We start from the raw sequence: 66,056 nt of genomic DNA on the forward strand, positions 1-66,056 counted from the left end.
TTGCTGTACACACACTTGTGACTTCCTCTTTAGATATTAGACATACAGCATCCTGCAGCACAATTAAACACTCACTGCAGACCAGCAGGTCAACACTCCACATTGATCAGATAGCAGTAAGAAACAAACATGTCTGACGACATTCATGAAGATGCAGATTCTTCCAGTAAAGGACCTGGCTACAAAACAGAAAATATAAATATGAATGCAGTTCCGAAAAGTTCTCAGCAAAGAATGAAGCACAATGAGATTCAGGATCATTCTGGGGGTCAAAATCATCGTAAGTATACAGTATTCTGTTAGTTTCTTTATATTTTATTGTTCTCCGCAAAATATTCTCATATCATATCATATGTTCTCCTCAGGTCCCTACAAACTGGCTGTGGTGTTTCTTGGGCTGCTGTGTGTTCTCCTTTTGGCTGTCATCATAGGAGTGTGCATTAAAATGCAGGAGACAAGACATTTACAGCTTAGCTACAACAACCTGACTGAAGAGAAAAACCAGTTAGAGATCCGTAATGAAAACTTGATTGGAGAGAAGGAACAGTTACAGTTTAGCTACAACAGCCTGACTGAAGAGAAAGGCCAGTTAGTGATCCATAATAACAACTTGATTAGAGAGAATGCACAATTACAGGCAAGAAACACCGCACTGAGTAAAGATCTGGAAACCAACATCAGTGTTATGGCTGGTGAGCGGGATGAACTTCAGTCAGATCTTTCCAATCTCGGTAAGTGCAATTTCCATGCAATTTTGGAAAGAGCGTCAACTTTCTCAGCTCAGCCCATTGTATTTCACATCATCAGTGAATGGAGACTAGCTAGTGTTTCTCAAGGCTAATGTACTGTTTCTGCTTAGTGGAAGGGTCACGTCCTGCCTCATGATACAACAACAGGACATAGTTTCCTTCAAATGTAGCTTCTGGTCGAAACATGTTTCATATTCAAGCCTTGCCTGTAAAAGTTTGCAAGATAGCAGAAGAGAAACATCCCCATAACATAATGTTGCCCCCACCATGCTTCACAGACTAGTAGGTATGATATTTTGGTAACACTTTACTTGACGGGTTCGTTCATAACACATTCATAACAGCTGTCATGAACTGCACATGAAGCATTCATGACTGTTTCATGAAACATGACTCAACATTCATACCAACCCTTTCATGAATGTTGAAGACAAAACGTCAAAAACTTGTCAAAATAAAAGTCCTACAATCGCAAAGCAGCATTGCATCTTTTTTGTTTTAGCCAACCTGGTCATGTCACATCTTAGTCAACGGGGAGGTCCAGTATCCAGGAGAATTTAATCTTTTGTTGGTCTGTTTGTTTATTTCATAATAGTAACCTCTGAAGAATGCATAATTGTCTACACCAATGACTGTATATAGATATATAAAATAGGAATGTCCAACCATTCAGAGGTCCACAGATGGTCAGTAGTTCACTTCCCAGAATAATTCACAACTCGTATAGTAAAGCGACATTTGAAGTAGGCTTCATAAAATATTCATGAGATGTTTAGAAACGCTGGAGAGGATTCACAATACCCTGTATATGGCTTACTAGATTGTTGGACTTTTATTTTGACAAGTTTTCATCATTTTGTCTTAATTCCACATTCATGAAAGTGTTGGTATGAATGTTGAGTCATGTTTCGTGAATCAGCCATGAATGCTTCATGTGCAGTTCATGACAGCTGTTATGAATGTGTTATGAATGAACCCGTCAAGTAAAGTGTTAACGATATTTTTGGGTGGTATACAGTATGTACTGTGTCCCAAACCTGTATGCCCCTGGTCCACTGCATTTGAAAAAGCATCTTTTTATTTGCTCTGCACTTTGTCTTCTCTCTAATCCAACAGAAAATTTGTCTTTGGCTTCATTAATTTATTCTTATTCATTCACAGAATCACATGACATGAAGAGAATTAAAAGTCATGCAGGTACCTTTTAAACTATGACAATAATCACATTTTGTGTTGTTGACTCATGAAACATACTTTTTTCTTTTCTGTAACATAATATATTCTATTAGTGTTAACTCAGGAGTGTGAAGCTTTGTTCTACAATGTTAAAATAATCAGAAGAAGAAAGACCCTTAAAAGAGTGGGTATTTACAAATGTTTAATCGTGTATGAGCAGTGTCTACCTGTTATCAGAAGACAGAGGCGTATGTCTGTCTGTGAATGAGAGATAACTTGTTACAGCACTAGAAATCACTCAAGGTATTAGGCAATCTGGTACCAAACTAAATGTGCTTATCAAACTAAGAAACTCACAGCAAGAGAATGTTTTTTTAATATCACACATTAGGACTAACAGGAAGGCTACACTGGGCACGTGAAGCGTAACTGAAGCGTTCTGTTCGTCACGTTGCGTCTGCTGCAACAATAAGTTTCCACTATGATCAATGGAACTGGCTACACAGACGTGATGGCGCATGCATTAAAATAAGCAACCAGTCTCCTCAAATAATTTTTATACGTTGTGAATGTTACGCGCCCAGTGTCGTCACCCGGTAATGGCAATTTGGAACATGCAGTTTCCAAATTACACTTGTCACAGACAGTTTCTATAAATCATTTCTCACAAATATTTCTCGTAGCATGTATCATTTTGGTTCAGACAAAATATATTTTCAGCGGCCATGTCTTTTTTTCTGTCTTAGTGGATGTGACTCTGGATCCAGACACAGCACAAGCCTCCCTCATCCTGTCTGCTGATGGGAAACAAGTGAGACATGGCGACACACAGCAGAATGTCCCTGACAACCCCAAAAGGTTCAGTCCTGTTGGATGTGTCTTGGGAAAACAGGGGTTTTCCACTGGCAAATTCTACTATGAGGTTCAGGTCAAGGGGAAGACTGGGTGGAGCTTAGGGGTGGCCAGAGAGTCCATTACCAGGAGGGGGAAAATAACTCTGTACCCTGAGAATGGATACTGGACAATATGGCTGCGTAATGGGACTTATGAAGCACTAGATGATCCCTCTGTTCCCCTCTCCCTGAAAGAGAAGCCCCAGAGGGTGGGGGTGTTTGTGGATTATGAGGCAGGTCTGGTCTCCTTTTATGATGCAGACTGTTGGTATCATCTCTACTCTTATGCTAATGTTACCTTCACTGAGAAGCTTTACCCATACTTCTCTCCTTGGCTTAATGATGGAGGTAAGAACTCCGCTCCTCTTATCATCTCCTCAGTTCATATCTGCCCTATCAAGTAATGTATCATGATGGGTGTTTTATAAAGTCAGACTCCAGCAGTTTATTACATACCTTAAACTCTCTATTCAGAAGGTTATTTTTTCATAGAAAATCTTGCTGCTTATTTTGCTTTGCTAATTATTTCTCTTGTAAAATAAACAAGTTATTTCATATGCTAAGCCCTGTTCTTATTTAGAGATCTTATTCAAATTAATCTCAGTGCTTTCATAAACCAATTTGTATTTGCATATGTCCCTGATTATTATCGTATAAATTGTTTTGTGACACAACTCATTTACAGTGCACTGGGTAGGCTACTGAAGGTTGCACAAAATACCCAAGCAGTGCACTCAGGTAATCAAGTAACACCATCTGAGCTTTTAGGTTGAAATCTTGTTAACCACAATGCTAGACAATAATAGAGTGTACTGTATCTGTGTTTTATTTTAGACCATGATTGATAAGCAATAGACATTTTAGAGTAATATATACTGCAGTGGTTTATGCTTGCTTGTATACCGGTACTCAAATCATAGAGTGTATAAATAAGGATTCAGTTGCATTGTTTTAGATATATTTTATACCACATCTTGGTGAATAAATATACAATTTACAATCTGCACTTGGTGGAAAGTTGTTCCCAAATTCTGTTCAACATACATGATCCCCCATTTTTTTTATTTTTTTTTAAGTTTCCCACTTCAAAAGATACAACAATGTATGAATGCATTTCAGTGAGTTTGAAATTAACCAGGATTTCACACTAAAGCTGTGACATTACAAGGCCACTTATTATGACCGCTGTAGTATAGTTATCCATGCCGCTGCTGGCCATTTGGGTGTCCTAAGCAATTGCTTTGCCATTTATGTTATATATTATGAACAAATATCATATCATCATTGCATGTAATATGTTGTTCCTGCATTTTGACATTGTAAACAGTCAGAAGAATGAAAAGCAGTTTGAAGTAAAGCTACTTACTATTAGTGACTGGGCTATCAGTGAAATGGAGGAGTAGGGGGAGGGATGACTTTTGCGAACGCCGGGGCGTGTGGCATAATAAAAAGAAGGCCGGCTTAAATACTCTTGGAGTGGGAGGCGCGGTGAGTTAATTGGTGTCAATCATCCCTAAGGGCTCCTCCCGAACTTTGTTTAGAAAACATAATTAAATTGCACATTTTTTATCTGTTCAAAATGTCCTGTTTGAGCTACATTTAGTTTACTTTTAGGTGGTGGTAATTTGCTAATTCATTTGTTTATTATTATTATGATTATGATTATTATGATTTGCTCACATTAGTATTATGTTTTGTAATATTCTTTGTTTGTAAAATTCAATTGTTTTGATTTATGTTTAGTTTTTGTGCTTAGTCTTACAGTAATCATTTATTTTTGGTTTAGACACCTGGGGGCAGTAATGAGCACAGGTAAAGGTGTGTGTGCGCGTATATAGGTAGGAAGTAGGAAGGAGGCCTGTATTGCACCTGGGTGGTGGGCACATGTTTTTTTACCAGCGCGAGAGATGCTGAGAAATGTTTGCTCTGCTGGAACTAATAAACCAGCCACAAAATGGAATCTAAGCCTGGACATTTGATTCTTGCCTGCGTACATTACTTGCCCAGGGTGCCAGAAGTTGCCGTTTAAGTATTTAATTTAAGTTTAATTTCCCTTTCCCATGTCCCTTGATTTATCATTTTAATACTCATATCAAAGTAAAATGGATAGTCTTGCTTTGTGGAAATGTTTTTTTGTTTTTTTATTGCAAACCACAGTATGTTACAGCCATTCATGTCTGTAGTAATACTGTCAATAAGTAGGCTATTGGGACAGATGACACAATGCTGGCAGCACCACTGAGCAAGAAACAAACATCTCTCCTCCTAGAAGTTCAAATACTGCAATAACATAAAAAAGCTCTGAATTGTTGTAGCCTAATTCAAGCCTATGTAATTCAAACATAGTTCCTCTCTCTCTCTCTCTCTCTCTCTCTCTCACACACACACACACACACACACACACACACCGAATGTGCACGAATGCACACACACTCACTCACACACACACACACAAACACACCCCGAATGCACGCGCGCGCGCGCGCGCACACACACACACACACACACACACACACACACACACACACACACACACACACACACACACACACACACACACACACACACGCAGGCACAAGACAGATAACGCAGGACCTCAGTAATGTCATTCTGTGATACTGGATAATATTCAGAGAAATGGATCTCCTGTTAATATGAAATCGTGATCGGCCACATATCAGGAGTCTTACTGTGTGTGTGTGTTGTGTATTCAGTGCATTTTGGCTTCTGGTTTACAGCCGGGTCCTGTAGTTTTTCTAACGTGGCCACAGCAGTTTATGAAAAAACTTGTCACAGGTCAGGAAGAGCGTTAATCTCGCGTTAAAAAAAAACGCTGTTAAAATCGTTAATAACGCGATATTTTTGACAGCACTACTTACTGCTTATATGTGACCATTCAAAGCGAAATCTGTCGTTTTGCGAACAACGTTATTTTGAGAAAATCAACAATATAACAAACTTCCGGGTTAAAATGTTGAATTTCACGTTTTCGCATAATTCGACTGTATGCAGTCTACAGTTTCATATCGTGAACACATTTCACGGAAAAACATACGTTTTGACTGTTAAACCCGGCGAAGATTCAACACATTTGCTGTCATTCCCATTGTGCACGCGCCGCTTAAAAAAAAGATTTCTCCTCTTCTGGCATATCGTGACAGGAGAACCATGTCAACGTTGGATGCGGTTATCTTAGCGATAGTTTGTGTAACCCTCGATATACATATCGTTGGAAAGCTTAGTTTATGGCCGTTCACGTGAGCACAATAACTTAATTTAGTCAATTTTACAGAAACGACTGGTTCCACTTTACAGGGTCACATATTTATTGTTGGTGCCCCCCTGACGTTGACGTTTCAAATCAGCTACATCTTATTAGGCTCTTACTTTAGCAGATGAATTACAGCAAGAGTTGTTTATAAGGTTGAGGCCATTTTCGGTCTTCAGAGCTCAAAACAACCCTCAGTGCTGTTTGTGGTTTGCCACTTCTACAGCTGCCACACTGTCCTCAGACAGCAAAGCATGTTCAAACTTGGAAATGTGGGCCCCCAGTTAGGCACATACCATGTTTATAACATGTAAGGTTGGAAGTTGTACAAATTTGAATGCGACTTTAATGTCATATCCCAGTTGATCGTGTATCATGCAGGATGTGTGTGACCAGAGTCGACGATCCATTTAAAGTCACTCTTGCAACCACAAGAGCACCAACAAAATAGCTCTTAGTTTTGAAACAAAACTAGATGTACTGCAAAGCGATACAAAATATGACCGCCGTCCGCCGCTCAGTCCTGCACATTCTCTCCGCAAAAATCTATTTGTCAATTTGTTTCCATCTCCTACTCCATCCCCTGCTGCAACTTTTATGTAAATGAGTGTGTGCATGCGTGTGCCTGCTTTTGTGTATGTGTGCTTCTCCGACTGTGAGTTTTCGCTTGTGAGTGTGTGTGGTGGGAGTAATGGGATGTGTGTGTGTCTGTTTGCCTGCATTTGTGTATGTGTTTTATGTGTCTCTACTGTACAGTATGTCTTACATTTTCATAAGTGATGATTCAGGTACTTCTCCACTTTCTAAATCAAACCTATGCCCCTGGCCCACTGCAATTGAAAAAGCATATTTTTTGCTCTGCACTTTGTCTTCTCTCTAATCCAACTCTCAATCCTACATAAGATTTGTCTTTGACTTCATTAAATTATTCTTATTCATTCATTCACAGAATCACATGACATGAAGAGAATTAAAAGTCATGCAGGTACTGTACAGTAGCCTACCTTTTAAACTATGACTGACAATCATCACATTTTGTGTTGTTGACTCATGAAACATGCTTTGTTCTTTTCTGTTAAAGGTAAACTATGCAGGATTGGCGATTGCAACGCCGCTTTCGCTTTCGCTTTTCGTTTTCTCACGTTTTATGCTTGCATATTTCTCTGCAGAGCTTCCCCAGAGGTTCCCCCGAGCTTTAGCGTGTATATTTTACAAAAGTCCTCAATCGGTCAGTCTGCAGTTTCATGAGCATGATCGAGACTTCACATGAGACTTCATGGTCCATGGGTGCGTGCGTGCCCGAGGATTCCTGAAGTTGCAAGCGTGGTTCTACGGCTATAGGCCGAAAAAAACATTGTTTAACCGGTATTGACTCATTTAATCATATATACTGTAGGCTAACAGTATGAAACGAATTGATTAACTGAAAACCGTTGCATAGTATACCTTTAAGAAACGTTATATTGTTGATTCTTCAAAATAGCCTTCATTTACTGCTTTGTACACTGTTGCCATCATCATATCCAGTTCCATGGAACAGTCACCTGGAATGCTTGTTCATTAACATGAGTGAGTGAAAAGCAGTTAACACTCGACATGAAACTCCTTCACTGATAGAAAACCAATCCCACTGAGGTGGTTGAGAGAATGGCAAATGTGTCAATGCTGTCTGAAAATTTGAATGTTAGTGTGTAGTTGGAAAAAACTGTAAGAATAAACAAGTTATTTTTCATAAGCCCTGCAAATGAATCTCATTGCTTTCATAAACAACTTTTATTTGCATATTTCCCTGATTGTATGATTATTTAAGTTGTGAAACAACTCATTTCCAGTGAACTGGATACGAAGGGTTGTACAGAGTACTCAAGTGCTTGGCTAATTAAGAAGTAACATCAGTACTTAAGCTTTTACATTACTGTAACCTTGAAATCAGGTCAACCACGCAATGGTAGACATAGAGAATGTTTTCTTTGTTGTTTCTGAATTTTTTCCTTTTATTCATGTTTTACGGATAGGCTCTTGCTTCAGCAGATGAATTATTGTGAGCGTTGTGTATGAGGTTGAAGCCATTTCCGGTCTTCAGAGCTCAAAACGACCCTCAGTGCTGTACAGTACAGTATGTGGTTTGACACTTCTACAGCTGCCACACAGTCCTCAGACAGCAGAGCATGTTTAGACTTCTCAAGTTGGAAACGTGAGGTCCTAATTATGCACCGTCTTTTGTTTGTAAGGTTCTTTTGCTGTCAGGTTGGAAGCTGTCACTAACAGCAAAGAAGAAGGACTAAACACTAGTTTGGGATTCAGTACAACTAATCACTCAGCTCCCACACAGGGTGTCCAAAGTAATGGTTGGAAAATATCATTCTAATGGACACACACACCTATGTAATATATATATAACTTTTTCTGGGGGTAATTGTGTGTGTGTGTGTGTGTGTGTGTGTGTGTGTGTGTGTGTGTGTGTGTGTGTGTGTGTGTGAGTGTGTGTGTGTGTGTGTGTGTGTGTGTGTGTGTGTGTGTGTGTGTGTGTGTGTGTGTGTGTGAGTGTGTGTGTGTGTGTGTGTGTGTGTGTGTGTGTGTGTGTGTGTGTGTGTGTGCGTGTATGTGTGTCTACTTGCCTGCATTTGTGTGTGTGTTTTATGTGTCTGTGTGTGTATATGTTCACTTGTGAGTGTGTGTGTGTTTTTATGTGCTTTTGTGTGTGTTTGTGTGTGTGTGTGTGTGTGTGTGTGTGTGTGTGTGTGTGTGTGTGTGTGTATGTGTGTGAGGGTGTGTGCATGCGTGCGTGTGTATTCCTGCGTGTGTGTGTGTGTGTGATTGTATCATCCTAAACCAGCAACCCTTCGCTCAACACCACCATCTGCAGGCCGATGGGTGTGCAGTCACTACCGGTACACATAAATTAAATTATTTCATAGCCCTCCATGGATGAAATTCCACAAAACGTGGCATACGCATACTCCCAGAGGATGTCAGGTTAATAATACAAATTAAATTTGGTGTAGTTCATTGCATCTCATCTGAAGATAGGGACAATTAAAGCAGTATAATATTGCATTTTCATTTTTTTACCATGGAGGTGCAAATCACAAATGACTGGTTATAAGCTACGTTGATGCAGGCTCTTGAAACCAACCTACTGTACCATAAACATTTTGTCATCTTCGGTGGCACAGTTCAGTTATTTAGGAAAAACGGCAATTTTTGGGTTCCGGGGGGTCCAGTGCGGGGGTGGAGTGGCCCACGGGGACCAAAGATTTTTTTTCCGTAGAGGTCTACAGGGGCTATATGCCCATCAACTTTCATGTGCCCTCATATGTCACGGTGTCCCAAGAATCATTGACCAATAAATTCAGGAAGTAGATGACGAAAAAAAAAAAAAAAAGAAAACCTTTGACAATCACTATAATTATGACTGCTACACTAGTTTCACTGGAGGCGGTCATAAATATTGACGTAAAAACCCTATTGGTGGACACAGACCCGGGTGTGATTGTGGCACAAAGGTCATAATCCATAACCCGCATCAGAAGAGTTTTAAGAAGTTTTCTTGAAACCTTTTAAGACAAAGTAGGCCAGCAGGATCCTGTTTTTATAATGGTGCACCTCTTATCTGAAAGACAGAACAGAAAGACGGAAGTTTTCAGTCAAATTGGGGAACTGTGATTTTCATCTACTTTCATCAGATGTGGTGTCGGCCCGACTTCAATTTTAGAGCCTCTTTTATTCTCACGTGCTACAGTATATCTGGGTTCTATCCGAGAGAAGAATAACATTGAGTGTCAATGCTATGCAGATGATACACTGTCTGAGAATCTCTTCAACTGTTCAACCAAGTGTTTTTTGTCAAGTTTCCCCCTTTCTCATTCAGTTTCTTTCTGATCTTATAGTTTTACGTAATTAATTTCCCCTCTATTTTAATCTAAAGTGTAAATTCAGAGACTTGACTAGGCTTGAATTGACTAGACCTAAAAGATATGAGAGACACAAATAGCACATCCCTGTTTTTTTGGGCCTCACATCTAGATGTGATAGTGTAGTTGTAATTTCAATGTTATCCTATGTGTGTCCCAGGATGGTGGTCTCCTTTACACCAGAACTCTTAGCTGATGAGGTTAGTACGTTTTGCACTTAACTGAAGGTTATTCTCCAACCTCCCCTATGGCCCCAGCTGTGGCGCGACTGGTTGGGAGACCTGCATGGCAGCGACCTGGGTTCGATTCTCGCCCCGTGGTCCTTTCCGGATCCCACCCAAACTCTCTCTCCCACTCACTTCCTGTCTCTCTCTCTACTATCCTATCCAATTAAAGGCATTAAAGCCCCCCCAAAAATATACTTAAAGACAAAAAAAAACAAAACTCCCCTACGATGACAGGTCTTGGGAATGTGTGCGCCATGTTGGACTGTTATGGATGGAAGATGATGAATAAATAGGCATAGCCTAAATTAATAAAGAGTAAAGGAAATAGCCTACACTCAAAAAAATGACTTTTAGGCATTGTAATATTTACTTATTCAAATGTAGCAATTATTACAGTGTTATATCAAGTTTCAGTGGGGACTAGAAAAAAACATTAAACTATACACAACATATTCATGTAATCAAATGTTCTTGATTTGGAAGAGTATTTTTTACTAGATATTTACTCGTAGTTTCTAAATTAATTACCAACACCTGAACATTTTAAGTAACTTTTACTAAATAAACCTTCACGCATTTGAATTCGCGCATGCGCCGTTGGACAATGCCTGGTAGCAAAGACGGTTGAAAAAGAATCTTTGGTCTGAGCTGAGGTACTTGAAGAAGAAGCTTGTCGCCGAAGAAGTCACCACTTTGCTACACCTGACTGTCGAAACGAGTGAGTATTCCCTTTTTGTTTTATATTTGTGGTCGTATAGGAGTTCGTGTACATGTTGATAATTTGATTATTGTCTGCTTGACGTTGAGTAGCACACGTTAGCACTACCGTTCGTAGTTCGGGTAGTGCTAGCAGCTAGCTGCTAGCCAGGCTACAATTTGTTTTGATCAAAAGCTAACGTCGTTGTCAGTTAACGTCTGCAAACGTTTGGGGTGAGTTGGAGGTTATCTTGATAGTAAGCACGGTAACTTCTAAGGTAGAATATCTTCTCTCAAAACAAAAACGATTATTTTTTTTATTTGGAAGTGTTTGTGGTTGAGGAGGTCCAGTCGAATCAAAGAACTGCCCGAAACAATGTAGTGCTATGACTCCAACTGTTAAATTAGCGCTAGCCTAGCTATAATTTCACTGAAGTTCACATTTAGCGCTAGCAGTTACCTACCAAAACGTCAACTTGAAGTGTCTGGCTCTAATGTTACATTGTGCCTATATAAGAACAGTATGCATACGTTTTTACTCAAATACTGACGGAAAATGTTATGGTAATATTAATTTGGGTCTTACTATTGTATTTTTCTCAACAGTGATTTGTCAAGCATCATCATGCGGGTTGAGCCAGGGGAGAGTGCCCTACGTTTGACTCTGCACTTCAGGCAAGTAAACATCTATGTGTGTGTGTGATAGGATATTATTGCTGTTATTACATGCCATTGTTCACTATTGTTCATGCCATTGTAATGTAATGAAATGTAGTTGATATGAATGATAGAAGGAATTTGGTTTTGTTCCTCATTAGCATTATCTTTTCTTGTCAATTGTATGCAGGAGGACCACTGCAGTGATCCTACTGGTCACGTATCATGGTCGTCCATGGTGATTCCGAAGAGGATCCTGATGTCTCCATCATTCTTGAAGGCAGGGAGATGTTGCGTGGATGTGGAAACGCAGCAAGAGCTTGCATATTACTTTTGGGACTGATCTATGCCCTGAATCTTGCATATCCCAAACCACCGCGTTACACATTCAAGGTGTTTCAGAAACTTTTTGTGGAACTGGATGGGATGAAGCTGACACCAAAAGTACAAGCTTTAAAATCCAAATTGCGGACTTAAACACACACACCCAAGCACATATAGGCCTACACTTAAACATTCTCTCTTTCTCGCGCGCTCTCAAACACAAACAGGTTGTACATTGAAACAGCATTGTCTAGAAACAACTATAATCACTGTGTATCACTGTGTGACATTTTGCATTACTCAAATATATATTTGTATATTTGTATTACCCCCCCCCCCCCCCCCCCCCCCCCCGCCCCATTACTCAAAGATCATTTTGATGTAACAGGTTACCCACCTGGTGACCTGTCTGCCTCCATCTTTCTCTATCAAACAGTGTTCTCTGTTCTTGAACCATTGGTGTATAATGAAAAGCAAGAAGTCATTCCATGTATACTAATGCTTATCTCACTGGCTCCTGGTCTCTCTCTCTCTCTTTTTCTCTCTCTCTCTCTCTCTGTCTTTCTCTCTCTGAGACTCTCTCTCTTTCTCCCTCTACTAAGTCCAGTTGGTATGGATGCTCATCTATATTTTATAGCCTACATAGGGTTATAATGTTGTTTTAATGCTACATCCAATAAGTTACAGAAAAGCAGTCACCTGAGTGAGAGATATGTGAAATTGTATTTATTGTTTTTCATTATTTGATTAATTCCATCAAGTTGACTGCACCCCAGTGGTTTTGTTGTATCTTAACTTGAAATATCAGTGATATTTTATTTGTTATGTAGAGCATTTTTGTTTAAATTGGTAAAATAAGTTTGCATTTTACTTAAATAGTGTGATCGGTGTAATTTGCCATTTGGTAACATTTATCCGAAGAAAACAAGTAACATTTACATAACTTTAGTGTGTAAGACCTCTTAATACAAAACAATCTAGTAAAATCTACTTATTATAAACATGTAAGATTTACTCCATATTTCATGACCATGGTGTTTCTATATTGACATGGTCAAGTAAAACTTACTTAATTTTTTCAGAAATGTCAATGACAGTAGCAAGTACATTTTAATTGATTCTGTCAAGTAAGTTGTACTTGATATTACATCATTACATTTACTTAATCTTAATGAGTGCATTTTGTTACAAAGATTTTTTTAAGTAAATTCTACTAATCATTTTTTTCAGTGTAGGAGCATAATGAAACACTACAGACTGGTGCAGTATCTTTGCAAAAAATGTTTTAAATTAATTTGTATGAAAACACATAGCCATAGAGAAACTATTTAATTTAGGCCTATATTGAGACGTTATATTTAGTTTACATGCAATGGTGGTTTTGGTTGTCGATGGCGTTATTGCATCCTTTAGTTGCAATGCACAATTATTCCCTCGCATGACAGTCCTGTAACCGCATGATGTTCATTTCAAAACATCGCGACGTGAAATGCCACTAAAAGCGGTTTGTGAATAGGTCTTAGTGAGTTAGGAGTCCTCTCTATTTCTTTTAAGCTGTCCTAGACTTAGGAGCTACTTTTAGGCTTAAAATGCTTCCTGAATTACTTTTAGTGAAAAAATTAAGAGTACTAAAGTTAAAAGTGACACGCCCATTATTTACAGGAGTTTCTCCTAAATTCGCCAGTTAGGAGCTACTTTTAGCCCTAAAATTCTTTGTGAATACAGGCCCTGGACAGTCAGCTAAATGTTGCTCATTGTTGGCAAAATGATTATGAAAGTCTTTATATTTCAGCCCGCTCTATGGTTTAGTCTTGTGTAGGCCTAAATGGTCTATAACCTGTCTCATTTGATTTAAAAATGACTATTCTATAATCAGGTCCCTTTGGCTAGTTCTCAGTCTCAGTTTAAGGTTCTTTTATTTTTTGAAGAATATAAAAAACAAATATCTGAAATCTCTGTTGAGGCTCAACTTAACCCACACATACACTATCTTATCCCTCACATGTTGTGCCACAAGACCAACTTATTTTTAGAGAGCATATCTCTCTACCCATGTAAGTTATCTAAAAGTTGTTGGTTACAGAGTGAAGTGAAGAACACTAATATTTTAGGAGTGACACGCCCATTATTTGTAGGAGTTTCTCCTAAATTCGCCAGTTAGGAGCTACTATTATGGAGTTTCGTTTGTGCCAAAAAGTTCAAACAATACTTTTTCAAATTCAAACAAAAATCAATTAATCAAAATACCAAATACAAAATCTAAACAAAAAAAATAAAGTCGAAAAAAAAAATCTAAACTCGCAAACAAATTATTTGTGTAGTTGCAAAAAAAAACTGTTTGAATAACTTGTCTTTTGGTTTACAATAACAACAGTCATTTGCAGCGACATCATTCGTTTGTTTGCTCCTGGCTTTTTCAGTTTCGATTCTGGCTCTCGCGTTTGCGCTGCCTGTTTCTTTGCTTGCGATTCTGGCACAAACTTCACATGTGGGTGGGTGTCTGTGGGGTGCATTCCTATTGGCTGATGCGTTTTGACTGACAGCTTTACTATGGATTCAAGCGCAAGAGCTACCCACCTCCCCCCCAGGTAGTGGTGCAACGCTCTTTTTGGCCACTATGTACAGGTATATGCGATGTGGCGCTATTGAGCACAGTATGTCAACCGCCATATGAAGAAGAAGAAGATATTGACCACAGTAAGTAGTTCCGTGGAGCTAGCTACACCAAAGCCATCGATGGGCTACACGCGTTATGGACTCAAAACAATGGGTTTTCCTCACTACTCATTAACCCAAGGTAAGAAGTGTAATCTAATTTGTTATGGGTCTAATTTTCACGTTTATGTGGGATGTTATGGCGTAGTTGTTACAATACTGACGCTGGTTTTAAGGTATCAGATGGCTATCTTAGCATCGTAGGTTTGTCCACATACAAACGAGGCTTTTGATGAAATGTCGCACTACAGTAGCCTAAATTATGAATTCATACCATGTATTTATTTGTTCAGAAGTATATTGTTAATGTCCTCGCGTTATATAAGCGTATGTGTCCGATTATGTCATGAAATATCGCTATGTTGTCAACGGTAGTCTAGCATAGTATGAGCGCGATGGTGCGATCTATCTGTGGTCAGTTCATCAATGGCCCTGGCGATCTCTGGAGGTCCACTCTTTGTGAACGTTTGGAGACCACAGACATAGTGTAACCTTAGTTAGAGTATTGGTTCATTTGCCTGAGAAAGACCCAAGGGTCGAAACGTTACTTTTTGTAAACATGGGAGCTCAAGCAGTGTTGCCAACGTTACCTTCTTCTGTTACATCTCCCCAGGAAATGTTATTAAGCACTGTGACCAGCTCTGTCTTTTGATTAGTACATGTCTCATGTCTTTTGCTTGTGCTTGTGTGCTTGTGCAGAACAACTCATCGTGATGGAGCACCTGTACTCCCTGATACAGCAGGATCTGAGGGGATTCCTCAGACAGGACGCAGATGTGGATTGACAACATCCTGCAGTTTGACCTGTTCAACCGACCTCTTCTCTGTCCCATACACACCACACAGTCTTTGGTCAACCTCTGCTTCATTGCCATCACAACCATCGGTCCCTGTTTCATCTGCAGCACAACACAGCACAGCTGACGGCCTCTTCTCCATCTGCAGCACAGCACCACACACCAGACAGAGTCCGCTGCGTCTTTCACACACCTGGTGGATCCTATTGTGTGCCTCACATACCTGAGAGACTCTGCTCCACAGTACCTGCAGGCTCTGCCCTGCCCCACCCCTCGCACACCCGATGGACCTAGCTGTGTCCCTCACATACACAATGCACTGTATCCCATCCCTCACACAGCCGATGGACCTAGCTGTGTCCCTCACATACACAATGCGCTGTACCCCATCACTCACACACCCGATGGATCTAGCTGTGTCCCTCACATACACAATGCGCTGTACCCCATCCCTCACACACCCAACAGACCCTGTTGTGTCTCTAACACACACAGCAGGCTTTGCCCAGCCCCTCAGGGTGGCTCTGAAATCTGTGGCTTTCACACTCCCAACAGACGCTGCTCTCTCCCTCACACACCCGGCTGGCTCTGCCCGGTCCGTTGCACACCTGCAGACTTCCAGCCGCCACAAACCCAGCTCACCCTTCTCCTGCTGTGTCCTTTACAAACCAAAAAACGCAGCTATGCTCCGCACATGACTAGCTGACTCTGCCTGGTCCCTTGCACACCCAGTGGACGTGGACACTGTTGTGACTGTTGATATTGCTGTTATTGTTGATATACATAGGTTTCTCATTTACCAACTATACTGGCTGCGCGCGCATCCGAGAGGCAGAAAATGCCAAGCTACATTAGAAAGTTACCAAGTAGTTGGATGTTAAGAATGGTAAGCTTATATGCTATGATTAATTAAGCAATGAAAAAGTGATGTTACCTTCCAAAAAAATGTATTTATTCAGTCAGAGTTCCCAAAAGTACAGCTTGATGATGGTATTGACAAACATACTGGGAAGGCAGAGCGCCGAAACGCGTCTGTGTGAATAAATGGTGATTGCTTATGCATAGTGCGGCCTGTTCTCTTGTTTTCATTGACAAACATAGCACATCAGTTATGAAACCATGCTGTGTGATGGATGTATATCAGGTTTATGTAACAACAGGCCACATTTAATTTTATGTGTTTGACTTCATGGCGGGCCACATGAAACAGAGCAGAGGGCCGCATGTGGCCCCTGGGCCTTAGTTTGCCCACCCCTGTTGTAGTAGCATGTCAATAAATTAGTTTATCCAATCTTATGAAAGGTGTTTTGACAAGGCCCTGCCTTCTGAAATACATTTCCAATGGAGTAGTTCCAGATGAATGTGAGGAGCTAGGTGGAACGAAATTCAAGTGGTGAGTCAGGTTAACATACAGTAAGTAGTAAGTAGTAAGTAGTACAATTTTATTGTTCTTTATTCAAAACAACACTTATTCTAATAAAGTTAAACTGCAGGATGTTGTCAATCCACATCTGCGTCCTGTCTGAGGAATCCCCTCAGATCCTGCTGTATCAGGGAGTACAGGTGCTCCATCACGATGAGTTGTTCTGCACAAACACACAAGCACAACCAAAGACAAATTACATGTACTAATCAAAAGACAGAGCTGGTCACAGTGCTTAATAACATTTCCTGGGGAGATGTAACAGAAGAAGGTAACGTTGGCAACACTGCTTGAGCTCCCATGTTTACAAAAAGTAACGTTTCGACCCTTGGGTCTTTCTCAGGCAAATGAACCAATACTCTAACTAAGGTTACACTATGTCTGTGGTCTCCAAACGTTCACAAAGAGTGGACCTCCAGAGATCGCCAGGGCCATTGATGAACTGACCACAGATAGATCGCACCATCGCGCTCATACTATGCTAGACTACCGTTGACAACATAGCGATATTTCATGACATAATCGGACACATACGCTTATATAACGCGAGGACATTAACAATATACTTCTGAACAAATAAATACATGGTATGAATTCATAATTTAGGCTACTGTAGTGCGACATTTCATCAAAAGCCTCGTTTGTATGTGGACAAACCTACGATGCTAAGATAGCCATCTGATACCTTAAAACCAGCGTCAGTATTGTAACAACTACGCCATAACATCCCACATAAACGTGAAAATTAGACCCATAACAAATTAGATTACACTTCTTACCTTGGGTTAATGAGTAGTGAGGAAAACCCATTGTTTTGAGTCCATAACGCGTGTAGCCCATCGATGGCTTTGGTGTAGCTAGCTCCACGGAACTACTTACTGTGGTCAATATCTTCTTCTTCTTCATATGGCGGTTGACATACTGTGCTCAATAGCGCCACATCGCATATACCTGTACATAGTGGCCAAAAAGAGCGTTGCACCACTACCTGGGGGGGAGGTGGGTAGCTCTTGCGCTTGAATCCATAGTAAAGCTGTCAGTCAAAACGCATCAGCCAATAGGAATGCACCCCACAGACACCCACCCACATGTGAAGTTTGTGCCAGAATCGCAAGCAAAGAAACAGGCAGCGCAAACGCGAGAGCCAGAATCGAAACTGAAAAAGCCAGGAGCAAACAAACGAATGATGTCGCTGCAAATGACTGTTGTTATTGTAAACCAAAAGACAAGTTATTCAAACAGTTTTTTTTTGCAACTACACAAATAATTTGTTTGCGAGTTTAGATTTTTTTTTTCGACTTTATTTTTTTTGTTTAGATTTTGTATTTGGTATTTTGATTAATTGATTTTTGTTTGAATTTGAAAAAGTATTGTTTGAACTTTTTGGCACAAACGAAACTCCATACTAGTTTGACACCAAAGCCATGAACCAAAGTATCACATTCAGACACTCCTTTATGAATAACAACCGTGCAAAGAATACATTGTAATAGTTCACTTGTAAAGTGGTTGAGCGGCATAATCTGCGATTTTGTCCTGTGCGTTGACAGCAGTTTGATCTTTTGCCTGTGAGGCATGAATGCATGCTCATCAATGCCCACTGCTCTTTCATTCAGATCATTCATAACATATTGCTTGATTGAGCTCTTTAAAACGTCAACGAACTTTCTGATAAATTTGCACACTTATGAAGTAATTCCATTTTCTTTGCCACATTCTGCTTGTACATCAATTCACCAAACTCAATGTGTCACTGTGTGGTGCATGCTTTGGTTAGTTTGTCAAACAAATTAGAGCCCAGAGTCAGAGAGAAAGAAAGACAGAGAAGATCATTCTAAAGGTACGGCTCACGGAAGGCAAATACTCTTTGACTCCTGATTTTTTGTTGACAGATGGAATAACCAACAGACCGGCATTAAGCAAAGCATTTGTCCCTCAGTTACAGTAAATGAAGAGTTGCATGTTATCTACCGTAAGCACACAGAGCTCCAGAGTTGAGGTCTCTTTAAAAGCCCTATTATGTACGGATGGAAATTAGCTGTTAGCTATAATCTGGTGCAAGTCATCTCTTAACTGTAACTAATGAACTTTGTACATGGTCCCTGCTTCAAATAAACTAAATAAACTAAACTAAACTACGGGGCTCTACATTTAGAGCAGCAGTAGCGGAGTGAGCTGGGGTAGATAGGGGCGGTGGGGGTCGGCGAGAGTGTACTGTAGGCCCAGCACAGTGCTTCCAGTTACTAAGGGGTAAGGGCTACTGCCTTGGACAGGGCGGGATTATGGAATCAACTGGCCCGGGGCACAACATTGCCTGATGGGAAGAAATTATATGCTGTATGCTTACAGGTAGTAGTGAGTTAGGAGTCCTCTTGACAACCTCTAAGTTCACCCATATTTAGGTGCTACTTTTAGTGCTAAAATGCTTTTGGGAATTACTCCAAGTGAAAAAAGAGAAGTCCTAAAGTTAAGACCGACACACTATTGTTTTAAAGACTCCTAGTTCTGCCAGTAAGGAGCTACTTATACCGTAGACATGGATTCTTTGTGAATATGGACCTAGTCATTAAACAGAGACCCAAGGGAGATCAAGCCCATTTTGCTCCTCTGATAGGGACACATTACACATTAAAGGAACATGTTATCTGCTGTCTCTTCACATGTGTTCTAGTTTTGTCAACATAATATTGTGTCATATGAAAAAATCACATTCTCTATAATTGGCATGGTATTAGTTGTGCTTAACCATATTGGTTGTGTGTTTCAAATAAAATACATTTTCCATTTGGTGCACAAGATATTGGTTGAAAGGATCAATCCCTCCCACCCCCTACTCCAAACACACAGACATACAGGTGTTCAACATTTTTGACCAGTATTGTGTAATGACCACATGAGGGAGCCATGGGTGTCTAGAGCTCATAATGAGTAACACAACGTTGGTGTTTCACATCTTTATACTCTATGCATGCAGAGTAATGAGAAAATATAGGTGAAACTGGTAACACTCATCGTGTGTGTTAATGTTTTATCTGATTTGCTCAAAGTGTTTGTGACTGCCACACTCATATAATGTGATGTGCGCAGCGAAAGTGATGAAGTGGGAAACTAAGAAGATACGCTGAGTGCAACACTCAGAACACTCCACAGCAGACTTTCAGTAAATAAACACATAAACACAAGACATCTTATGAAGTGCATTATTAGGAAACTTATGGCCACTGCAGTACAGTTACTGTATATAGGTTTTGTTAGAGTCCCCCCCCCCCCCGCTTTTAAAAAAGCTGATTATATACAGTATTTCCATGAATCTGTTTGTTATATATGGTTTGGTCTTTCCACTGGTCACCCTAAATGTGTCAAATCAGCCACATCTTGTCAAGCTCTTGCTTCAGCAGATGAATTACTGTAAGAATTGTGTATGAGGTTGATGCCATTTCCGGTCTTCAGAGCTCAAAACGACCCTCAGTGCTGTATGTGGTTTGACACTTCTACAGCTGCCACACTGTCCTCAGACAGCAGAGCATGTTCAGATTTATCAAGTTGGAAATGTGGGTCTCCAGTTGGGTACCTTGTTTATAACATGTAAGGTTGGAAGTTATAAACATTTTTGACAGTATTGCAAGGATTCAAATATTTAATGAGACTTCAATGTCAATTTCCAGTTGACGACCCATTTCAAGTCACTCTCACAACCACTAGCGGCAACAAAATACTGTAGCTCTCAGTCTCACGAAAGGCGTGATCAGTGGCCGTAGTTCAAACGACTCTGTACGATTGGATAGTCCTTCCTTACTACTGTACTGTAACTAACCCAAGGCAGATGGGTTGGGCCCTTGAGTCGTGGATTTGTCCGAGATTTCTTCCTATGTAACTCCAATTCTGGGGAGTTTTTCCTTGCCCCTGTTACTCATGGGCCCTGTCTGAATGTTTAACACTCTGTAAAGCGCCATGAGACATGTAATGTAATGAGACATGAGACATGTTGTGGAATGTTTTGGCGCTCTATAGTTGAAATTGAATTGAAATTGAAATTGAAATTATGTTAAAGGTACGCCATACAGTATGTGAACAAAACTAAAGGTAACTTTAGCCTTTACAGGGCTGTATGAGGCTAATGAATAGGCCCTAGTTAGGCATTGTTGTTGTATTACGTATAAGATATTGTGCATGTGGATGTTGTTAGTACTAAAGGCTACTTTTTAGCAGACCAATGCACGAACCTAAGTGAAAAGGACAAATATTGTCATCGTTTCACGCAAGAGTTGGGGTGGGGGTGGTCAGAAGATGGGTGTGCGTACCATAGCATTAATTCCTGCAGGTGCCCCTGCCTTGATGCACACGCACAGACATGCACTCTCTCTCTCTGTCTCTCTCTCTCACACATACGGACACACACACACACACACACACACACACACACACACACACACAAACTCACGTTTGCATGTCACTATTATTAGATGTAGTCTCACATCCTGGTTGATGCATGCTGTATGACTCTATTAAAGCTGACCTGTGCCGTCATATCTTTTTTTCTCTCAGAGCCTCAACCCCACAGACCACCACCTCTGGCAATGGAGGTGTGAATCTAAAACACAAACTAGCAACCTCTCTAAATAGAGACATAACACATTTAAAAAATAGAGCACTAAAGAGTATGCAGATAGAGTAGAGTAAATAACTCAGAGCTTTTACTTCAGTGGTCCACTCCTCACACACACACAAAGAGAAAAGGAATGGAATGTAAATATGTACATGTTATGTTATATACCAGCACCATTGAATAGTGCAGGTCCTGCAGTTTCATGTGATATGCATGCATTATCTTTGTGATGAGAATCAGTCCCATGACCCACATGGTATCCTGGACATGCACTCAGGGCCTGTGCTGTGCAGCTAACTGAAGTTTGGACTGACATCACTATACACTCCACTGCAACAAGCCTGAATAACTTTCTTAATGACACTCATTCTTTTCAGAGAGGGTTAAAGCGGATCTTTGTTCTTTTCAAGACACACCATTTCCATAAAACTTCTAGAAATCATAGATGACAAACTTTCAATTAACATAAACCTTTGCAATGTTCCTGTCTATGTTAAAAAGTCATTTCTGCCTCATTACACCCTGTGACGTGGTGATAAATGTTGGTATAACTGCATGTTTTCATTATGTGGTTTGCATGTCATAAAAACGCATGCCAGGTTTTGTGGAATTCAGTTCCAATGGGGGCACACAATTAGTGTACATTTAGTGGGCCTAATTGGCCTAGATGGCTGGATTCTCTGTGAATATCTCGAGAACCGTAGGGCCTATGATGACCAATTGTTTTTGTGCGTTGGCCTTCAGGGACCATGTTGACCCATCCCATATTCACTCATTTGATGTATGGTGCCACCTAGTGAAAAACGAAAAAGCAGAAACAAGGTGTTGTAATCGCAGTCTTTGGCTGAATTTGAAGTGGAGGATCATTATGACACCCTCTGAAAGTATCCCAAGTTTCGTGGTTCAGGGGATAATACAATAAATTAATATATTTGTACATCTAGTGACTGTACACTACACGCACACACACACATATATGCAAACACACACATAAAGATACATGCTCACACATGCAAGCACACACACACACACACACACACACACATGCACAAACACACACACATAAAGACAAATGCTCAGACATATGTCACAGGTAGGGGGTGCCACTGGCACCCACCCATTCTAGAGTTCCACACAGGGGAGCATTGACCACACCCAAGCAATAAGGTAGACAGAGGCAGGGTGAAAACAAAACAGAGAATTTATTTACTTATTAACATACACAATTAACAACGGGGGAAAGGGGAGTGGGAAATGTTCTGCCTCTGGTGGCTAATGGCCGCATTGTCCGCGGTCAGCCCATAGCAGCCTGGAGAGAAGCAATGTGCAAAAGGTGGAAGCAAAGCACAATTAAAGTTTGTGTGTAGTCGACACAGCAAACGCACTCGTGAGCAAGCAGGCAGAGATCAGGGGCTTCCCTTGGACAGGGGTATCCACAACATGGCATAAACGTTCAGTAAAAGGTATAAATCGGTCCATTCTACGTTGTAGTATCCGGCAGCCTGCGCTGCCACTCACACTCTGGTTCAGTCCACGTGCCCTAGGCGCACGGCAGAGGGTTGCTCTCCCTGCTGGCTGCAGCGTCGACGTGGGGCCTCGGACCCAGCGCGCAATTCCCGGTTCTCATTGGGCCTAGCCCCGCGCTCGCCTCCCAGTCCGTTGGGGGGCGCCGTCGCCGACGTGGTCCAGTCCGCTCACCTGCCCGTCCGGCCGCTCCGGCCTTATCCTGTGTGTGTCCTCTCTCCCGCGTTCGATGTGTTTAAAAGAGTAGGGGCTGTGGCCAATTTGCCAATCACTGCCCCTGCTGGCATACCTCACACCTGCAACTCATTGCCAGTCTTGATGGGCAGCCATCTTGTTCCGGGCGGCGCCCCTCATTTACCTTCCCCAAGGGAACAATTTGCAGCAGGTAGTTCCCTCCCCAAGTCACCTTGTGACACATACACACACAGTAGACATGCACACATACACATGCATGCACGCACATGCACACACAGGCACGCATGCACAGACTCACATGCATGCAAACACATGGCACGCACACAAGCAGGCACGCACACATAAACACAAACACGTGCAGGCACGAATGCATCAACACACAACACATGCACACACACAGATGCATGCACACACAAACATAAACTCACACACCATTACCCCCCCCCCCCCCCGACACACACACACACACACACACACACACACACACAGAAGTGAACAGACACACAGAGAGGCACAGATATACACAAAAAGCAAACGCACACATGCACACACTCATTAACATACACAAACGGTGCAAGAGTAGAGGATGGAGTAGGAGATGGAGATAAGTTGAAAATCAAGGTTTATTTTTACGGAGAAAATGTGCAGGACTGAGCGGTGGTCATATTTTGTACCGCTTTGCGGTATATCTAGTTTAAGCATAAACAGTATGCCTCATTGGTCATAGGGCCTCACCGAAAGCTCTATCGGGTGTGGAGCTCTACATTTAGACTGGTCAGGGAGGTGGTGGTGGGAGTGAATGTGGGGCCATAGTTAATTTATTGTGTCATTTGATATAGAACATAGTCTTTGACTAGTTGCTATTGAGAACACAATCTTTCACTATAGCTATTGAGTCTATGAACTAAAATGCTGCAATGCTGCTGAAATTTGTCAAATGAAAGAGTATTTTTACTCCTCATGAGAAAGGGTGCAAGTTATTTTTGCTTTTCCTTTACTGTACACCACACTTGTGACTTCTTTTTTAGATATTAGCCATGCCCTGCAGCACATAAACACTCACTATCTTACTGGTGCAGACCAGCAGGTTCACACTCCATATTGACCAGATAACGGAAAGAAACAAACATGTCTGACGACATTTATGACGATCCAGATTCTTCCAGTATTAATATAAGACCATGCGACAACACAGAAAATATATACATGAATGCAGTTCCGAAAAGGTCTCAGCAAAGAATGAAGCACAGCGAGATACAGGATCGTTCTGGGGATCATAATCATGGTAATTATGCATTAAACATTATTCTGCAACTCCCTTCATATTGTATTGTTCTACGCAAAGTATTCTCGTTAACACTTTACATTACAGATCAGTAATAAGTGGGTAATGTTGGTAATATATATGCAATGTCATGGTAATAATATTTTTAAACCACATATTACAAATAATTAATGTGTGATTTCTAGACAATTTCTGTGCAATTACCATACAATAACAATGCAAATAACGTTGGTAAAATAAAATAGTAATAACTGTTGTAAATATGTAATGACCGAAGTAATACATATTTAGGATTTACTTATTGTGACATAATATTTCTGTAATTATACCAACATGATGGTGCTATAAAGGACTAAATTACATAACTTCTAAGTGTTATGGCACAATTACACCATGGTCAAAGTTTTTGTAGTAGTTAGTTTGATGGTAAAATGTGACCTGTTATCTGTTATTATGATGAAATAAATAAGGTAATTTCACAATAACTATATGGTATCAGGGCTCTAAAATACTGTTTTGTCTTTTCGAAAGGATTTCAATGACTCCCCACCGTACAGAAAACCTTTCGAAAAGACAAAACAGTATTTTACAGCCCTGATACCATATTTATTGTGAAGTTACCTAATTTATTTCATCATAACAACAGATAACAGGTCACATAATATGTCACAATAAGTCAATCCTAAATATTTATTGCTTCGGTAAGTACATATTTACAGCAGTTATTACCATTTTATTTTACCCTTAAATCCAAGTTATTTGCATTGTTGTTGTATGGTAATTGAACAGTAATTGTCTAGAAATTACACATTAATTATTTGTAATATGTGGTTTAAAAATATCATTAACATTAAATTGCATACATATTACCATAACATTACCCAGTTATTACCGATCTGTAATGTAAAGTGTTTCCGTATTCTCATATTCTCAGGTCCCTACAAACTGGCTGTGGTGTTTCTTGGGCTCCTGTGTGTTCTCCTTTTGGTTGTCATCATAGGGCTGTGCACCACAACTGAAGAGGCAAGGCTTAGGTTAGAAACCAACATCAGAGACATGGCTGGTGAGCGAGATAAACTACAGTCACGTCTTTGGAAACTTGTTGAGTGCAATTTTCATGCAATTTTGGACAGAAACTATGAACTTATAGCCAGGTAAGCAGACTGTCATCTGACTCCAAGCCACATCACAAAAGTGAGTGTACCAATATCAATCTGCTTTGTTAACAGACAGAATATTTGTAATGTTTTTACTGACAGAAATACATTTTGTGCAGATTAACCAGAAACGACAGCCTTTTAAACAGAGCGTCAACTTTCTCAGTTCAGCCCATTGTATTTCACATCAGTGCAGGGCATAGAGACTAGCCAGCCAGAGTTTCTCAAAGCTAACGTGCTGGTTCTGCTTAGTGGAAGGGTTAGTGAGTGGTGGCACTCTCACGTCCTGTCTCATCTGCTGATACAGCAACAGGAGAAATAGCAGGTATCTCTGACCTGACATGTCAAAACTGCACGAACTTAGAAGTGTATTATCATTATGACACCCTCTGAATGCATGAAAGTTTTGTGGAATTCTGTTCATGGGGGACCAAGCAATAAATAAATGTATGTTACTGTACACCAACTGGCCTGTAGGTGGCCGGACAATGTTACTAGTCATTCTCACACTTTCTATGCATTGGACATGCCCTTGAACTCAAAGAACACCTATTAGTGGAGTAGCATTCCTGTAAGCCATATTCTTGGTATTGGGCATTTGGAAATTTACATCAAATTTACATCTGCATTCTGCATGCAGCTCTGCATCCATTCCCTCAACTGTTCTTCTCAGTTGAATAGCTCACATATTCTACACTCACCACATTATGCATGCATGCATGGCCCTTACAATGACCAAATATGGGAAATAGAAAAAATGGTGTATTATCAATGACTCCCAATGATCTGCCTTCACCCCTTTCTAAATCAAACCTATGCCCTTGGGCCACTGCACTTGAAAAATCCTATTTTTATTTGCTCTGCACTTTGTCTTCTCTCTAATCCAACTATCTCAATCCTACAGAAGATTTGTCTTTGACTTCATGAATTTATTCTTATTTATTCACAGAATCAGATGACATGAAGAAAATTAAAAGTCATGCAGGTACTTTTTAAGTTATGACGATCTCATTTTGTGTTGTTGACTCATGAAATATATCTTGTTCTTCTGTTAACCTCCTGAGACCCAGGGTGTAAATTTGAATGCATTTTTCATTTCACTCCATTATTTTGGCTTAGTAGGGCTTCATATACACTATACAAACAAATTTTCATCTCTCTACAGCAAGTAGTTTTTGAGAAAAATGATGTCCTCGTTTGAGGACATTGGGTCTCTATTACCATAAAACACAATGAGATTGCCAGTCCAGAAAGAATGTGAATATTCACGTCTGTACTACAAGTGCCTAAGATTCAACTATTAAGAAAACAATTTGGTTTTATTGAACAGAAATTACCTGTTATTAATTTGGTTAAGTTTAGTGTTTATTTGTAAATGTTAGTTGTGTGTGTGGGTCACACCCATGTGGAGAGAAGTCTATCCACAATGAATTGAAGCAAAACAGTTCTGCTGTATTTGTTTCTTATTTGTTTATTTATTTAATTTTGTAATTCCTTAAATGGATTTATTTATTCAGGCTACTCTATTATGTCTATGTCCACACTTTTACTTCCATTATTGTTTTACAGTAGTTTGATATGGCCAATGAACGACAATTTTCAATGTAATAGGCCTAGTAGAGGTTAGATTCTCTGCCCGAGCCCGAGCCCGACCCGAGCCCGACCCGACCCGCGGGCCGGGTCGGGCCGATATTTCCCGCCACTATCCTCGGGCCGGGCCGGGTCGGGCCTTTGATCAAGCATTTGTGTTTTTTTAAAAAATATATAATTTCTTTATTAGCCTAACTGGGTGGGGAGACTATGCCATTATACAAAATATTAAATATATTTTTTAGCAAAGTAGGCTTAAGTAACAAAATGTGTAGGAGAGCGCCTGGACGAATGAAACGGAGGACAAATGAAACATTGCGATTTTCTCCTAAGCCGTTCAAAATTGAAACTTCAAAATTTGTCACCAAGCACAGCACGCAAGCCTTGCCAGACCAGGGAAAAATCATGTTGATATGTCTCGCTGATCTTGAGTTAGACCCGACAAAGCATTTTGACGTGCGCCAAGTAAATGTTCTATTACGCCGATTTTTTCAAATATCAAGTTGTATTTATGGCGTCATGTAATGCTATCATGTTCAAACAATAGATGAATTGGTAGTGTAACTTATCCTACTGTATGCAATGTCAAAGTTAGTTAGTTTAGGAGAAAAACGGGTTTTGCTGCGAGAAGTCACTGTCGGGACAAATGTAACATGACGTCGTCTTCCGGTTGATCTTGTATTTTTAAACAAATATGTTAGGCTGATCAAGTGCTCGTCACTCAACATGACTTAAATCTGTGAAATAATGAAGTTAAATCAGTATATTAATGATATAGCTATATAGATATAGCTATGACTCCCACCGACCTCATTAGTCCAAATGTGCATTTGAATGCAGCAAATATTATTTGATAATTACTTAAATATTGCAAGAATTCTCCTAAAAATTTAACAGCACTTACAAAACATGTCCCTTGACAGGTATATTACATGAAAACGTGAATAATGTTTACAGTTTCTTTAGATTTGATAATGTTTCATTTGTCCTACCCCATCGTTTAAACTGTCCCTGCCACTCGGGACATTTGAAACAAATGACCACTTCTGTTCAAACTTAAATTACACCACAATCGTCATACATATCCTACCAAATATCACAAGATTTTAAGAGACCACACATGTGAGTTGCTGATCACACAAAAAAAATGTTTATTTTTGTAACGTCGTCTTTGAAAACAACGTTTAACCGAAAATTGTTTCATCCGTCCAGGCGCTCCCCTACAAAGTTGCAAGTTACAAAATGCAACACATCATGCGCACGGTCTCCTCCACTGGCACGCATCACACTGCTGCTCTGCTGTAGAACATTGTGTGGCCTAGCTTAAGCGCAACATGGAGATGGACGATATAAAGAAGAAAATTAAATCAGGAGAATTAACTTTGAGCAAGTCTGGAGGAAAGTCGGACGTATGGAAGAGTTTCGAACAAGTCGACAACATTTGCGTTGGCGTTTCGTTTTGACATTTGCGTTTCTTCATTCGGATCCATTTGTGATCCATTTCAGAATAAACAAACAACGAAGTTTACATGCTTAGTCCTTGTTTCATTCATTAAGATAGGCCTAATTCAGATTTATGTAGCCTAGTTCAAACAACTCGTAATTGTAGTTGAGAACGTCAGTTATAAGGCTCACGCATTTAAAAAAGTGTCGGGTTTAAATCGGGCTCGGGCTCATAATTACAGTTAATATGTCGGGCCGGGCCGGGCTCGGACACAACGTGCACGGGCTCGGGCCGGTTCGGGCTTGATTTTTTGGGCCCGATCTAAGCTCTACTATGTAGCCTAAAAATGAAATTATGCATAGGCCTACATTTGAATCCCGATGTCCTCATATGAGGACATGAAAGTTAAACGCGTCCTGGTCTGTTTGCAATGATCGAAATGGGGGAAACTTGATGCCATATCATACTTCAACTGTTCACAAACATATACAAGCAAGTTTCAATGTCATAATATTCATTGGTACGTTACCATGACGATAGTTCTCACGCGTATGCCGGTAAAACGTGGAGGTGGATATCGACGCCTTATTGCTTTTTCCCAAAAGATTGTATTGAGTGTTTGATAACACTAGAGGGTAAAATGAAGTGTCCACATATGAGGACAACAGGTTTTTATTCAGCAAAATTAAGCACAAGGTAAAACAGAGCCTAAATGTAATGTCCTTATACGAGGACGCAGGGTCTATTTTCAATATGCAGTGTTGTGACCACCTGAGGGCGCTAAAAAAACGCCAAATCCCTTCCCTCCAAGGAGCAACCAACACCAACCAATATGGGCAGAGGCCAAGTATTAGTAGAAAAATACTAAATTTTTTTAAAGAGTTTTCCCATCAAGGATCGTGGGTGCCGGCTTCCGGTTTGGAACATGTAGGAACAAGACGAGCAAACAAGTGTCTCCCGCGAACTGTGTCATAAATAGCTTAAAACTTCTTACTATACACAAACTTCCATCTCAGTAATTGTTTTATTCGTTTATTTTGACATTTGTCACATTTTTTGTTGTTGCTGGAACATGCCAAAGGAAGATACAGAGTCGAAAAAGCCCAACCTACGACCAAGTGCTAAAGTAGCTAACATGGCGGCTGCTGCAAAGGCTAATGAGAAGGCTAATGACCTGGCTGTGATGTTGGCGACAGAGATGGAAAAACAACGCGAACATTTGAAAGAGGACATGGCAAGTCTGATTAAAACGTCTCTGGAACCTATTCAAGCTTCTATATCGAACTTCCACGAAATGGTGAACACATTGGGAAGGAGGGTCACCGCGGTGGAGACCACGGCAGGCGAAAACTTTGACGCCCTGTTCAAGGCCGAGAAAGCCATTACAGAATTACAAGGTTTGAATGCTACTCGATCGGATTGATGACCTTGAGAACCGGTCTCGGAGAATAAATCTTCGTATCATAAATGTGCCAGAGGATAGTGAAACCAAAGGGGGCGACATGGTTGCCTTTGTTTCCACACTTTTGAAAGACTCCATGGAGAACCTATTCACTACCCCGCCTGAACTCGACCGGGCGCATCGAGCTCTGATGAAGAAACCTAAGAAGGGCCAGTCACCGAGACCCATAATCGTCGCCTTCCACAAATATCAAGACCGCGAGCGAGTCCTGCGCTGGTCAAGGCAGAACGACGCAGTATACGAGGGTAATACACTGAGGTTTTACCCTGACCTGAGCTCTAATCTATCCAAGAAGCGTGCCGCCTTCAGGAACGTCAAAGCGGCTCTCTATCGGAAGGGAATTCGGTTCAGGCTACTCTACCCTGCGCGTCTAAGTGTGACCTATGGAGAGGAGACATTCATTTTTGAGACACCAGCGGATGCTGAGACCTTCTACTCGCAAAAGGTTGACGGAAACATCAACACCTCGGCTTCTCCTGAACGGGAGGGCTAACGCAACATCCATTCACAAATACCGGGTAAAGTAAGCTAATGGCTACATCTCTGACGAACTAACGTAACCTACTGTGGACCTAGGCTCCACTTATGGCATTTGGACTGTTAAGGCGTGTTTCAGTTTGTTTTTTTATTGTTCGTATTACAATTACTATATCTTCTCAGTTGTGCTCATGTACACATGTACTTTGAAAGTATAGGAGTTTTCTTCAGTTTTATGTTGACTCAGGGGCTCTCCAGAGAGTTATGTTATCGAAAACGAAAGTGAGCTTTTGGGAGCGTTTAGAAATGGGACGAATCCTGCGTGCTGCTAACTTAGCAGAGATAGGAGGGGTTGGGGTTGTTGGGGATATTGGGGTAGACTCAGGCGCGTAGGAACGTAGTAAGCATTGGGGGGGACAAGAATGAGGTCCGTTATTTTTTTATATTAATAAATAAGGTCCGAAATTTTTTTATATTAATAAATAAAGGGGGCGAATTATAGGCTAAGTAACAAAAGAGATAAAAAAAAAACCCCCTATTGCTGAAGTTTTAATGGCCCTCTGTAAGATGCCGCTTTGAACATATGTATTTCAGTCTTTTTCTTAACCTATTTTTGGAACTGGGAAGAACATCTGCACATAGGCTATTCAGAACACATTTCTTCCCTGAAAACGCACAGTCTGACAACTTAAACTGACTCCCCCAATGCTTCCCTTTACATGGTTGCATAAACGTTGCTTAAATGAAAATATGTATCTTCTTCTTGACTTTTCATATGCCATCTAAGTAAATTGTATGTCAGCTGATAGATGGATGCGCGTTTTGGGCACAATGAATGGGTTTGCCCTTAGTTTAACGAACGCGAAAGCTGAGATTGCCTTGCGCATCAGTGTTGGAACGATACTCAACAAACTGTGAGATAAACATTGTTTTTCGTGTCTGGGAGATCTCGTTGTCGTTTTTCACTGTCGGCTTCTTATGTTTATTGTTTGGACGTATGGACACTGAACTTTGAGTGGGTGTTTGTTTGTGCATTATGAAGCTTTGTGTTAATTAGTATGTGTCGGGCCTTCACCTCAGCGCGTAAGTTGCGCGCTAGGTGGCCACGAACGAACTCATTGCTTAATTTGTGACAAAATACAGTGAGTAGCCTATTCATCTTTCATTTGTGTTTTTTCATTTGTTATATTATTGCATGTTTGACGTAGTTTGTAAACAGGCATTCTGCCCGTTTATCTTAAGTCAACCGAGGCCTTCGGTTGCTCATATCCGCCCGTAACCTATGTACGTCGTGACAGTGTGTAGATTAGGCTATAATAAGAGGCAAATTGTTACACATTTAATTTTAAAAGCATAGCCTATAATAGGATGAACAAAGTGTATGGACTTGCTAAATCCAGGTAACCAGATAATTAGGCTATGTGCCACGTCAAGTGATAAGCCTACATTTAAAAGCAACTTATTTAGGCTATCGTAGACTACTGTATTCGCCCACAATAGGCTATCCTCTTAACTATTTCGAAAAGAATGAAAGAAGGCCGTAAACTAAATAGGCTATTTGGACTGAGAGAGTAGCCTACATTAGCTTTCAGACACTCAAGGTGAGGAAGTGCCCCATGCTGCATTATTGAGACGGGCTTCGTTTCGGGAAACATTCTTAAAACACAATGTGAAAGACCTCCGATGCGCACCGATAGCTATAGTTATGGGGCCGTAACTCAGGAGGATATAATTGAGCTAAGTAATCAACAACATCTGTACTTTGCAGCGTTTTTCTTTCGGGAGGGGGTCCAACATTGGGGGTGTCCCGACCCCCCCGACCCCCGTGGTTCCTACGCGCCTGGGTAGACTGGACCTTTCATTCTTGTTATTGTCATCGTTTTGGACTTTAATGGTGTTGTATAGATACATGACACTTGTGTTGTATGTAAAAGGTGACAAGATCACTGTGCATATCTGTAGGACAACTGTGTGGCTATGGCTGATAAGGTAAATGTTGGCGGGTCAGCCGTTAGGTTTACATCATGGAACGTCAAAGGCCTTAAAGGGATATTCCGCCATTTTTGGAAATACGCTCATTTTCCACCTCCCCTCGAGCAAAACAATCAATATTAACCTTGCTCCCGTTCATCCAGCCATTCTGTGAGTCTGGCGATACAACTTTTAGCTTCAGCCTAGCATAGATCATTGAATCGGATTAGACCATTAGCTTCTCGCCTGCTAGCTTCATGTTTAAAAGTGACTAAGATTTCTGGTAATTTTCCCATTTTAAATGTGTCTCCTCTCAAGTTAGAAAGTGCAATAAGACCAACTGAAAATGAAACCTGGCGTTTTTCTAGGCTGATTTGACATGGAACTACACTCTCATCTGGCGTAATAATCAAGGCAACTTGCAAACGTACCATAGGCGCAGTGATATCGTACACAGCATCTGAAAATAGTCCCCATAGACAACAAGCAGTAGTAGTGCCAGTAGTTTGCAAGTTGCCTTGATTATTACGCCAGATGAGAGTGTAGTTCCATGTCAAAAAAGCCTAGAAAAATGCCAGGTTTCATTTTCAGTTGGTCTTATTGCACTTTCTAACTTGAGAGGAGACACGTTTTAAATAGGAAAATTACCAGAAATCTTATAGTCACTATTAAACATGAAGCTAGCAGGCGAGAAGCTAATGGTCTAATCCGATTCAATGATCTATGCTAGGCTGAAGCTAAACGTTGTATTGCCAGACTCACAGAATGGCTGGATAAACGGGAACAAGGTAAATATCGATTGTTTTGCTCGAGGGGAGGTGGAAAATGAGCGTATTTCCAAAAATGGCGGAATATCCCTTTAATGGTCCGGTTAAAAGAGGTAAAATATTCTCTCATTTAAAAAATCTTAAAACTGATATTGCTTTTCTTCAAGAAACGCACTTATGCAATTCAGATCAACTACGCTTAAAGAAACATTGGGTGGGGCAAATATTTCATTCTAGCTTTAACACCAAAGCAAGAGGTACAGCAATTATAATACATAAAAAAATTCAGTTCACTTAATCTAGCTTTATTTCTGATCCACAGGGCCGTTATGTTATTGTATCTGGGCAACTTTTTCATATACCTGTATTAATGGTGAATGTATATGCTCCCAATTGGGATGATGCTGGGTTTGTGCAAAGGCTTGTCTGTCAGCTTCCTGACCTTAACACCCAACTGCTGATTTTAGGGGAAGATTTTAATTGTGTTATGGATCCAAACCTGGACAGGTCCAAACCTAAAGTGCAGACTCTCTCTAGAATGGCTTGTAAGTTTTCTGAATTTTTCAGCCAAGCAGCATGTGTGGATCCTTGGCGCTATTTCAATCCTCAGAGTAAAACATTTTCTTTTTTTTCTAACGTTCATCACACATATTCAAGAATCGATTATTTTTTTATTGATAAAAAACTCTTGAACTCAGTGGAGAAGGTTGAATATTCCGCTATTGTTGAATCAGACCATGCCCCCATATTATTGGATCTTCATTTTCAACAAAACTACAGTAGCCGTCCTCAGTGGCGATTTAACACCACATTACTGTCAGATAACTCATTCTGCACTTCGATAGGTATAGCTATCAATACTTTTTTGGAAACTAACCAAATGGATTCTGTGTCCCCATCTTTGTTATGGGAGACACTTAAAGCCTATCTTAGGGGAGAAATAATAGCTTATTCTTCTCATCGTAATAGGGAAAGAAAGAAGCAAAAACAACAGCTAATTGATGCCATATCTGAACTAGATAGTAAATATTCCATCTCTCCAAGTCCAGTGCTTTATAAAGAGAAAATATCATTACAAACTCAGTTTAACTTAATTTCTACCTCTGAAACAGAACGACTTATTATGAGGTCACGTGGATTATATTATGAACATGGAGAAAAGTCAGGGCGTCTCTTGGCACATCAACTTAGATCTAAGTCAGCAGCTCAGATTATATCACAAATTGAAGATGAAGCTGGGGAACTCACAACAGACCCCCAAAAAATTAATGATATTTTTAAGGACTTCTATTTTGATTTGTACAACTCACAATCACTGAAAGACAAATCTCTGTTTCAGAATTTTTTTAAAGCCTTTGAAGTCCCCACCTTATCTACTAACCATAAGGAGTATCTAGATCATCCGATGGAGCTTGAGGAGGTTAGATCTGCCATTCTAGCCATGCAAAATGGAAAATCCCCAGGGCCAGATGGCTTTCCAATTGACTGTTAAAGCCAGGTAGGGATGCTTCAAAATGTGGATCTTATCGACCAATATCACTTTTAAATGCTGATATTAAAATACTCTCCAAATTATTGGCTATGCGATTGGAGAAATCATTACCGCATGTAATATCAAACGACCAGACGGGTTTCATTAAAGGGCGGCATTTATTTTCCAACATTAGACGGCTTATGAATGTGCTGTATAGTCCCTCATCTGATGATTGCCCTGAAGTTGTGGTGTCATTAGATGCGGAGAAGGCTTTCGACCGTGTTGAATGGGATTTTCTTTTTTTTGTTTTAAAGAAATTTGGTTTTGGTAGAACATTTACCAAATGGATCCAGCTGCTTTATTCCTCCCCTCAAGCCTCAGTAATTACGAATCAAATGCGCTCCCAAGGTTTTTCTCTGTCTAGAGGTACCAGACAGGGTTGCCCTTTGAGCCCTTTATTATTCACTTTAGCAATAGAGCCATTAGCTCTGGTCCTCAAATCAACACCTTCAATACATGGTATACGTAGATGGGGACTGGAAGTTAAATTATCATTGTATGCTGATGATATGTTGCTTTACATATCAGATCCAATACAATGTATCAATACAATTATTTCAGTGTTACATACTTTTGGTCAGATCTCAGGCTATAAGCTTAACTTCTCAAAAAGTGAATGTTTGCCTATAAACAAATTGGCTATGCAAATTCCAGATCATGCACTGCCATTTCATATTTCTAGATCAGGTTTCAAATATTTGGGTATTAACATCACCCCTGCATTTAAAAACCTCTTTGATGGAAATTTTGCCCCACTCATGTCTAAACTTAAACTAGACATTTTGCATCTTACTTTAGCAGGCAGAGTGAACTGTGTTAAAATGAACGTCCTGCCGAGATTTTTATTTCTGTTTCAATGTATTCCTTTCTTCCTATCAAAATCTTTTTTCTGCCAACTTGATAAAATTATATCTAAATTCATATGGGGTGGTCAGAACCCTAGAATTAGTAAGGATTTCTTACAACGTCCAAGAGCTGGAGGCGGGTTGGCTCTGCCAAACTTTAGAAGCTATTACTGGGCAGCAAATGTCCATAAAATAGCGTACTGGATTCAGTCTCCGGGTATTGACTGGTGTGAAATGGAGGGCATGTCATGCATATCATCATCCCTTCTCGCCTTGGTTTCGTCTAATCTTCCTATGAAGATCTCACAATTTACATCCAACCCTGTGGTTATATCAACTCTCAAAATATGGTCACAATTCAGGAGGCAGAATAACCTGAGGGAGACTCTTCTGACTTATACTCCGCTGTGTAACAATCACAATTTCTTACCAGCCAAATGGGATCACACCTTCGTAGCATGGCATAGAAAGGGGATTATGAGGTTCAAGGATCTTTATGTGGATGGAATCTTCTCTAGTTTCAATGATCTACGTTCCAAATATGACCTCCAACAAAATGACCTGTTTCGCTACTTTCAAGCACGTCAGTTTGTTAAGAGCCATAGCCTGTAGTTTCCTAACCTTCCTAAAGAGTCACTTGTAGATTTAGTTTTGAAAGTACCTTTTTGGTTGAGGGGTTTTACTGCACACTCTTACTCAATGATCATGTCAATGGACAACGCCAAGCTGGATAGGATCAAACTTAAATGGGAGAAAGAACTTGGTACTGAAATCTCTGAAGATACTTGGACTGAAGCTCTGAAAAGAGTGAACAATAGTACCTCCTGTGCAAGACTAAGTCTCATTCAGTTTAAAGTGGTACATCGCTTGCATTGGAGTAGAGCAAAGATTTCTGCATTCTATCCTAATGTGGATAGTAGTTGTGTCAGATGTCATGTTCATGTGGCAGATTTAACCCACATGTTTTGGTCTTGACATTTGCTAACAGGGTACTGGTCTGAAATATTTGACGTACTCTCTAAAGTCCTTGGGGTTACTTTACAACCATGTGCAATGATCGCATTATTTGGTGTAGTAAATGAGGAAACAAGACTGACAAAGTTACAGCTCAACATCATAGCATTTGTCTCTTTGCTGGCACGAAGGCAAATTCTGTTCCAGTGGAAATCGAGTAATCCACCCACAGCAGCTCAATGGTTGAAAGACGTAATGCTATTCTTGCATTTGGAAAAGATCAAATTTGCGATAAGATGCTCAGACAAATTTCAGTCAGTTTGGGAACCTCTTTTGACGTACTTTAGTAATCTTCAAGAACTTCCCAACACATTGATGGACTAAAGAGTTCAGAGTCTATATAGAGTCTTAAGGCATAATTGGCAGATCATACAGAGCTTTGAAGTCATGTTGTTCCTCATTGAAATCCTATGTCTGTTTTAATTTTATACAGATGTGTCTATGTATAGACAATTCAGACATCTGTAACTAAACATTTATTTTCCTTTTTTGTTGTTTTGGTCCAGTCGGGGTGGGAGGGTGGATGGGTGGGGGGTGTTCTGTGTGTGCAAAAAAGAAAGAAAAAGAGGAAAAATCTTTTGTAACTTTGATGACATGTCATTGTAACTACCCATGGTTTTTCTTTCAATAAAAAAATGATTAAAAAAAAAAAAAAAGGATCGTGGGTGCCACCACTAGTTCAGTGTGGAGTACTGCCACGCTCCCCCACTCAACCAGCCACCACAACAGAGTCCCCAATGCCGCGAGAACTAGAAGGGAGAGCAGAAGACACACTATACGGAGTTGATAGTACTGTCACCCATCTTGGGGAATATCTAGTGGTGCCTAACTAGGGCTCTGGTCGTAATCCGCTCCGACTTGCCACAACGTCTGGTAGGCCTCGACCTCAGCCTGGGGGAAAAGCCCCCCCCCCCCCCTTCTCTCTCCCTTTATTTGATTTGATTTCTTTTCCCTTTTCTTTTCTTTCATTTGGTGGATCTCTGTAATAGATGTCATTATCTTACCATGTACAGTATCTGTGCTGACTGTCTACAATAAATAAAAAATATGTTAAAAAAAAAAGTGGGGGGTAACTCACTTCATAATCGACACTTCATTGTCACAACAAACTAGGGCACTCAATAACTCTCACTCCAGTGCTAGGCAGGCTGGGGCTTTCAGTCTCCAGTCACAGGCGGCATCCTTGGGCCACAGCTTGGCGGGGGGTTTAAAGGCTGAATTGGTTGACATAGCTTTTACAGGTCATATTTCGTGTTATGAACAATGAAAGACTTAATAAAACAATCTTTTACCTGAGTTTTTGCTTTGGCTTATTTTACCCCACACATTGGCTCATCTAACCCCGTGCATGGGGTAAGTTGAGCCACTTGACCAATTTTTTTCAAAAGGGCATATCACTGGGTCTATAAAATGTTTTAGTCAAATAGTAGCAGGACACTTTGAAGTTTGATATGGTATGAAGAGTTCAAAAAAAGTCATCTTTGACATGACGCTGTGATGAAAAATGTAAAAAGTGGCTTGTCTTACCCCTCTCTCCCAAAGGTGGGGGGAGGCATACATCAATTATTCGCCACGGCACACCATAATATTTAGCACTCCCAAGTTCACTCGTGTTTGGCCAGCTATGGACTCCCAATTCCAGTAGGAGGGCCGCGGCTTTGGGTGTGGGGATACCACTGGTGCATCCTGCAAGCAATGGAAGAGGCATATGGAGACATTGAGGTGGGATCAATCAAAGGGTGGATTTGGCGCACAAGGCAGTATATTCCCCATTGCGAGGTCTTGTGACCAGATCCTAAGGCGGGATCCATAACCCTGCCCCCCACCACACACACACACACACACATACACACACAAAACAAGTATATATGTCGTTTTTTCAATAGCAATTTATCCTGTAATGTTTTTTTTTACTTTGCTTTGGTTCTATATTTGATTTGTATATGGCTGTGTGTGGAGTTTTGACATAATGAGGCAAACTCTGCAAAAAGTGTGAAAGCAATTAGTTGGTAAAAACTGTAATAGCACTACCTAGGACTACCAGACCACGTTACGGAAGAGTTCTGTTCACGTTGTTGCATCATGCTGCAACAATACGTTTCCACTATGATCAATGGAACTGGCTTCACCAGATGTGATAGCAGTGCATACAGTATGTTAGACAAAAGTAGACCAGTCTTCTAGAATTGTTTTTATGAACGCTTCATTTACGTGCTCAGTGTTGTCTCCCTGTAATAATGGTAATTTGGAACATGCAGAGGTTCCATGTAAGGGATAATGTAGAACGCCGGTCATTATCGGAAAATAATTCCCGACAGGATGAACTGAACCCCGACGCGCAGCGGAGACAGTTTCTAAAACATTTCGTATGGAAACATTTCTCATAGCATGTATCATCATTATGTTTCAGACTAAATACATTTTCAGCTGCCATGTCTTTTCTTCTGTTTTAGTGGATGTGATTCTGGACCCTGACACAGCACATCGCTATCTCTTACTGTCTGCTGATGGGAAACAAGTGAGATTTAACTCCACAAGACGCAATGTCCCTGACAACCCAAAAAGGTTCAGTTCTACTATGTGGTTACGTGTCTTAGGAAAACAGGGGTTTTCCGCTGGCAAATTCTACTATGAGGTTCAGGTCAAGGGGAAGACTTGGTGGGACTTAGGAGTGGCCAAAGAGTCCGTTAACAGGACGGGGGACCAACATGTGAGCACTGAGGGTGGATACTGGGCAATATGGCTGTTTGATGGGACTTATGCAGCTGGTCCTTGGGTTTCCCTCTCCCTGAAAGAGAAGCTCCAGAGGGTGGGGGTGTTTGTGGATTATGAGGCAGGTCTGGTCTCCTTTTATGATGCAGACTGTTGGGATCATCTCTACTCTTATACTAATGTTACCTTCACTGAGAAACTTTACCCATTCTTCGATCCTAGTTATAGTAATGGTAGGAACTCCTCTCCTCTTATCATCTCCCCAGTTTCTATCTGCCCTATCAAGTAAAGTATAACGATGGTGGATGTTTTATTGAAGTCAGCCTGCAGCAGTTTATTACACCCCTAAATCTCATGTGCTCCTCAAAGTTCATAAGATTCTTTTTTCATGGAAAATCCCCCCATGGCCTTAAAATAGTTATATTTGTTGCATACTGTGAATGTGATTGCTTGGCCAAGATGGCCATTAATCCAAAGTAGAAATCCTCAGTCATGACATTGACTGCTTATTCTGCTTATGATATGTCTTGTTGTCTTGATATGTCTCAAAATATAGTAGGCCCTAGATATGATAAAGAAGGTTCCCAACTTGATTTTCTCTGGAGGGTATCTTTAATAATAAACTAAAATTCAATATGCAATTCAGTCTCACTACTCTCATAAACCCATTTGTTTATGCTTATTTACATGATTGTACAATGATAATGTGCAGAATACTCAAGTGCTCGGTAATTGAGTAGTAACATCCATGCTTGAGCTTTTAAGCTTTAGATCTTGTCAACCACACAATGTTGGACAATAATAGAGTGTTTTCTGTGTTTTCTTTTACACCATGATAGCTAATCACTAGCCTTTTACAGTAATATAGACTGCAACAGATTTTACTTGCTTATTTACTGAATCATACACTGCATAAAATAGGACTTCAGTACATTGTTTTAATGATCTTTAAGCACATCTTGGACAATAAATGTACTATTTACAATGAAACATTTGCACTTTGTTTAATTATTTCCAAATTCTGTTGACCATACAGGTATACACTTATTTAAATTGAATTAAGTTTCCCACTTCAGAACATGAGAGTCCAGCACCAAGGCCATGTATGTGAGATTAAAATGAACCTCTGCGTGTTTGACATCAAAGCCATGAACCAAAGCAGCATCACATTCAGACACTCCGTCATGAATAACAACCGTGCAAAGAATACATTGTAATAGTTCACTTGTAAAGTGGTTGGGTGGCATAATCTGTGATTGTGTCCTGTGCGTTGACAGCAGTTTGATCTTTTGCCTGTGAGGCATGAATGCATGCTCATCACTACCCACTGCTCTTTCACTCAGATCATTCATAACATATACCTTGATTGAGTTTCCTTTTGTGATGCGCTCTTTAAAATGTCAATGAACTTTCTGATAAATTTGCGCACCTATGAAGTAATTCCATTTTCTTTGCCACATTCTGCTTCATCATTCTGCAACATCAATTCTCCAAACTTGATGTGTCACTGTGTGGTGCATGCTTTGGTTAGTTTGTCAAACAAATTAGAGCAGAGAGAAAGAAAGCCAGAAAGACAGAGAAGATCTTTCTAAAGGTATGGCTCACGGAAGGCAAATACTCTTTGACTCCTGTTTTTTTGTTGACAGATGGAATAACCAACAGACCGGCATTAAGCAAAGCATTTGTCCCTCAGTTACAGTAAATGAAGAGGTGCATGTTATCTACCGTAAGCACACAGAGCTCCAGAGTTGAGGTCTCTTTAAAAGCCCTATTATGTACGGGGCTCTACATTTAGAGCAGCAGTAGCGGAGTGAGCTGGGGTAGGGGCGGTGGGGGTCGGCAAGAGTGCACTGTAGGCCCAGCACAGTGCTTCAGTTACTAAGGGGTAAGGGCTACTACCTTGGACAGGGCCGGATTATGGAATCAACTGCCCCGGGGCACAACATTGCCTGATGGGAAGAAATGATATGCTGTATGCTTACAGGTAGTAGTGAGTTAGGAGTCCTCTTCACAACTTAAGTTCACCCATATTTAGGTGCTACTTTTAGTGCTAAAATGCTTTTGGGAATTACTCCAAGTGAAAAAAGAGAAGTCTTAAAGTTAAGACTGACACACTATTGTTTTAAAGACTCCTAGTTCTGCCAGGAAGATACCTTATACACATATATTCTTTGTGAATATGGACCTAGTCATTAGCCAGAGACACAAGGGAGATCAAGCCCATTTTGCTTCTCTGATAGGGACACATTACACATTAAAGGAACATGTTATCTGCTGTCTCTTCACATGTGTTCTTTTTTTTGTCAACATAATATTGTGTCATGAAAAATCACATTCTCTATAATTGGCATGGTATTAGTTGTGCTTAACCAGATATTGGTTGTGTGTTTCAAATAGAATACATTTTTCATTTGTTGCACAAGATATTGGTTGAAAGGATCGATCCCTCCCACCCCCTACTCCAAACACACAGACATACAGGTGTTAAAAATTTTTGACCAGTATTGTGTATAATGACCACATGAGGGAGCCATGGGTGTTCTAGAGCTCAATGAGTATCACACCATTGGTGTTTCACATCTTTATACTCTGCGCATGCAGAGTAATGAGAAAATATAGGAGAAACTGGTAACATTCATTGTGTGTGTTAATGTTTTATCTGATTTGCTCAAAGCTGTGTTTGTGACTGCCACACTCATATAATGTGACGTGCGCAGCGAAAGTGATGAAGTGGGAAACTAAGAAGATACGCTGAGTGCAACACTCTAGAACACTCCCTAGAACAGCAGACTTTCAGTAAATAAGCACAACACAAGACATCTTATGAAGTGCATTATTAGCAACTTATGGCCACTGCAGTACAGTTGCTGTATATAGGTTTTGTTAGAGCCCCCCCCCCCCCCACACTCCGCTTTTAAAAAAGCTGATTATATACATTATTTCCATGAATCTGTTTTATTGTAGCAGGACTAGGTTCATGCCCCTTTTTGTTAGCTTGGCAGTGCCCTTCTGAGTGGCTCTGGGCAATTGGAGGTGAGCCAATCAGTACGTGGGAGCGGCTATAAAGTCTTAGCTTTTATTTTGAAGGCCGATGTCGTAGCTTCTTCGTTTGCCTGACTCCAGCCTTCACCGCTCCCCGTATTGGCTTCGCCTCTGGCCGGTTCCGTGTGTCCGCCGACTTCTCGGTAGGTGATGGTATTGATTAAGGACTACACACTAGTTTGGAATTCAGAAAAAACTGATCACTCAGCTCCCACCCAGGATGGCCATAATATTCAACACATACAGTGGGTATAGTAAGTATTCATACCCATGCTAAAGTTGAATAAAAAGAGGAATATAAAATCATCTTTTGAGAATTGATTGTAATGCCTTAATTCAAAAAATGAGTAAAAATCAAACCGCTAAGGACACTAATTTTCTTTGTGATTGAAGAATATTTTGTAAATAGATAAATGTTCTTCCTTAAATACAGGGAGCATAAGTAATTGACCCCTATGTTAAATTCCCATAGGAGCAGGAGGATTTTTTATATGTTTTTATTTTTAAAGGCCAGCTATTTCATGGATCCAGGATATTATGCATCCTGATAAAGTTCCCTTGGCCTTTGGAATTAAAATAGCCCCACATCATCACATACCCTTCACCATAGCTAGAGATTGGCATGGTGCTTTTTCCAGTTAGCCTATTAGCCTGTTTGATGCTCATTGAGCTCAATGCAAATCAAACAGGCTAATAGGCTAACTGGAAAAAGCACCATGCCAGTCTCTAGCTATGGTGAAGGGTATGTGATGATGTGGGGCTATTTTAATTCCAAAGGCCAAGGGAACTTTATCAGGATGCATAATATCCTGGATCCATGAAATAGCTGGCCTTTAAAAATAAAAACATATTAAAAATCCTCCTGCTCCTATGGGAATTTAACATAGGGGTCAATTACTTATGCTCCCTGTATTTAAGGAAGAACATTTATCTATTTACGATACATTCTTCAATCACAAAGAAAATTAGTGTCCTTAGCGGTTTGATTTTTACTCATTTTTTGAATTAAGGCATTACAATCAATTCTCAAAAGATGATTTTATATTCCTCTTTTTAGTCAACTTTAGCATGGGTATGAATACTTACTATAGCCACTGTAAGTAGATACAGTGGCGATTCTAGAGATTTGTAACAAGGGTGGCCATAGTGGGACACTGGTTAATTCAAGGGTGGCATCTAGAAACAGGCTCAAGTTGTTAAATTAGCACACATGAGTAAAACCATGCACCAAGCACCATACTCATAAATTGAAGGACAAAGAAAGACCTATACTCTCACATGAAATGTCTTTGTAATTGGATAAAATGTCAAATACAGTTTACAGCTCATTTTCAGCTCTGAACAAAACCCGTTCAGGAATTAGGCCATTTGAGCAAAAGTGGAAGTGTGAAATGTTTTTTTTGCCAGTGGTTCTTAACTGGTCTGGTTTTGGAACCCATAATTTCACATGTTCATAAAGTTGTGACCAACTATATATATATTTAGCATTCAGGCCAACAAATATGGTGAGGTAGCCTACATAAGACACGCAAAGTGCCTGGCCTATTTCTTTAGAAAATGCAGATGTCTGGCATTACATTTGTGAAGTCTTTAACTGCTGATGTTACCTTTCAAAGTACTACTCAGCAGGTTTGTCTTTGACAGGGGTGCGTTGTTTCCATGTGGCATTTTAGTTTGGATGGTTATATGCACCCCACACTGTCTTATTTTGTCCTCAATTTTTTTTATATATAAAATTAGCTCCCTAACATTATATCTAACATGACCTGTCACATAAACATTGTCTATGTCCATGCCATGGCGATGACTGACATAGGCTACGAATAGGCCTAAAGTTTATCAAAATAACGGGCCAATGTTAGATCTGATCAGGTAGCATTTTAAATTTTAAGCATAAACAGTATGCCTCATTGGTCATAGGGCCTCACTGAAAGCTCTATCGGGTGTGGAGCTCTAAATTTAGACTGGTCAGGGAGGTGGTGGTGGAAGTGAATGTGGGGCCACAGTTCGTCCAGTTACTGAGGGGCCAACCTTGGACCAATGGCTGAAGCTGAACATGCATTTTTGTTCTTAAGTTCAATATCATGTGTACATTAGGTGTGTCATTTGATAGAACATATCTTTGACTAGTTTCTATTGAGAACATAATCTTTCACTATAGCTATTATGAATTAAAATGCTGCAATGCTGCTGAAATTTGTCAAATTAAAGATTATTTCTACTCCTCATGAGAAAGGGTGCAAGTTATTTTTGTTTTTCCTTTACTGTACACCACACTTGTGACTTCCTCTTTAGATATTAGCCATGCCCTGCTGCACAGTTAAACACTCACTCTTTACTAGACCAGCAGGTTCACACTCCATATTGACCAGATAGCAGAAAGAAACTAATATGTCTGATGACATTTATGAAGATCCAGATTCTTCCAGTATTAATATAAGACCATGCAACAAAACAGAAAATATAGACATGAATGCAGTTCCGAAAAGGTCTCAGCAAAGACTGAAGCACAGCGAGATCCAGGATCGTTCTGGGGGTCATAATCATGGTAATTATACGTTATACATTATTTTGAAGTCCCTTCATATTCTATTGCTCTGCGCAATGTATCTCATATGTGATGTTCTCCTCAGGTCCCTACAAACTGGCTGTGGTGTTTCTTGGGCTGCTGTGTGTTCTCCTTTCGGCTGTCATCATATGGCTGTGCATTAAAACGGAGGAGACAAGCCATTTACAGTTTAGCTACAACAACCTGACTGAAGAGAAAGGCCAGTTAGAGATCCGTAATGAAAACTTGATTGGAGAGAAGGAACAGCTACAGTTAAGGTACAACAACCTGACTGAAGAAAAAGGCCAGTTAGAGATCCGTAATGAAAACTTGATTGGAGAGAAGGAACAGCTACAGTTAAGGTACAACAACCTGACTGAAGAAAAAGGCCAGTTAGAGATCCGTAATGAAAACTTGATTGGAGAGAAGGAACAGCTACAGTTAAGGTACAACAACCTGACTGAAGAGAAAGACCAGTTAGAGATCCGTAATGAAAACTTGATTGGAGAGAAGGAACAGTTACAGTTTAGCTACAACAACCTGACTGAAGAGAAAGGCCAGTTAGAGATCCGTAATGAAAACTTGATTGGAGAGAAGGAACAGCTACAGTTAAGGTACAACAACCTGACTGAAGAAAAAGGCCAGTTAGAGATCCGTAATGAAAACTTGATTGGAGAGAAGGAACAGCTACAGTTAAGGTACAACAACCTGACTGAAGAGAAAGACCAGTTAGAGATCCGTAATGAAAACTTGATTGGAGAGAAGGAACAGCTACAGTTAAGGTACAACAACCTGACTGAAGAGAAAGGCCAGTTAGAGATCCGTAATGAAAACTTGATTGGAGAGAAGGAACAGCTACAGTTAAGGTACAACAGCCTGCATGACTGAAGAGAAAGGCCAGTTAGTGATCCGTAATGAAAACTTGATTGGAGAGAAGGAACAGCTACAGTTTAGGTACAACAGCCTGACTGAAGAGAAAGGCCAGTTAGAGATCCGTAATGAAAACTTGATTGGAGAGAAGGAACAGCTACAGTTAAGGTACAACAACCTGACTGAAGAAAAAGGCCAGTTAGAGATCCGTAATGAAAACTTGATTGGAGAGAAGGAACAGCTACAGTTAAGGTACAACAACCTGACTGAAGAGAAAGGCCAGTTAGTAATCCGTAATGAAAACTTGATTGGAGAGAAGGAACAGTTACAGTTAAGGTACAACAACCTGACTGAAGAGAAAGGCCAGTTAGTGATCCGTAATAACAACTTGATTAGAGAGAAGGAACAATTACAGGCAAGAGAAAGAACATTGAGTGCTGAGAAATCTCTGCTGGAAACCAACATCAGAGTCATGGCTGGTGAGCGAGATGAACTACAGTCACGTCTTTCCAAACTTGGTGAGTGCCATTTTCATGCAATTTTGGACAGAAACTATAAACTTAAATCCAGGCAAGCCGACCGACATCTGACTCCAAGCCACACACTGCATGCATGAACACTTCACTCATGCAGTGATTATGTTAAGACATCCAAAGAAATATCTGCTTTGATATCAGAAAGAATATTTGCAAGATTTTTACTGATAGAAATTATTTTTTGCCGATTAACCCGAAACTACAGCCTTTTGTAAACAGAGAGTAGTCATTCTCACGCTTTCTATGCATTGAACATGCCCTTGAACTCAAAGAACACCTATTAGTGGAGTAGTATTCCTGTAAGCCATATTCTTGGTACTTGGTCATTTTGAATTTTCATCAAATGTACATTCTGCATTCTGCACACAGCTCTTCCCTCACCTGTTCTTCTCAGTGGAATAGCTCACATATTCTACACTCACCACATTATGCGTGCATGCCCTTACAATGACCAAAAATGGGAAATAGAAAAAATGGTGTATTATCAATGACTCCCAATGATCCACTGGCGTAGGTTTAGGGGGGGACGCATGGGACTAGTCCCATTCAATATTTTAAGATGACAAAATTGTCCCCCCCAATATTTCCGCGAACTTATTTTTGCGTTCCGACGGCCAGCACGACAGTAGGCCTACAAGGCATGCGCCGTGATTTGATTGGCTGAAAGCGCTACACACACGGGACTCGAGAGTGTCAAAGCAGATTAGCAGAGTCTGACTGGCAGACAAACGTGCGTGCGGGTGTCGACGATAACGGTAAGTTACCGAGGCTGTCTGCCAATACACTCCATAAAAGGCCAGAGTAAAACATTTTAACATTCCCTTTGCTCTTCAGCACGTATATGTTTGCCCCTTTTTGTACTTTGTAGATCATCTATGCCACCCAAGAGGGAACATACAAAGCTTGCACATACAAAGGGGACATAATGCTTTTCCACAAAGCAAATAATAGCCACACAAACTAGCAGTGGTAACGTTAGTGACCAGACTTTCAAATTGTACCGTGGAAAATATTATTAACAAGTGATAGTAGGATATGTAATATGTTACCCAGGATATTGTTACAGCTAAACCTAGCGTCTGCAATATTTCAACCAAGGTTAGGAGCATTGATTAGGGGTGTGCAGCACGGATAGTGGCATAGAAGTTGCTCTATCTACCTTGATAGAATGCCAACGTTTCCTTACCAAGTCACCAAGTAGGCTTAATTAGCCTACCTTAAATCTTACAGTCACAATAAACAGTGGATCTGAGACATTTTCGTTTCTATATTAATTCCGTAATGTATTAGTGTGTAGCCCATACAATGCAGAGAAATAAAAGGGAGACCACCGAATTCACAGTTTAATGAAGAACTGTCATTACATTGCTAGACAAGTTCTGAAAGTACTTCCCTGTGGCAGTACTTTTTGCTAGTATAATGTCCATAATAATTTATGTTAATAAAATGTTGTTTGTTCAGCATTACACAGTCTCAGGTATATATGTATTATGTCTCATAAATTTATAGATATTATTCCTAAACTATGGTTCATACCCATACACAGTTACTTAAATAACAGGCTATGATCTGGGCAAATCTAAGATATGCGTAGCTTCTGTTATCTGAGAAACAACATTGCCATCTAGTGGTTAAACAGTGGATACTACATAATAATTGTCGTCCGCACACATTCCTCTACACGCGGGTATAGTAATATAAACGCAAGAGGCTATTGTTTAAACTAAACGAAAACAAAAACGAATTACAGTCTTCCCAGTAAAAGTTCACTTCTGGGTGTCCCCCCCAAAGCTGAGACCAAACCTACGCCCTTGCAATGATCTGCCTTCACCACTTTCTAAATCAAACCTGTATGCCCGTGGGCCACTGCACTTGAAAAAGCATATTTCTATTTGCACTGCACTTTGTCTTCTCTCTAATCCAACTATCTCAATCCTACAAAAGATTTGTCTTTGACTTCATGAATTTATTCTTATTTATTCACAGAATCACATGACATGAAGAGAATTAAAAGTCATGCAGGTACTTTTTAAGTTATGACAAACATTTTGTGTTGTTGACTCATGAAACAAACGTCATTCTTTCTTCTGTTAAGAAATGTAGTAAGTTTTATTAGATTCTTCAAAATAGCCTCCTTTTAACTTCATTTTAACTTTTAACTTTTTTTTCCATCATATCCAGTCATAACATGAGTGAATGGAATTGGTAAACCAATCCCAGTGTCTAACTGAGGTGGTTGAGAGAATGCCAAGAACAATGCTGTTTTTAAGGGTTCAAAATAAAACATGTTGCCTTGTTAAGGCCTATACTTTTCTTGTTTAATATAAACCCCACAAACCTCACTTTTGATTGTGTATGTTGTGCGGGATTTTCCTTGTGCTTGGGCTATTTTCAATATGCAGTGTTGTGACCACCTGAGGGCGCTAACACGTCAAATCCCTTCCACTCCAAGGAGCAACCTACACCAACCAATAAGGGCAGGGGCCAAGTATTAGTAAATATTACATTTTACAAAAGATTATTATTATTTTCTAAGATTTTTCTCATCAAAGATGGGACAGGCGTAAACCGCCTCAGCATCTTTGCTGGGCGTAAATAGACACGCCGTTTCCCTACACATTGAAAGTAAATGGACGCTTAAGAGCGTGGCATTATACGCCAAAAGCACGAAATGCGTCAAATAACACGCCAAATGACTTACAGTTTTTTCCTATTGCTAAAACACAATTTTGAAAACTCGCACACAATTTTGAAAATTCACACACAATTCACAAAACCACACCCCAAATTGCAAAATACCTCAATCTACCTAGCAAAATGAAGCACTGCAACCAAAACTGCACATAACATTACCAAAATCAAACTTTTGCACCACATGGCACACACTTCATTCTTTCACAAGATTTTTGTCTAAACAAATACACACTGTTGGTCATAATGAAAAACACTCTTATCTTTAGTATGCTTTGCCATAATACTAAAACAGTTGACAGTTTTTTTCAATTGCTTACACACAATTTTTAAAACCGAGTTCTTTTTAACAAAATTTAAGCACAGCTATCCAAACACCACACTCAGTTTGCATAATTCCTAGATTATTTGCAAAATGAAACACTTCAGTCAAAACATACACACCTCAGTCAAAACATACACACTTCAGTCAAAACATATACACATATTTGTAAAAATGCTATTAGTTGTCATTTAACAAACACAGTCCTCAATGATCAGACACTATTGCAGCCATTTCACACTGCAGTGATAAATGCAAAACACATTTGTAAAAAGAAAAACTAGGAAATAGCATGTGCTAGATTTTTGCCCAGACATTGTTATGTAAGGGATCATTTAGATGTCCAAAAAATAGTGACAAACCCACAACATTCTTCATGATTAGTTCGACATAGGGAAAGTGTACATAAATAGGTCTATAAACTTGCACTTGCACTGTACAACACTGAAGACTGCTGTAGACTGAATATTTCAAGTATTTCTTTCAGTACTTACAGTATTTCTAACCATAATCAGTTACAGTAATCAACCAACAATGAAATCAATTGAACAAATAAAATCTGTAGACAAACAAAAACTACTGCATAAAGTACATACTTGACTCTGAAGAGCAACTACTGCAAAAGCAACAAGGCTGTATAGCACACCTGAGTGCTGCGTTTTCAATTTTGCGCATGTGTGCTTACACACCTGGTGGATGTGATTATCCAATTCGTTCATTAGTGTAGTCATTGGCAATCTGGGGCTTTGTAATGACAAGGAAGTAACCTCACAATCCTTATCTGTGTCTAAGGTATGGAAATGTGTGTAGAGTTTTACAAATCACTGTGTGTAATGTTTTGCAAAAAGGGTGAAGCAGACATTGTGTGTAATGTTGTGCAAATCTGTGGAGGTGTTTTGCTCCTTGGAGTAAAATTTTGCTAATTGTGTGAAAAAAAATATTTTAGTGTGTAAACAATCGTAAAAAACTGTAAATTGTAGAAAGTTTTTTATGTGCACATAAATATTTGCAGATACAGATGTATGCTGTTCAAACTTTTTTTCACCAAACAAGTCAGTGCAACATATGGCTATGGCTATGGCTATGGCTATGGCTATGGCTATGGCTATGGTTATTTAGCAGACGCCTTTGTCCAAAGCGACATACAAATAAATAACAATACAAATTAAATTAACAGTGAACAATTACAAACTAGGGAGAATAGTAATATTATCAGTAAAACAATAATTGTAAGCACTAACCTAATGAGAAATAAAACAGTGAAATGAGAATAGCAATCAAATAAGTCACTCAGTTAATTATATATAATAATAATAATAACTAAAGCATGGTATGGCTAAATTTAAGGACAATAGCAAAATAAATTTCAAATTCTATCAATAGACAAACATATGCACAGCAAGTATATTTATATTGGACTCTCCCTTCCCCTCTCATTCTCACTCTCCCTCTCCCTCCTCTCTCTCCCTGCAATGTCTTCCATCTTTGTTATACTGTAAAAAAGGTGTTCGTTGTTCAATGGTTTTACTGTATTGTTTTTATCTTTGTAAAGCACATTGGGTTGCCCTGCTGGACAAAATGTGCTATACAAATAAAGTTGCCTTGCCTTACCTTGCCTGTGGTCTTTTCATAGTGCTTACTTCCTGATGGAAGTGGTATAAATTAAGCATTGAGGTGTTTGGCTAGGTGGCACACGTATTGGTCAATTAGCTCATGTGTGTTGTCTTGGATGGCATTGTTTTGAAACTGCAAACATGTGACTTTATGTCAGATTTTTGTGTCTTATGCAGAAAACCGTGTTCAGTGCATGCAAAAAGTGCCATTTTGCATTGCAAAATGTGTGTAAAGCTGAAAATGTGTTTAGACATTTGGAGACTTGAGAGGATGTGTTGCTCTCTGTGTGTCAGTTTGAATAATTGTGCTATGAATGTCATTTTAGTGTGTTAGCAATTGGAAAAAACTGTAAGAAACCGGTGTGACATTCTACGCCTTTTGGTGAGATCAGGCTGCCGCCACTTGTTCAGTGTGGAGCACTGGGTGTTTTTATCTTGTTTCTTGTTTGCAGTGTGTGGAGTTTTGACATAATGAGACAAACTCTGCAAAAAGTGTGTAAGCAATAGGCAAAAACTGTAATAGCACAAACTAGGACTAACCACGTTACTGAAGAGTTCTTTTCACGTTGTTGCATCATGCTGCCACAATAAGTTTCCACTATGATCAATGGAACAGGCTTCACCAGACTAGAGATGTAAATTAGCCTTGTGGCTAAAATCTGGCTCAATTATATATTGTGCATTGTCCCTGTCAAATAAACATAAATGAATAAATAAATAGATGTGATAGCAGCGTATACAGTATGTCAGAGTAGATGTGCGTTGTGAACGGAGCGCTTCAGTTACTTGTCCAGTGTTGTCTCCTTGCAATGATGGTAATTTGACATGTACAGGTTACATGGGTTACATAGTCTCCACATTACATTTGTCACTGACAGTTTCTATAAAACATTTCTCACTAACATTTCTTCATGTGTCATTATGTTTCAGGCTAAATACATTCTCAGTTGCCTTGTCTTTTCTTCTATTTTAGTGGATGTGACTCTGGATCCTGACACAGCACGTAGCTATCTCTTCCTGTCTGCTGATGGGAAACAAGTGAGAGATGGCGACACAATACCCGATGTCCCTGACAACCCAAAAAGGTTCATGTTTTTTCCACGTGTCTTGGGAAAACAGGGATATTCCACTGGCAAATTCTACTATGAGGTTCAGGTCAAGGGGAAGACTGAGTGGGACTTAGGGGTGGCCAGAGAGTCCATTAACAGGAGGGGGGAGAGTATTGCATGCCCTGAGGATGGATACTGGGCAATATGGCTGTATAATGGGACTTATAAAGCACTAGATAGTCCCTCTGTTCCCCTCTCCCTGAAAGAGAAGCTCCAGAGGGTGGGGGTGTTTGTGGATTATCAGGCAGGTCTGGTCTCATTTTATGATGCAGACTGTTGGTATCATCTCTACTCTTATACTGATGTTACCTTCACTGAGAAACTTTACCCATTCTTCGATCCTGGCTTTTCTACCACAGTTGGGAACTCCGCTCCTCTTATCATCTCCACAGTTTCTATCTGCCCTATCTAGTAAAGTATAATGATGGATGGATGTTTTATTGCAGTCAGACTCCGGCAGATTACTGTACACCCCTACAACTCTTCTCTGCTCCTCAAAAGTACATTCAAAAGATTATTTTTTCATGGAAAATCCCTTCATGGCCTTAAAATGGCTATTGTTGCATACTGAGGCTGTGATTGCTCGGCAATTAATCCAAAGTAGAAATTCTCAGTCATGACATTGATTGCTTATTCTGCTGGTGATATAGTATGTCAGAAGGTTACAGATGATACAGAAGGTTAACTTGATTTTCACCGGAGGGGATCTTTAAGAATAAACCAAAATAAATTCAATATGCAAATGAATCTCTCTGCTTTCATAAACTCATTTACATATGCTTATTTACATTATTGTTCAAAGATTTTTTTAAATTGTGACACAACTCATTTCCAGTGTACTGGGTACTACAGGTTGTATCGAGTATCCAAGTGCTTGGTTTACAGTAATCGAGTAGTAACAGTATCAGTATTTGAGCTTAAGCTTGAGATCTTGTCAACCACACAATGTTGGACATAATAGAAAGTGTTTGTTTCTGTGTTTTCTTTTACACCCTGATTGCTAATTAGTATAGCCTTTTTACAGTAATATATGGTCTGCAATAGATTTTACTTGCCTATTTACTCAAATCATAGACTGTACAAAATAAGGATTTTAGCACATCTTGGACAATAAATGTACTATTCACAACACTTGTGCACTTTGTGTAATGTTATTTCCAAATTCTGTTGAACATACAGGTATACTTTATTAAGTTTCCCACTTCAGTGCGCTATGAGATCCTGTTTGACGTCACTTCTGTTGACGTTCCATAAACACCAAAACACAACAAACGCAAGGCGCGCATTCATAGACAGAATGTTCCTTGTGGAGTCGGAATAAATTGTTGCAAATGCGACATCAGCGTTCTATGCTTCCCCCCTCTGTCGGACTGACTGTCAGCTGAACTTTCTGATACATTTGCACACTTATGCAGTAATTCCATTTTCTTTGCCCACATTCTGCTTGTACATCAATTCACCAAACTCGATGTGTCACTGTGTGGTGCATGCTTTGTTTTTTTTTTTATTTATAATCCCACCTCCACCCCCCTACATTGGGGGACTTCTTTCCGTTCTTTCCATGCTTTTTTCTTCTTTTTTTTGGAAATGAGTTTTTGGTGTATTATCTGCTGAAGCTTGAAAGAGATACAGAATAGCCATTACTAAAGGGAATAAAAAAAAACCCAAAACAAACAAAAAGTGAAAAAAAAGTCCTTCCATCCAAACCAAACCCTACCCCAACCACATCCTCCCAACCGCCCACAACCCCACCTCTACTCCAACCCCCCTCCCCTCCCACCACACATACACACAAACATCACGCCCCACCCCAATCCCCAAGAGACAACAAATTCCTGAATTAACACTAGGTTTTACGAGTATTCATTCGCTTCTACCTGTTCCATCCTTCCACTTGCTTTATTTTACTCCATCTTTCTGCATATTGCACTTGCGTTGGTTTCATAAATCCTACATTCAGTTTCACAATAAACTTTAATATAGTTTTTAGTCTCCCTATACTCAATTCATGTATGTCTATTGTTTTAAAAATTAAGATTTTCCCAAACAAAATAATGACATTTTGAATAGCTTGAGCTTCCGCTGAAAGATCACCCAGAAGTACTGTGAAAAGATCCAACCGCAATTTTACATCAAACTCCAATAACCACCTTTCCACTTAAATCCAAAGCAAAGCAACTGGTGTGCATGCTTAGGTTAGTTAGTGAAACAAATTAGAGCCCAGAGTTTTACATCATGAGAAAGAAAGACAGAAAGACAGAGAAGATCATTCTAAAGGTATGGCTCACGGAAGGCAAATACTCTTTGACTCCTGTTTTTTTGTTGACAGATGGAATAACCAACAGACCGGCATTACGCAAAGCATTTGTCCCTCAGTTTAATGAAGAGGTGCAAGTCCATGTTATCTACCGTAAGCACACAGAGCTCCAGTCCAGAGTGGTCTCTTAAATGTGTGGGGCTCTACATTTAGGTTGGTAGTACCCAGTAGCGGAGCGAGCTGGGGCAGTAGGGGGTAGGAGAGGGTGCAGGCCCTCAATGCTTCAGTTACTAAGTGGTGAGGAACTACTACCTTGGACAGGGCAGGATTATGGAATCAACTGCCCCAGGGCATTACATTGCCTGATGAGCAGAACTGACATACTGTATGCTTACAGGTCTTAGTGAGTTAGGAATCCTCTTGACAACTTAAGTTCACCCATATTTAGGTGCTACTTTTAATATAATGCTTTTGGGAATTACTCTAAGTGAAAAAAGACCTAAAGTTAAGACTGACACACTATTGTTTTAAAGACCACCAGTAAGGAGCTACTGTACTTATACTGTAGACATGGATTCTTTGTGAATATGGACCTAGTCATTATAGCCAGAGACACAAGAGAGATCAAGCCCATGTTGCTCCTCTGATAGGGACACGTTACACATTAAAGGAACGTGTTATCTGCTGTCTCTTCACATGTGTTCTTGTTTTGTCAACATAATATTGTGTCATATGAAAAAATCCCATTCTCTGTAATTGGCATGGTATTAGTTGCTTAACCATATTGGTTGTGTGTTTCAAATAGAATACATTTTTCATTTGGTGCACAAGATATTGGTTGAAAGGATCGATCCCTCCCACCCCCTACTCCAAACACAGACATACAGGTGTTTAAACATTTTTGACCAGTATTGTGTATAATGACCACATGAGGGAGCCATCTAGAGCTCATAATGAGTAACACAACGTTGGTGTTTCACATCTTTAAACTCTGCGCAGAGTAATGAGAAAATATAGGAGAAACTGGTAACACTCATCGTGTGTGTTAATGTTGTATCTGATTTGCACATTGCACATGTGTTTGTGGCTGCCACACTCATACAATGTGATGTGCTCAGGGAAAGTGATGAAGTGGGAAACTAAGAAGATACGCTGAGTGCAACACTCTAGAACACTCCCTAGAACAGCACAGACTTAAACAAAGAAATACATAAACACAAGACATCTTATGAAGTGCATTATTAGGCAACTTATGGCCACTGCAGTACAGTTACTGTATATAGGTTTTGTTAGAGTCGTCGCCCCCCCCAACCCCCCCCCCCCCCCCCCCCCGGCTTTTAAAAAAGCTGATTATATATAGTATTTTCATGAATCTGTTTGTTATATATGGTTTGGTCTTTCCACTGGTCACCCTAAATGTGTCAAATCAGCCACATCTTGTCAAGCTCTTGCTTCAGCAGATGAATTACTGTAAGAGTCGTGTATGAGGTGGATGCCATTTCCGGTCTTCAGAGCTCAAAACGACCCTCAGCGCTGTATGTGGTTTGACACTTCTACAGCTGCCACACTGTCCTCAGACAGAAGAGCATGTTCAGATTTTTCAAGTTGGAAATGTGGGTCCCCAGTTAGGTACCTTGTTTATAACATGTAAGGTTGGAAGTTATAAACATGTTTGACAGTCAGTATTGCAAGGATTCAAATATTTTATCCAACTTTAATTTTATTGTGTCTCATGCAGGATGTGGGTGACCACAGTCAACGACCCATTTAAAGTCACTCACGCAACCAGAGCACCAACAAAATAGCTCTCTTTTTTAAAAAACAAAAGAATAGGATGGAGACCACTATACTGTTAGTTCTCTACAGACATGTTCACACAATTAGTGATTCACCTGCTGGCAGCAAAGATGAAGGACTACACACTAGTTTGGAATTCAGAAAAACTGATCACTCAGCTCCCACCCAGGATGCCAATAATATTTCTCAACAGTGCTGTTTGACTATGAGGTGAAAGTCAAACAGAATATGTGTTGGGACATAGAAATGGCAAGAGAATCCAGAAGAGGGTGATATATAGCTCCTTATAATTTATAAACTTTATTACAGGCTGTAGGTCCAACAGCAAAAACATACAACATCAAAAAGGAATGGATACATTAACACCTACAAACATGCTCTGGTTCATGATAGTCTTAAAAGGCACCCATACCAATGTTTCCACAAATATGATTATATCTGACTGAGCTGTACCTGTAATAATGAGAGGGAACAATTACATAGCACCAGAACTCTCTGCTGTTCCCAGCTGAAGGGGAGGCCCCAGAAGTTGTGGTTGTTTGTGGGTTATGAGGCAGTCTAGTCTCCTTTTATGATGGTGATATCATCATATTCCAGCTATTCCTTTACAGTACTAATGCCTCCTTCACCGCAAAGCTCTGTCCATTTCTAGGTAAATAAACCAACTTCCTCTGACAATCTCTTCCCCTTGTTACTGTTGATCTAACTGTTGTTGGTCAGCATGTTTTGTATTTGTTTTGCGTACCATTTCACGCACACTATCACTACAAGAATTAAAGTATATTTATTGATGCACCAGAGGCCTTTGTTGTGACTTATGACTTATCATCAGTGACTGCATGGTACAGAGCAGATATTTTTAGCAGCATGTTTTCTGCCTGGTGGATTATGCCCATGGGTCTTGACATTGTCTGTTGCTTATTCTACCAGAGGAACACATTATAGAGAGACGAATGTAGCTATGCTCTTTATACAGTATGTCTTTGTACTTGTATATGACTATATTGGTCATGTTGACATTCTCAGTGATGGGCCATTCACTGACTGCCACTTCCTCTCTGAGTTTCCTGTAAAGAGCAGTGCTGGTGGTCTGCTACAGTACATACCTCAGCCACACCAATATGTACAGGAAGGACCAGAGTATGAGTGCAAAAGCACACAGCTTCTTCAGCCAACACAATGAGATGGAGATGACTAAAGTTGTTTACAGAAATGTTCAAACTTTTAAACAAGGTTCCCCTGCTGGCAGCGATGATGAAGAAGCATACACCAGTTTGGTGTTTAAAAGAACAGATCACTTTATCCTTGCTCAGGATGGCCAAATCCAACACTTTGGTAAATATGAACATTATCATAACTTTTATCATTTATCTATTGTACATCACTCTCATTGCACAACCCAATCTATAGGCTACGTATAGATTTTTGCATTATATACTGTACGTCACCAAAAATGTTAATAAATATTTTAACGTTAAACAGAAATCACAAGTATAGGAAACTATCACCAGAAAGTGTCAAAGCTGCGTATGCCACATCAAAGGAGCCAGTAATGTTGTAAATTTGACAAAAGGGCTCACCAAAAATGCTTATAATTGCAATGGGCCATAGTTTAGAAACTTTTACTGATACAGACATTCTAGGTTCAGCAAAAGAGAACCTGTGATTTGTTCAGACTTTGAGTGAACCTCTGGTTGATTTGACATGAAATTACCCTGTTGTCAAGTGAATTCTCTCTTCTGGACTCCAACTTTATTGCCAGAAGACACACCAAATAGTATGTTAAATCATGATGATGTAAGGATTTCCTTTTAGTTGATTTTTCTGCAGACATCCCCCCCGTAGCCCCACATACAGCATGCAGACGCTCTGCAATCAGTTGTGCTTTCAGTGTAGCCCAGTGGTCACATATTTGGTTAACTAAATTTGGGGGCAAGTATTACTGTAATTTCCTCTTCAGCTTGTAATGACTGCACTACTGGTTAGATGTTAAACTGCATTTCATACTGGTTGTACTTTGCAACGACAATAAAGTTGAATCTAATAAAATCTAATCTAATGGAGTAAATACTTGTGTATTTGTGTACTTGTGTTTGTGTACTTCAGCTGGCCACCTCTGTCATTTGCTTTTTTCTTTTTATCTGCAGGTCTCTACAAACTAGCGTTGGTGTTTCTGGGACTTCTGTGTGCTTTCCTCCTTGTCGTCATCACAGGACTCGGCATCATGATCACTGAAGGGGGACAACAGTTACAGGACTGTTACATCAGCCAAGCAGAAATCAATGCAACTGCTCAAGAAAGGGACGAATTATATAAAAGTTTTCTGAACTTAGTTAAAGAGAAATCACAAGTTCAGATCAGTTATAATCAACTACGTGAAGAGAAGTCCCAGGTAGAGGCCGCATGCAGTACTACAGCAGAAGAAAGAGATGAGCTACGCACACAATTAATTAAACTGGGTGAGTGAAGGATTCATATCAGTGATCAATATAATCATATTTCCTTTTTATATACCACATGTAATCACAATCTCTTCCTCAGGTTGTAATTAATGTATGTCTTTCAGAGTCGATGAAGAACATAAAACGCTATATAGGTATGTAATACATATTGTGATAATCCCACAATTATTACTTCATTTAACCTATAGAGCAATATGTACTAAATATCATTGGTGAATAAGTGCAAGATCATACTTAAAGGGATTTGAATCATTGCATGATGAATTTGTCTAAAACACACCACCTGTCTCACAGTGAGGGTCACCCTGGATCCTGACACAGCGCACCCCAACCTCATCCTCTCTGCTGATGGAGAACAAGTCAGACTTGGAGATAAACAACAGTATGTCAGTCACAACCCAAAGAGATTCAATGCTGTGCCATGCATCCTTGGAAAAGAGGGTTTCTCCTCTGGGCGGTTTTATTATGAGGTTCAAGTCAGTCAGAAGATGTGTTGGGACATAGGAGTGGCAAGACAATCCATTAACAGAAAGGGCAATATTAATTACAGCACCAAAAATGGATTTTGGATAATAATGATGAGAGGGAGTGAATATTTTGCACCAGAAATCTCTGCTGTTCCCCTCTATCTGAGGAACAAGCCCCAGAAGTTGGGGGTGTTTGTGGATTATGAGGCAGGTCTGGTCTCCTTTTATGATGCAGACAATTGGTATCATATCTACACCTTTACTAGTGCTGCCTTCACTGAGAAGCTTTACCCATTTTTAGGCACTTGTGCTATTGTAAACCAAATTCCTCTCACCATATCCTCTCCTGTTAAAGGTTACTGTTGATCTTATTGTTGTTGGCCAGAATGATTTACATTTATAATGCTCATTATCTGTCGAGGTCTTGTTCTGTTCTGTCCTGTTCTTAGCTCTTGTGTTTGGTCTTGTGGTCTTAGTTTGTAGTGGTTTGTCATGTGTTCCCTTGTTTACTTCCTGTGATCCTGGTTTCCATGATCCAAGGGTGTACATCAATTCTCTATTTGTCCATCCTCTGTTCCTTCCTCCTTCTTGTCTTAACTTAACTCCTCCTTCTAATCAATTTTGAGAAGGAAACGAGGAAGGAATGTAAGGAGGATGGAGGATGCAGGAATCAAGGAAGGAGAGACAGGCAGGAATAATATCAGTGATTCTGTTGTTTTTCTGACTGCCAACGTTCATGTGTTTTGCCGTTGGCATGTGTGAAAACATGGATGCGACAAAAAAAGGTTGATAAAGGTTCAAACAAACGGCCCCTGATCGCTAATCTTAAATAAACAATTGTATTTGCTTAAATTTGTCTCTTTTTTTATATGAGGCATCACTGCATGTCATGCGCAGTGTTGGGGAGTAACGCATTACATGTAATTGAGTTACGTAATTTAATTACAAAATAAATGTAACAGTAATATATTACAGTTACTGTAGAAAAATGTGTAATTCAATTACAGGTACTTTTGACATTTTTCAAAATTACAATTTGAATTACATCTCACTATTGTAAGCAAAACCTTGCAAAGAATATTGTATGTAAAAAGAACTGTTTCCCTCCACAGCCATAGTTTGATACGGGACCTTCTATCACGTCTACAGAGCCATCAGCGTAGGCCTACATGCCTGCCTGTAAACGTGTTATAATTATCATTATATTATCCTCACAAAAAATGTGATGCTAATTCATGTATTGAATGCCCTTGCTGCCTTGTGCGATTGTACAGAACTGCTCGGCAGCCTGTAGACCAAGGCCGAAATCTTCGCATGGATTTGGGGACTATATATATATCATTAAAAAATCTGAAAAGTAATCAAAAAGTAATCAAAAGTAATTAGTTACGTTACTCAGAAAAAGTAATTCAAATAATTACACTACTATTACATTTTAAACAGGGTAACTTGTAGGCTAACTGTAACACATTACATTTCTAAAGTAACCTTCCCAACACTGGTCATGCGCCATCTCTAAGGTCTTGCTCTGATACCACCACATCCATCCACATAGGATACCTGAGTTTCCTCACATATTGGCACTTCCACCTCTCTCCTCCTCGTTCTGACCTCCTGTGGTGGCAAGTAGACAAATGAGATATCTTCGATGATGCCGAGCTTTGAACGATTTCTGGGGCATGCTGGAGGACAGAGGATCGAGGAGATAAGAGGGGCTTCATGCAAATAGACGTTTGAGATCCAGCCCAGCTGTTTCTTTGTCACTTCCTGTTTCCTTGTCTCTGAAGATTTTCACCAATGCGATTATCGGCCGAATGAGGTTGTCGGACAGTCTGGCGAGGTCGGTGGCATGAGTCTGTTTGGTGTTCCGTGTCGTCATCAGTAGGAAGGAACCGTCGCCCTTCATTTTGTCCGACATGACTTGTTGAATCGGCCAGTGGGCAGACGTTTTGCTCAGCCCACTTTTGTTCTCTGCCTTCAAGTGGGTACTGTGATCTTGGTAAGACCGCAAACTTTGGTTTTTGCTCCTCCAGAGTTACCTTGCAGTGCAACTTGCCATAGTTAGCTCCAGTTAACACCCGGATCTCCAAATATGGCCCAAGAATGTAGCTTTGGTTCCTTTTTGTAGGCGAACTTCAGAGGTCTATATCAAGCATGCAACTGTTTTCAGCCGTGCCTGAGACACATCACACAGGCAGTAGGCCTAAGCACAGTGAAATGAATATTGCCCAGTCCAAAGCTCCAGAATTCCATAGTCACTTCATCTAGTCTAGAGAGAATTAGCCCTTAATTGAATTGACATTATGTGGATAGATGCACCTGCTAAATTAATAAATTCAGTGAAAATATTGGATTTAGAATTGGGTCGTAATGTGTTTTGTGGATTCTGACCTCTAGACATTGGTCATTATTGGAGACAACCATAAATGCTGCGGGAGAGTCACAGCTGTCTATATATCTGCCATTACCCACTTCAAAACACACTGTTCTTTATGAAGAAAAAAATAAAATGTATTATTAAATGTTAAATATCTGGGGAAACCATGATGAGGGGGGAGGTAAACATGAAAACAATATTGGTACAACACTGTAATAACTAAAAACCTAAAATTAGCCATTTTGAAATTATTATCAAAAACAGATTATTCCACAATACAATTGACAACAAGCATCATTTGGGACCTGTTGTGTTTTGGATTGGGTTTTTAATTTGTATACAAAGAAATGTTTTTTTTTTTTTACTGAGTCATAAGAGGAAGGACTTTTGAGGCAGGCTGCACTTCTCAGGCTCCAAGGGTTTAAAAAATTTCCGTGTTTTCATCAAGAAGCTGCTTGATCAGCAGAATGTATGTGTTTCAACTGAGAGGAAGCAGTTGCACAATATTGACCTCTCTCTCTCTTGATAATGCACATCCATAACAACATAGCCTAAGTAAAAGAAGTCTGTTGAGGGACTCACGGCTGAAACGTCACAAATGAGTGAAAAGATATTTGGGAGGAAATACTGGTGTGAAAGACTTTTACTTATCTTGTTAGGCCTGTTCCTTGGTCCAGCACCCAGGTTAAGATTTTGAATGTGCATGCTTTACTTTATTCTCACAATAACACATGCATGCAGACCTGAACACACACACACACACACACACACACACACACACACACACACACACACACACACATATAAACACATACACACACGCGCACACACACACACACACACACACACACACACACACACACACACACACACACACACACACACACACACACACACACACACACACACACACACACACACACACACACACACAGAAAATTGCAATGGCCTTATCTGGCCACCCATCAGGCTACAACAACCCCATCACTGGTGAAACGCCCAAATGTCCCCAGTCTGAGCACAGTGGTTCTGTTCTCCTGTTTTGGGTTATCACTTTCTCCCCTCAAAATGGTAGTCGCCGCTCTCGCCCCTCTCAGGCACAAGAGAATGGGCTTGTGTTAATTCACCAAAATCCTGCAGAGCCACCTTGCAGTCACACAGGCCCCTTCCTGTTACAATATGTTATATAAGGTCCATAAAGACATGGATGACAGGGTTTGGTGTGGATGAACTTCACAGGCCTACACAGTCTTGACCTCAATACAATAAAACATGTTTGGGATGAATTAGCGGAGACTGAGAGCCAGTCTCCTCATCCAACATCAGTCTGAAACCTCACAAATTCGCTTCTGGAAGAATGGTAAAAAATTCCCATACACACTCCTAAACCTTGTGGAAAGCCTTCCCAGAAGAGTTGAAGCTGTTGTAGCTGCAAAGGGTGAACCAACGTCATTTTAAACCCTATATTAAGAAATTAAGAAATGGATGTCACTTAAGTTCATATGCGGGTCATATTTTTTATCACTTTGCGGTACATCTAGTCATAAGTAAGTGCATAAGTAATATGTCTCATTGGGCATAGGGCCTCATTGAAAGCTATTGGTTGTGGGGCTCTGGTCCCCAGCAGGTCAGCGAGGTGGATGTGGGGCCGTAGTTCGGCTACTTACTGAGTGACCGAAGCTGATCATGCATCTTTATTGTTACAGGAGGTTCAATATTATGTGTTTATTAGGTGTGTAACTTGATAGAACATAGTTTTTCTCTATTTGCTATTAAGAACATAACATTTCACTAGCTATTGAGTCTGCTGATTAAAATGTTGAAATTTGTCAAATGAAAGATTATTTTTATTCTTCATGAGGAAGGGTGCACTGTTATTTTTGCTTTTCCTTTGCTGTAAATCACACTTGTGACTTCCTCTTTCTTTAGATATTAGACATGCACTGCACAATTAAACACTCACTCTTTGCTGCAGACAAGCAGGTTCACACTCCACATTGACCATATAGCAGTAAGAAACAAACATGTCTGACGACATTTATGAAGATCCAGATTCTTCCAGTATTAATATAAGACCATGCGACAACACAGAAAATATATACATGAATGCAGTTCCGAAAAGGTCTCAGCAAAGACTGAAGCACAGCGAGATCCAGGATCGTTCTGGGAATCATAATCATGGTAATTAAACTCTGGCTGTCAATTGATTTTTTTTTTTTTTTTAAATAATCGAATTAATTTCATACTCTATGACTGATTATTCTAAATGAATCACTTATATGTTTTCGGCTGTGAAAGTATTTTAAATATTTCAATTCAAATTAATCATTGAATAATCAGCATTGGTGACATTAAAGTTCAAAAACTCTTTTATTGTTATTGTCACTCTTCAAATAATGTCCACAACAATCTATAATCTGATCTAATATGTTGAGGAAATACATTCAAAAGTGCTTTGGGAAGAGGTTTTTTTTTTCCACATACAAGGCATTTCAGGCCACAGTTACAGTATAACCTTGGGGACACAATGAAAATAAATTCACTCCCCTCAATGTCAGTACTATTTCTTTGCATTGATGTGGTACTTGACAAACTCGATATGTAAATTCCTTGCTGCAGATTTTGCAGAGGACTTTATTTTTTATCAACATCATCAGGCAGTTTTCCAATAGGATTATGTTCCAATCAATGATCTAGGCAACACATTCTCTTCTCTGTCCTTCAGTTTACAGGCTAATGGTTACTGACTAGAATGGCTCCGTGTCAAGGGTCATACGGAATCTGCGTTATTTTTTTTTATCAGTTATTTTTTTCTCAAATTAATTAATCAAAATTAATCAGTTATTTTGACAGCCCTAAATTATACATTATATTATTCTGCAAGTCCCTTCATATTCTGCCCCTCTCTACCACCCCTCCATATGCACAACAAGCGAAGAAACTGACACATTTTACTGCATTCTTTAGCCTACTTACTGTAGTAATGATATGCATGTGACAAATAAACCTCCTTGTATCCTTGTATCCTTCATATTGTATTGTTCTGTGCAAAATATTCTCATAATATTGTGATGTTCTCCTCAGGTCCCTACAAACTGGCAGTGGTGTTTCTTGGGCTGCTGTGTGTTCTCCTTTTGGCTGTCATCACAGGGCTGTGCATCAAAACTGAAGAGGCAAGACAGCTACAGTTTAGGTACAATAACTTGACTGAAGAGAAAGACCCGTTAGAGATCCTTAACAACTTGATCAGAGAGAATAAACAATTGAGTGCTGAGAAATCTCTGCTAGAAACCAACATCGATGCCCTGGCTGGTGAGCGAGACGAACTACGTCTTTGGAAACTTGGTGAGTGCAATTTTCATGCAATTTTGGGCAGAAACTATAAACTTAAAGCCATGCAGGCAATTAGACTGTCATCTCCAAGCCATCAGACTGTCATCTCCCCACCTTATGCTTGTTTACATGGCCCTTACAATGACCAAATATGGGATATTGAAAAAAAAAAAGGTTTATTATCAATGAAGAATTTTCTGTCCTCACCACTTTCTAAATCAAACCTACTTTACCTGCCCTCGGGCCACTGCACTTGAAAAAGCAAATATGTTTATTTGCACTGCACTTTGTCTTCTCTCTAATCCAACTGTCTCAATCCTACAGAAGATTTGTATTTGACTTCATGAATTTATTCTTATTTATTCATAGAATCAGATGACTTGAAGAGAATTAAAAGTCATGCAGGTACTTTTTAAATTTCACATTTTGTGTTGTTGACTCATGAAACGTACTTTAGATATATTAGATGTATTAGATTCTTAAAAATTGCCTCCATTGAACTTCATCACTTCTTTGGCAACATCATATCCAGTCATAACATGATTGAATGGAATTGGAAAACCAATCCCAGTGTCTAACTGAGGTGGTTGAGACAACGCTAAGAACAATGTTGTCCTCATTGCAAAGGTTGGCTGTTTTGAAGAGTTCAAATATATATAAAACATGTTGCCTTGTTAAGGCCTACTCTTTTGTTGTTTAATATAAACCCCACAAACCTCACTTTTGATTGTGTATGTTGTGCGGACTTTTCCTTGTGCTTGGGCTATTTTCAATGTGCAGTGTTGTGACCACCTGAGGGCGCTAATAACACGCCAAATCCCTTCCACTCCAAGGAGCAACCAACACCAACCAATATGGGCAGAGGCGCCAAGTTTTGTAGAAAAAGATTACATTTTATAAAAGTTTATGAAGTTTTTTTTTAAGTTTTCCCATCAAGGATCGTGGGTGCCACCACTAGTTCAGTGTGGAGTACTGCCACGCTCCCCCACTCAAACCAGCCACCACACAGAGTCCCCAACGCCGCGAGAACTAGAAGGGAGAGCAGAAGACACATTATACGGAGTTGATAGTACTGTCACTCATCTTGGGGAATATCTAGTGGTGCCTAACTAAGGCTCTTGTAATCCGCTCCGACTTGCCACAACGTCTGGTATGACGTTCCAAGATGAAAGAATACTGAAGATTGTGATAGCTTTATTCACCCAAGCCA

General features: G+C 39.9%; 4 protein-coding genes and 1 long non-coding RNA gene across 7 annotated transcripts; 4 read left to right on the forward strand and 1 right to left on the reverse strand.

Moving 5' to 3' along the window:
- Positions 1-89: 89 nt before the first annotated feature.
- LOC134060341 (E3 ubiquitin-protein ligase TRIM21-like) lies at positions 90-4,270 on the forward strand. The gene is made up of 4 exons (XM_062517013.1): positions 90-280; positions 366-731; positions 1,911-1,946; positions 2,672-4,270. The coding sequence occupies exons 1-4, from the start codon at positions 130-132 to the stop codon at positions 3,220-3,222; spliced, it is 1,104 nt and encodes a 367-aa protein (XP_062372997.1). The 5' UTR covers positions 90-129; the 3' UTR covers positions 3,223-4,270.
- Positions 4,271-16,851: 12,581 nt separating this feature from the next.
- On the reverse strand, positions 16,852-18,132 carry LOC134060298 (uncharacterized). The gene is made up of 2 exons (XR_009935157.1): positions 17,619-18,132; positions 16,852-17,002 (listed from the first exon to the last, which is right to left on the reverse strand). It is a non-coding gene; the product is annotated as an uncharacterized LOC134060298 (long non-coding RNA).
- A 6,136-nt stretch (positions 18,133-24,268) lies between these two features.
- LOC134060494 (E3 ubiquitin-protein ligase TRIM21-like) lies at positions 24,269-40,412 on the forward strand. The gene is made up of 4 exons (XM_062517226.1): positions 24,269-24,449; positions 25,384-25,550; positions 26,555-26,591; positions 39,164-40,412. The coding sequence occupies exons 1-4, from the start codon at positions 24,293-24,295 to the stop codon at positions 39,709-39,711; spliced, it is 909 nt and encodes a 302-aa protein (XP_062373210.1). The 5' UTR covers positions 24,269-24,292; the 3' UTR covers positions 39,712-40,412.
- Positions 40,413-44,500: 4,088 nt separating this feature from the next.
- LOC134060493 (girdin-like) lies at positions 44,501-52,118 on the forward strand. 2 transcript variants are annotated; one of them, XM_062517223.1, is made up of 4 exons: positions 44,501-45,012; positions 45,098-46,400; positions 48,405-48,440; positions 52,018-52,118. In XM_062517223.1, the coding sequence occupies exons 1-2, from the start codon at positions 44,856-44,858 to the stop codon at positions 45,898-45,900; spliced, it is 960 nt and encodes a 319-aa protein (XP_062373207.1). In that variant the 5' UTR covers positions 44,501-44,855; the 3' UTR covers positions 45,901-46,400; positions 48,405-48,440; positions 52,018-52,118. The 2 variants fall into 2 exon arrangements, with proteins under 2 accessions (XP_062373207.1, XP_062373209.1); XM_062517225.1 differs by lacking the exon at positions 48,405-48,440 and having other exon boundaries at positions 52,018-52,087.
- A 5,241-nt stretch (positions 52,119-57,359) lies between these two features.
- Positions 57,360-59,940, forward strand: LOC134060492 (E3 ubiquitin-protein ligase TRIM39-like). Of its 2 annotated transcripts, XM_062517221.1 has the most exons (4): positions 57,360-57,542; positions 58,355-58,666; positions 58,774-58,803; positions 58,964-59,940. In XM_062517221.1, exons 1-4 carry the CDS (start codon positions 57,392-57,394, stop codon positions 59,500-59,502), a joined length of 1,032 nt encoding a protein of 343 aa, XP_062373205.1. In that variant the 5' UTR covers positions 57,360-57,391; the 3' UTR covers positions 59,503-59,940. The 2 variants fall into 2 exon arrangements, with proteins under 2 accessions (XP_062373205.1, XP_062373206.1); XM_062517222.1 differs by lacking the exon at positions 58,774-58,803.
- Positions 59,941-66,056: the final 6,116 nt, after the last annotated feature.

Source organism: Sardina pilchardus, chromosome 16 (assembly GCF_963854185.1).
Source record: "Sardina pilchardus chromosome 16, fSarPil1.1, whole genome shotgun sequence".
Lineage (NCBI taxonomy): Eukaryota > Metazoa > Chordata > Actinopteri > Clupeiformes > Clupeidae > Sardina > Sardina pilchardus.

Bases quoted from the DNA above. Each gene is read 5' to 3' on its own strand.
- LOC134060492 (XM_062517221.1), top strand. From the start codon at position 57,392: ATGGAGATGACTAAAGTTGTTTACAGAAATGTTCAAACTTTTAAACAA. The intron at 58,667-58,773 runs GTGAGTGAAGGA...TATGTCTTTCAG, and splicing joins CACACAATTAATTAAACTGG to AGTCGATGAAGAACATAAAA. The intron at 58,804-58,963 runs GTATGTAATACA...CCTGTCTCACAG, and splicing joins GAACATAAAACGCTATATAG to TGAGGGTCACCCTGGATCCT.
- LOC134060494 (XM_062517226.1), top strand. From the start codon at position 24,293: ATGTCTGACGACATTTATGACGATCCAGATTCTTCCAGTATTAATATA. The intron at 25,551-26,554 runs GTTGAGTGCAAT...TATTTATTCACA, and splicing joins AGTCACGTCTTTGGAAACTT to GAATCAGATGACATGAAGAA. The intron at 26,592-39,163 runs GTACTTTTTAAG...CTTCTGTTTTAG, and splicing joins GAAAATTAAAAGTCATGCAG to TGGATGTGATTCTGGACCCT.
- LOC134060493 (XM_062517223.1), top strand. From the start codon at position 44,856: ATGTCTGATGACATTTATGAAGATCCAGATTCTTCCAGTATTAATATA. The intron at 45,013-45,097 runs GTAATTATACGT...TGTTCTCCTCAG, and splicing joins TTCTGGGGGTCATAATCATG to GTCCCTACAAACTGGCTGTG.
- LOC134060341 (XM_062517013.1), top strand. From the start codon at position 130: ATGTCTGACGACATTCATGAAGATGCAGATTCTTCCAGTAAAGGACCT. The intron at 281-365 runs GTAAGTATACAG...TGTTCTCCTCAG, and splicing joins TTCTGGGGGTCAAAATCATC to GTCCCTACAAACTGGCTGTG. The intron at 1,947-2,671 runs GTACCTTTTAAA...TTTCTGTCTTAG, and splicing joins GAGAATTAAAAGTCATGCAG to TGGATGTGACTCTGGATCCA.